General features: G+C 41.6%; 1 long non-coding RNA gene across 1 annotated transcript; it reads left to right on the forward strand.

The window, feature by feature from the left end:
* On the forward strand, positions 29,738-32,232 carry LOC110397106. Its single transcript, XR_002437544.1, has 3 exons — positions 29,738-29,990; positions 31,535-31,644; positions 31,835-32,232. It is a non-coding gene; the product is annotated as an uncharacterized LOC110397106 (long non-coding RNA).

A 72,089-nucleotide genomic window follows, 5' to 3' on the forward strand; every position in this document is an offset into this window, starting at 1 on the left:
ACTGCCCTGGGCAGCTTGACAACCCTCTCGGAGAAGTTCTTCCTGATATCTGATCTAAACCTCTCCTTGCATAACCTGAGACCATAAATGTGCTCTGTCACACAATATTTAATATCCTCTGCTAGACAATGAGAAGTTCAGGTGATTTAAACAGCTGATGTGCTGTGAAAACACATCCTGCCACAGCTGGGAGTTGGAGGGGATCCTAATCATCCACCTCCTCTGTGTTTCTTCCCCTCTCTGCTGTGACACCATCCGTGTTGGATTTATATGTGATGATTATTAGAAGATGCATCTCTTAATACACTTCAAGACAGATTTTTCGGAGGAAGAGTCCTATTGTATTGTCGTGAGATTTTCAATGATAAATATACATGCTAATGCCATGAATTGTTTTCAAAATGCTACTTTTGGCTTTTTTCATCATCCTTTTGGCATATAATCAGTAAGCTTCATTCACAGACTGAGTTTTTTACTCATATGGTGCTTTTCTCCCCCTCTCATTCTCTTTCCTCCCATCCACTCCACTTCTCCTTTCCTCTTTCATCTTTGGATCCATCATCCCAGGAAGCTCAGTGAGCGTGTGTTACATGCAGGTGCTACAGTACTCTTAAAAATGCTGCGGAGAATCCAGTTCACCCTTGGGCAAAGGAAGGTGGCATTGTTACTCAGACTCAATCTGCAGAATACAGATAAACTTTTGTGCTGCTGCCTAACTCTCTCTTCCTCCTCTAGCATCACCAGCACAGAGCTACCTTCATTAACCCACTCAAACTGCTGTGTATGTGCAGCATCAGTGGCCCACGGATGCGTGCTTTCTGTGAGATGAGCTACAAAACCAGGTTACTTTCACTGGTCAAAGCCATCCTCTTCCCCTAGTGAACAACTTAATTATTCTTTCTTCCTCCTGGTCCTGGGGGACAGATTATTGCAGACAGATGGGCGCAAAAATATGCAGACATTAGTGGGGAAGGCGGGGTGTGTGCTGCCAGCTGCACCGTCACATCCAAGCACCTGGGGAATTGCCTGAGCCTCCCCTGTGTGTGCTGGTGAGCCTGTGCTGCTCTGATGGATTCAGCCGCGGGCTTACCATGTCACACACAAAGAGCCCCACGCAGTCTCCCAAGCTGGGCTGCACAGAATCATAGAATCATAGAATAACCTGAGTTGGAAAGGACCCATAAGGATCACTGAGTCCAACCTCTGGCTCCATAGAGGGCCACCCAAAAATCGGACCAAACATCAGAGCATTGTACAATGCATGCACTAGTCCATAGTAACACAGGCACAATTCTTGCAAAGCCATCTTTTCATCTACACTGTGTTTTTCCTTCCCTACTGCTTTACAGCCATCATTTAAACTTGATGCTATTGTCATCTCTCTTGCCGCTGCTGCTTTCCCCCTTCTTGCAGGGTCTCTGAGCTGCCTGGCTGGCAGGCCCAGTTTCGCTGTAGGGAAGCCAGCAGGGCCTCTGCAGGGTTTGGCTTAGAAGGGAAACCCTGATGCTACCTCACCTTTTGCAGGCAGGTTTTGGGCTGCATGGGGTGAATAAGCACAGCATTCAGTGGTTTCAGGACTGAGGTGCTCCTCCTGCTGCACCTGTAGCCAGTGTTTGGGCTGTGAGGGGCACAGTGACAAACAGCCACCAGAAGACCATGTACTCCAACATTAGCTCAACTTAGCTCAGACAGTGGCTGGGCTTCTCAGCTAGTGAGCCGAGCCAAATGCAGATTGTTGGCCCTCCCTTAGTTCAATTTTTTTTTTTAAAATGTTTAATTAATTATTTAATTGTTTTTAAAAGTACCCAGTGATGAGCGGTTTCGTTAATCCTCCCACAGAGCCACTTAAAAAACTTTGAAATAAAGTCAGCAGCTGGAAACCCTGTCTGCAGTCTGCTCGCCCTCATCTGCATTTTGATTTCTGTGATTTAGCGGAAGGCACAGGTTGTCTCTGCCAAATATCCTTCTCCTACCAAGGGATGCACAAGGTAGAACTGCCCAAAGCAGCCTGACTTATGAGGACTGCCATTGCAACACAACCAATGCATCCCTAAACATTTAGTAATAAAAAATCTGTTGTTCTTTGGTCGCCAGGATTTAACAAGCCTAATCCCTGGGAGAGGTGATAAAAATTCATTAATCTAATTAAATACTTCTTATTGCCAAAGTGACTTTGTAGAGTAGCTTTGCTGAAGGATAAGTGCAAAGTAAAATGGAGTCCCAGCAGAGAAACAAACGTTAGACTTCAGCAAGCTGGTACACGCTTCATTAAACTCATAATTATCCTTTGGTTCTTAGTAGCTGATAATATTTAATGAGTATCCAAGATAATTTAAAGAAAATGTTTACTAATGAGGAACAAACAGTGCTATGGAAAACTGATATCTGGGGTACCATATCTGTGTATCTTACCTGTATCTCATGTACTTGGTTTGGTACAAGTGATTTAAATGTTCTTTTTAAGCTATTTAACCACAGACTGCCACTGCCAGCTTCACCCCCACCCCCTGCGAAGCACGAGGATCCCATGGCAGCAGGACATGCTGCAAGCAGGCAGCACTGCAGGGGGTGGCAATGTGAATCCCAGATGCTGAGCACCCTGAGATCTGGCCCTCTTAGTGATGCTGAGGGGTTTGCTTTGCCCAGAGCTTTCCCAAGCTTCTAGCTTCTCCATTTTATGGGGTGGGGGCTAATTTTTGGCTCCTGCAGGCAGATCGGTGTAGTCACGGCCCTGGCTGCACCAAAACCTTGTTGTCAGGGCAGTTTGTGTCTAGGTGGTTTGCAAGATGGTCTGCCTGGGACAAGCACTTTCCTCCACCCCACCACATGGTTTTTGGAGGTGGCGAGCAGGGACAGCCAGTGTTGGCTTAGAGTCTTCATAGAATGATGGAATCATAGAACGGCTTGGGTTGGAAGGGACTGTGCAGGGCAAGGCTTTGTCAGAGCTTACTTGGGGTGAACTGGATGCCCTGAACACCCTCTAGGTGCTGGGATCAGCACTGCTTCTGCTGCAGGAGTATAGGATTGCTCCTGGGAACTCAGCTGGATTTAATTTCCCAAGAGGAAAATGTTACTCCTACCCTGAATGTCTCAATGTCTGCAGTTTAATACGTGCTTATTTACCCTCTCACCTTTTTTCTTCTTTTCCTGTGGAAAGTCTTTTTTTATCTAGTGTTATGTACAGTGGTGATTCTCTCTAATTCACTGCAGCTTTTACAATCTTCATTTTTTTTCCAGCTTTGCAAATTTTTTTACAAACTTTAATGGGAAAATAGTTGGACTCCTGGCAGACTGCATCTTACCTGTTGGTAGGTGAAGCAGTCAAGCACCAGCAGGTTGCTCTCCCCCAGTATTCCTTTGTATGGACAGTTTTCTTCAAGGGAGATGTGACTTTATCTCGGAACACCCTACACTGGAGACACAGAGGGCGTTTACTGCTGGGTCCATTTCTGGGAGCTTGGGATGCTTTTCTTGACACAAAATCTCTCCCTGCCCCATTTTTTTCCTGAGGCTGCCAGCTGGAGGGATGGGGTCCTGCCTCAAAACAGAGGTCGTCACTCTCAGTTTGGTCAGAACCCCTCCTCTCAGCCTTAACACTGAAGTTCTGGGGTGGATATTGGCCACAGAGCCCTCTGAAGCCACACAAACTTTCCTGCAATCTGTGGTGAATACTGATAGCAGCCGATGCTTTGAAACCAGATAGCAAACAGCAGAGCAGAAGTACACATAAATATAAAATTAATGTAGATATTTCTCACTTTTATCATAACGAGAAAGCATCCTCTGCTCCAATATGCCTGCATATAGCGTTGTATCCTGATGGTATACATGTATTATTGCAGGTATTCTGGAGCTGGAATAAAAGGAGATGGGAACTGTGTGGATTAACAGACCACATACATGTGCCTGTTTTATGGCTGTGATTATCTTTATAAGGTGCTTAAATGTGGCAAGTGCAATATCCTATAAGTGGGTAGGTAGATTAGATCTGCAGTTCACAGCAAGGAAGTTTATACCTGCTTGGCTCACTTGGATGCTGCATTTCTCTTTAAATGCGGTATTGCTAGTTGTTTTTTTCTGCCTTTAACAACTGGGTTTCCAACTGGCAGCCTCATAGGGCTTGATGCTGCAACTTTGATCTCAGATAGATTTTTGTATATGAAAACATATTTCACAACAGCTTTACAAGCAGTTATGTTAATTCATTGCTTGTCTACTATCCTGGCTACAATAAATGTTATAAATGTACATATGGAAAAGTATAAGGAATATACTTAGAGTACCAGCCATCCTTGCACCCAATCCTGCTCCCCAAATAAAACCCAGGGCAAACCCCTCACATGGAGAAAGGGGAGGATTGTGTTCCAACTCCCTGTGTATCAGATTGTCCCTTTTTGGCTAACGGAAAGCTTATTTCAGAGGGGTTGAAAAATAGCTGGTACTTGGACCATAATGGCTGTGCTAGTGTCACATCACAGCGCTTCACTGCAGCCGGGGCTCTCATTCAGATGCATTGGCAGAGTGCCTGGACAAGGCGTTTTGTTGAGTTTGGTGGTCTGGAAGCAGGAATTGATGAAGATTACTCTATAACAATATTTGTAAGCCTTGCAACCGGTTGATGGCTTTAAAGCAGAAAAAGTGTAATTCTAACAGCTGCCTTTGCTGTATTTGAGAAGGGCACTGCAGATGTGTTTCCTATTATGCTGCACAAAAGGTGCCAACCTAGCAAGCAGTCATCAGTCTATCGAAAAGAAACCTTCTGTTCGCATTTTGTGAATGCAGGCATGTGAATGCGAATGGTTTATGCACCTCATCATGGAGATAGGCAGGCTCCCAGCCAGTTAAAAAATGCCCTCTTACATTAAAACTTGTTCCTTTCAAAATCCAAAGTGCTCTTCTTATTTAGCATCTTAGAACTGAACAGAAACATTGATATGTTTACAGCTATGGTGAAGGGTAGAGTTAAGTGCAGTGGTGATGTGAACTGCAGAGATCAGTGTAATATAACATTACCCTTGTGAAATGCAATTATTCTAGCTCTTGTTTTTAAATAGTTGTTTTTCTCAGTGTGAAAGCTAAATCACATAACATAACAATTTCATATGTAAAGATGTAAGATTTCTGTTCCCAGAAAATTTCCTTTGATTTTACAGGTGAAATTGCATGTAACTAAACCTTTTCTTAAAACCCACAGGGGATGCATAGAGCAAAAGTGAAAAATGCCCTCCAACAAACCAGCCCAGGGGAGTGAGGCTAAAAGGGACATCTTCTCCGCTTGTTTCACATGGACACGTAAGGGAAGGTGGAACGCAGAGTAAGAGCTTCCTAGTGCATCCTTCACAGTGTGTCAATTTCTCTGTTTACACAAAAGCTATCATTGGTTTCAGAGAGGGAATAATATGTATATAGCACTAAAATTAGGCTGTGATTATAGGCTTAGAGCCTTAACCAGACTGTGATTCTTAACTCAAGGTGTTTCAGTGAGATTATGACTACAACTCTTAGCTGAAAGTGTTGAAGAAGTGTAGGAGGAAGCAGGGGTCCAACTCTTCCAGCACAAAATATTGGACCTGAAATACTACGAAACTGGAATTTTATCACAGGAATGGAAACAAAGGGATATAGAAAGTTAAAAGTTAAGAAAAATTAGAAACTTTGGTTAAAGGGTAGATCCCTCTTAGCTTGTAAATTAATTCTCATGCATTCTTCATCATTCAGTATATAACATTTGACTCCCACAGTTGAGATTTAATTACAAAACTGCACCAAAATTTCACAGGTAACCTCTAAACGCAGCCATCTTTTCAGTAGGCCGGACTGAAGGGAAAGATGTTCTCCTCAATGATTTATGAGCAGCACGTATTAAGTGTCCAATGCATGCCAGGTAATTGTACTGAGATACTAGGTTTTCACACCAGGTAAACAAATAAGAATAATGGAAAACCAACTGATTAATGGTTAGCTAAGAGCATCTGTGGGCAGTGTGCTTTGGCTCCGAAATGTGAGGCTTGCCATGCAGACAATAGCTGCTGTCCCTTACAGGTCACCAGCTCTGCAGGGGTGAGAGCAAGAGGCCTGCAAAAGGGGACCCTGAGAAAGGGCAGAGGGAGGGTAGGTGATGGTTTTTGTGGTAAAAAGGTGGGCAACTTGATTTCAGAGCTTCATCTATGGCTAGTTCAAGCATGAAAGCAAATGCGCTGGCTCTGGCTATGCTGTGGACAAGGGCAGCAGTGCACAACAGGCCATGTGCATCCACATGGAATTACGCCTACCTAGGCCCTGCTGGTGAGCAGCCCTGCCTCAGCCCTAGATTTATTCCATCTGTTATTAATGATGACCCCGAAGAACTGAAAGGAAGCTGCCCCTGCTCCTCCTGAGGGTCACTGACACACCGGTGAACCCAGTTTGTTTTCCAGCATCAGGTGTCTGGGCCAAGGGCAAGCCAGGTGTCCCTCCCCAGCCATGCTGTGGGAGCGCAGTGCTGGGCTGCCTGCAGCCCCTGGGCTGGGAGCAGGGCTGGGTGGCCCCGCACATGGGGTGTGCAGCTCCACAGGGCTGGGGCAAGGCTGGGGATGCTGCTAGGAGTGCACCCAAAGGCACTGCTTCATGAGGCAGCATGGTGGTACTTAGAGAATTGAAATGAACCAGGCTATGGTGGGGACGAGTTCGTTTTTGCATGTAAAACTTCACATCCATTATGTCACGGGTACAGCATAGCGTTCTCTCAAATTGTTTGTAATTCAGCATTTAAAATGATACGGTGTTGTAAGTTAAGCAATTATCAAGACCTCAATTCCGAGACACAGAGGTTCCAGGTTATAGGTCTCCTGAGTTTTATTTACTTTAATTCATGTCAGCTCATTATCAACCTCATCAGCAAGTGCAGACTTAAAAGTAAGCCTGGATCAGTCATTATTCTGGGTACACACATGTGGATTAGGGCTCTTTTCATCTGTACAGTTTGGGAAAGGGGGGTGGAAATCTATATTGTTTCACTTTCCATTATTCAAATTTGGAAAATAATTTTTAAATGAGTCAGGAAGGCCACGGAGATCACTAATAACATCTTTTGTATCAGAAGTAATTTGGTTTGTAACTCTCTATGATAAAATCAAATAATCCTTTTATATCTGACCAAAATTACTTTGTAGAGTTCATGTTCTGTTGCTAATAATTATCATCCCAGTGTGTCTTTGAGCCATTAGGCATTATGCTATACTGATTTTCATGAGGAGGATATGAGAACTGGAGACCTGATGGCTATGTCTGATGGGTTCCCTGAGATGCACAAACTTTTCAGCTGGCTCCTGAGTAAGATGGGCACAAGTGCCCAAGCACTACTGCAATATCTCACAAACTACAGACCATTCTGCATGTCCAGGAAGATGTCATAGCTCTCTACCATCCCAGTCCCCTCCACTCAGCCCAACTTAGTCCTACTGACATTTGAAGGATAACAACAAGCTTTAAAAAATCAGATCAGTTGGTAGCTAATTAAGCACTATCGTTCTCATTTCAAACCATGTTATTTCAAAGTAAGAACACAGGATTTCTAAACTTCTGGGGGAAAGTGTCAACTTAAGGTTTAACTTATTTTTTTGTAAAACTGTGGGCAAAATTCATCATCTTTGCAAAGTCGTGTCTCTGTCCCCAGGGATTTCTTGCTGCACTAAATCTCATAGCTATGTTTCTCATTTTGGGCATCACTCTGCACAGGTGGAGAAATATGATTCTAGTTTCTTCTTGAAAGCTTTACTTTATTCAGATTTCAACATAAAACACAGTAAGTGTTGGTGTGCTAGTCAAAATTTCATAATTTATTGGCCTTGTGCTGATGAATATAGAGGTGAAGCCTCTTTACTTCCCCTTCCACTCAGAGGTCGATCTAAAACCTACAAAATACAAGCTGTTTTGTAATGTTAGCCACTGCATTAATTTCAATGCAGGGATGACATCCCTATATGCATTTTCGAGATGCATCCATCACCAGGATTTTGCCTGGAGCACAGCACTGCTCACACACTGGATGCCTGCTACCAGGATGTACACTGTGCATGTGGTAACAGCAATGGGACAGAAAGAGAAGCCCTCATGTTGCACTTCTAGAAGCTATACACTCTTCATCCAAAAGGCATGGAGTTGCGGAGCCTTAGGGTTGACTGTGGCAGTCTCTGTCAGCTTTGCCATTGAGCTCAGTAGGCATAGTGTCCTAATTAAAAGCAGATGTAAAAATGAGGCAGGCAAGGAGGGATCATTTCTCAGATAATCTGGAGTCAGGCCATTTGGGCCTCGGCAGATTGTAACTGATATCTTGATTTTCAGCAGGAAGGAAATGGGTGGCCAGGACAGTGTAATGAAAGGCTTTATTACCATATGGCACCTTACAAAGCTCGACTATTGTACAGTGACTAAGAACGAAAACTGCTCATTCGGATGAGTCTAAAAAGGAGAATATGAAATCAGACTTTGCCAAGAGCCTAAAGACAGTGTGAAAAAAAGACCTTGGCTAGTACATCAAGTGGGGTCCCCCCTCTGTGGTCCTTGCTGAGGTGTTCCACTGAGGTGACATTACTCTGCTATCCAACATGGTATTGATACCAAAGTGCAGTTTTTGTCTGTGCTATTGCTGTATGACTGCTGGGCTTTGTCCCTTCTGAGGCAGAGTGATAGCAGGAAAGGCCAGCAAGGAGCAGCAGCTGCTGCAAGGGGTGCAAAGTCCTGGAGTGCAACAGAGCCTTGGCAGCAGCGGCTGGCGCTTGTTTTGCCTCACTTTTGGTGGAAAAGTGTGTCAATGGATGTCAAGGTAAATTCTTCTCTTTCTCCCTTTCTTCCCTTCCCCCTCACCTCCCTCTTTCAAGACTGTCTTTGTGTCATCTCTTCAAAGTACACTACCTGTAAAATATTGATTCACAGCAGGCTGAGCTGGCAGGTTTAGATTTCTTTTTCACTGGCAGCAATAATAAACTACTACAGACAGTGCAGACTCAGTACCAGTCTCATCATTGCACCACAAGCACATCAGTCTGTCTTCTGCGTGACTCAAGATAATGAAAAAAAGACCCAAAGGTATGTGGAAAGGAAGAAGGCGCTGAGCAACAACCACCAGAGACATCAAAGGTGCCTAAGGAGGCTGTAAGTTGAGGATGTAGCAAATGCCCCCCTAAATAGCAGTAACAGCAGCTCTGTTTATTCAGAATAACTTGTCAGAAAAAACAATACAATAAAACAACCAGTGCCACCTGAGACAACAAACTAGAACAAATAAACCCTCTCCTTCCTCTGTTCAGCTTAAAAACAGGAATACCACCCACTCCTAGCCTGGTCTTTATGCTGTTGAAAAAAGTGTCAGGAGTGATTACAGGAAGGTAAAAAGACCCTCAATAGCTTATGGCAGCACTACGAAGATTATGCCTGGTGGGAATGGCGGGTAGACGTATGTGTGCTATGAAATGTGTTCTGTTTTGATCACAGGCGTCGTTTCCCTGGCTTACTAGCAATGAAAGGAGCAAGGAGAGGTCTTGATATAAGCCAAGGTCCTGCTCTGCTGGCACTGCCCTGTTCTGCAGCGCTGAGGTGACAGCAGCACACCAGCAGGGGACAGAGCACGTGCTGTCTGCAAACAGCTGGGGCCTGGGGACATGCTCAGGTTAAGCTGGAGCAGTGTATTCTTTTCTTTAGGTTAGTACGCCTGCTGTATTACTATTCTGCTGACTATATATGTATATATATATATACATATGTATGTATCTATATATGTATGACTTTTTTTTCCCACTCAGCTGTCACTATTTTTATTCTAAGCAGTTCTCAGGTAGGAAAACAATGGGAAAACATTATATTATCATTTCTGTTTCTTTTTTTGCTGCCACTTCCCTCACATTTAAGAGCTTGATGGAAGGAAAAGCAAACTGATGATGTCAGTAGATTGACAGGGAGAAGCCAGGGCTCTAGCTCTGTGTTCTGCTTTTACCAAAGATTTCAGAAAGTGGTTCCTGCTGTCTAGACATCCAGCAATGGAGCTACACATGGCTGGGGGCCTCCCCAACTGTCACCACATAGGATCTTGGCCTCTGATGTCTTTCTTCTTCTCATGGGCAAAAAGAGACAGACTACGACAGGAGAGCATTTTTGCAGCAAGTTGTCCTTTGTGCGGGCTTGTCTCACCATGCTGCTGGTGGGGAGAGGTTTGCCATGTGACAAACGAATCATACATTCTTGGTTTACTTATTTTGAAGGGTGTGGGGCAGCTCTTGGTTTCTCTTATTTAATGTCTGAGATTTGCACCTTGCGCAGCTCCAGTGAAGTTGTTGATCAAAGGGGCCAGAAAGCATATCTGAGTCCAGAAGAGACAGTCCTGCAGGCTACCATCTGCTCCTCTTAACTTTCAGGGCCATCATCCCATTGGGAAGCCCTTCCAGCAAAGGACCTGGCTAGACCAAAGAGCCACTGCTGCAGTGTGGCCAGTGGGATGGAATTTTGGCTGCATCCAAACAGACACTGAGGGACTTTGGAAGGTGATGAGAGGAGGAATACTGCCCAGCTTTGGGTCTCCCAAAATGTCTGTGTCTAAGCGGATCCCCTAGACAGGCTTGATGAAGATGGGGAAGCACTTTCAGTGTGTACTTTGCCTGAGCTGCTATGGGACTCTTTCTCAGGGAGTCCTATCACAGCAGTGTCTGTGCCCAGCCTCTAGTGGAGGGCTGTTCAGCTGCCATCTGACAAGCTGGCCAAAAGGTGTCACACTTTGACAGTGCACTAAAGTCTGGCTGAGTGTGAAGTTCCCAGAAATTACAGATGGTATGTCCAAAATGATGAAGTTGGATTAATGATGCCTTGATGCCTGGCCTGCAGTGCTGCTGGGTCTGGGGCTGGCAATGGATGTGTGTGCACCCACTGGGCATCCAAGGCCAGGAAGTGCCTAACTGTGGAGACCAAGCTGAGCATGGCAGGGATTCATGTCTCTTGTTATTACACAACCACTAATTTTCATGAAACCTGTAGCGATACTGTATCTTTGTGAAATCTAGCTCCTCTGGCCAAGGGAATCAGAATTTACTAAGAAACAGCGGATATGTAAACATCATTTCCTTATGAACTAGGGCTTGTACTGAAGACAAACTCACCTGGGTCCAGGAATAAACACAGTTTCCAGGATTCAGGTCTCAGCAACACAGAAGATAAGAGGTAGTAACGCTGTGTTATAGTTTTGATGGGTACCACTATGGCTTTGGTGCTTGATGCCAATAATTTAGCACCAGATTTTGTCAGTGGGATTTTCCTTGTGCATCCACCAGCAGTAGCTAGAACTGGATGAAGGCTGCATCACTAACCGAGTTCAAGGAAGGAACTGCTGCTAGGATGTCTTCCATTTCCATTGATCAAGGCTAGACGATGTTTCACCATATTCTCATTTGCACTTTATTTCTTTTCATTTATTCTCTGGCTTGCTCAGTGCTTGCTTGCTTGCATTTGGGTACTACAGTCACATGGTGCTGCTTTTGCCCACTGACAGGTCTTATCATGCAACAAGGCTACTACTGCGAACACTTGCCAAAAGTAAATGTTTGAAACGTGTTTCTGCCTAGGATTAAGGTGTTTTGATGAGTGAGGCTGAAATTTGCTTTCTGTGATCATTTAGCTCAGCACAGCTCAGTGAATGAAGCAGAATTCCATGCCTGTCATTTACAAATTCAATTTGTAATCTGATATTGCAACGAAGACTAGACCACTACGAGGCATGGGTTGCCCAGAGAAGTTGTGGATGCCCCATCCCTGGAAGTGTTCAAGGCCAGGACGGATGGGACTTTAAACAACCAGGTCTAGCAGGAGATGTCCTGTCTATGGCAGGGGTTTGGTACGGGATGGTCTTCAAGGTCTCTTCCAATCAAAATAATTCTGTGATTCTATGAATTTCTGACTCCTCTCTAAAGAAGTGGTATTGCTCCAAAGAAATGAAAATTGAGACCTTTGCTTTTTCCAGATTCAGATCAAAATCCTGCATCTGATAACTTAAAAGCTAGGATTCAGGGCGAAAAGAGTGAGAGGGATTTCTTACGTCAAGTCTCTGGGGAAAGTCCCAGCCTGGCCAAGGCTGCAGGTATGAACTGCAGTTCTGCGTGATGTTAAATTATATTTAGCAGGTCAAAATTAAATTTTGCAGGTAAAAATTAATCTTTTTGCAAATTATTGTTTGTAACTCACCTCCTTTCTTTATGAATTCATGTTTTTGTCCTAGGAAGAATAGCGTGCATAGTCTTTCCCCTTTATTCCCAGTTTATAGTATATATTGAGCAAGTCTGATTAATTTAAACTTAATTCAACCTTGTGTTTTAAAATCTTTGTGTTTATATGTTCAGGCCTCTTGACTGGTGTCTTTTAAATTCATTCTTGGTTTCATTCTGTAGACTTCAATATTTTGCTCATGATTTAATTCTCGTTGTCTGTTCCTTGTTCTTCTAGGTTATTAAAAGCGCAGCCATTCACTAGAGGTTTGTCTTTTGTGGAGGTTTTTTTTTTTTTTTTTTTTTTGGTTACAGATTCTTTTCTCTCTGAGGGAAGAGTCTCAATGAAGAGATGTGATTTAAGAATTAATGTGGTGGCTCTTGGCAAAAAGCATCCCAGAAAGCTCTTTTGATTTACTACTTTCACATGAAGATTTTAAAGGCATTTTTTTGGAGGGAGAAATCCTCTGTTTTTGTTGAGATAGGATTGATAACACCCTTGGCAGTGCTGTCCCAATTAGTGGGTAAAGCCATCCTCAAAATTTGAAGCAGGGCATTTTGTCACACACGGTATTTTTACTGTTTTCTCTTTCTCCAGTGGTAGTTGTTCCTCATACTTTTTTTTTTCTTGCACAATAACAAGACATCCAGACAATTTCTACATTTTCATCTTCATTTTCATTAATTTCTTCCTTTACATCAATTTTTTCTTTTTCCCACTTGTTGACTCAACCACAAATTATCTACAGCTATTCTACAAACATAAAGGAGTCTGCAGGGGTGCAGTGTATTTTTCTGTAACTAGCATCCTTCTCCAGCCTTTCCCAAACTGCTTTTCATACTGTTGATGTTACATATATAAAACACTGTGCATGGCACTGAGAGCTTTATCATTCACTATGCAGAACTACTGCTGATAGTATTAATGTGAAGTGAATAGGCAAAGAGAAGTAACTAGTAAGCGCTAGGGAAGAATGTAGGAGAGAAAGAAATTCAGGAGAAAGTAAAAAGCATGAAAAGCCATTTTAGGACAGTAACTTTTTGAAACAAGAAGTAGAAAGATGACTCTCACTGTTGCCTGATATTAACTTCCAAAACAAGCAGCTTTTAACTTTGTTAATGAAAATGGACAGTCATCTCTATTTTCTGCTTAGGGTAGTTTATATTTTGGTTTTCCCAATGGGTTTATCTGCTTGGAAAGTTTTCTCAGTTCTGCCAGTACAATCATACTTCTACAGTTATAATTCTCTATGGGGAACAATCTTCCTGCACTAATGGCTGTTTATTGTTTAGCTTAAGCAGGCATAAGCTGAACTGGACAAAAAGAGCATCCACTGTGGGCCTTGAGCAAGGAACAGGAAAGTGATGCCAGCAGTGGTGTAGCAGTGCAGCTCACACCTTGCTCTTGCTTCCCATGTGCTCCTGCCCTACCAAGTTATGGAGATCAGATATTAATTTTGCAGATGTTGGAAGGAAAGAGTATGCACCTCCTGTACCATGCCGCTGCGGTGGGATACTTCACACATGGGACTACTGAGCTTACTAATAGGGGATGTCCAGGTGGCTTGTGTACTTCAAGGGCATGCTTTTAGAGGAAAGCTGAGCAAGTCAAGGAGAAAAGGGCATGATTTCATGGAAAAAGAACTGTTGCTTAAATGGTCACCTATTAGGAAGCCTACATCTTCTAAAATAATGCTGGGTAAACACTTGGCTGCCAGGCAATTAAACCACTTCTTAATGATTTTTTTGTTCTTTTAGAAGACTGCTCACAAATAGCAATTGAAGCAGAATCATGTCCTGATATTGCTAAACTCTGTGTTTCCTATGCAGTTCTACAAGCTGATGCATCAGGGAAATTTCTAATCCACTGCAGTATTTATGTTAACCTAAACACATGCAATGAATGCCAATAGCCAGAGTTAAGGTTACCTTGGTTCCCAAATGGAAATGGTCTTTCAACATATGGAAAATAGCATAGAAGCATAAAAAACAGCCCTGCTGGCATGTAAGAGAGCATGAAGCATATGCACAGGAGACCTTAGGTCTGAGCAGCTCCTGCGTGGAGTCAGTGAGCGTTTTGTCAGAAAGAGGCGGTAGAGAAACTAACTCCTGGGTGCTGGGCTGAGTGCTGGACCACTCCACCTTAACACTGTTGATGGTAGAATACAGTGCAACTTGGAACTGGACCTGAAGTCTGCACAAGTGCAGCCATATCACATGTTTGTAGCTTCAAGCACGTCCAGCCTTAGTTAGGCATCTGCCTTATCTAGCATGGCTTGGGGCAGAAGCTGATGACACCAACATTATTTTGAGAAGGGAAGTTCACTTAGTCCGACCTCGGTGATAGCTAGCACTGAAATGTGGGTGGGGTAAGCTAGGTTCCGTGGAGACCCAGATGGTGGAAAGGAATGGGTGAATGGTGGCTCTGAGGACAGCAGGAGTTGGGGATATTCCAGGAGCAGTGTCAGAGCTGGTAGAGACATCGTTCCCAGGCTGGCGCAGCACGCAGAGGGCAGTCTGGGCGCTCGCCCCTTCACTCCTGGCTCGCAAAAGGAAGGACAAAAATGCACAGGCTGTTCTGAGTGTTTCCAGCATTTAAGAGCTGATTGACTACCCTTTGCCGGGAAGTGGTGAGTGAGCAAGGGCAGCCAATCAATGGGTTGTGCTAAAAAATACTTGGGATCCTCCTTGCATCCTGTTGGTGCACACAAACTGTAGCCAACCTGCTTTTCCCGTGGGTTTCTTTTTCCTCTTAAATGAGATTTGAGTGCTACTTGGTAGCAGTCACAGTTTTCTCCTTATTAGTGTTACTATATGAGTGAAACACACTTGGAAGGAGATGCAGAATCTGAATAGTTTCAAAATAGAAGCACCAAGACCTTTTTTGTGTGTGTGTGTGTTTTCTCTGCCATTTAATTGATAGCCATATTCCAAAGAAAGCAAGTGCGTGACGAGGTGTTGATATATCTCCCTTTAACTTGTTAACCCTAGCACTGACCTGTTACAATTACTCCTCAAAAAGCACCATATAAAATAGCACAGTAAAATGGCTACTCACTGAAAATGTGAGATGGGATTCTGCACCATCACTTGCACCAGAAAGCCAAAGCTGGTCACAGCACTCACAGGGAAAAGCACACCAATTAAAACTGCACCAAACTTTAAATAAAGCAGAAGCATGAGTACTGCATATCTGCAATATGAAATAATCATCTGCGAAGATTTTGTTCTCATTATGCAGATGCAAGATGTGACCCAAGTCACTGAAGTCATTCCACACTCGAAGCATGTTCATGGGACTCTCCTCCACAAGATGGTAAGCAAAAGCCACACATACTAATTAAAAGAATCAAAATCAGTCTCATAAGTATTTGGTCTTTATCCAAAATATTCTAGGATTTGTGCAAAAAGGGGTGATGGATAGATGAGCCAAATTTTTACTATGCCAATCCCTTTTCTATTATGTATTTGAATTTAGTGTAACACAGTGATGATCACTCCTCAGAGACACCGCTGGCCAACAGCATGACCAAAGCAGAGAGGAAGGTCACATTGCTTAGCTGTTCTTCTCCTGAAACAGTATTCTGTCTAATCCCATTCTACACACAGGCATTGTAACAACTGCAGTAGACACATGTAGGACACTTAGAAAATGAGGTGGTAGAAATAGAAAGTCTTTGGGGCAGGGCATCATGCTGGTTCTCTTGCAAATCAATTGCTAGGCGTGAGTGCTGGTCCCTGCCAAGGGACATTACAGAGAGCCCATTGGCCCTGCTGCTGCAGCAGAGGTGCAGCCCTTGCGTTCTCTGTGTGTAAAAATCTGCCTCAGCTGGCACTTAGGATGCGATCTGCACAGTCCAGGAATGCTCAGACATCCTTGCTTGATTGGTGCACACCAGCCTGGGGAAGCTCCTGCTGCCATTTCTGGGCAGGTACAAGTCTGCTCTGTCACATCCTCTGGTGTCTTTTTGTATTCCTGCAGTGCAAGGCCAACACTTCCACAAAAATAGAAGTCCAGAACAGTTAGAACTGAACATATAAAATACGGTGAAAGCAAGGATATGCCTTATTCCTTTGACTAGAGGTAGATGACACAGGAAATCTTTCAGCATTTTCGGTACAAACAGTTTCTGCCAGAGCTAGATATTGATTGCAAAAATGTATCTGCCACAAGACTGCTTTCAATTAAGCATTTCACCTTCAGAAGTGAAAACATCCATTAACCTTGTTGGCTACACTTCAATTGGCTCCCGAAGTGAAGTGTAGGTTTGCATTGTTTTCTCTAGTCCTATTTGCCTGTTTCTGCAGTACCTGTTGATCCAGTGCCACGCAGAGACTACTGCTTCCTATGCTCTTTGTTTTGCCAGTGGCAGGAAACACATCTGAGGCAGGATGCTTCTGCAGTAACTTGTTCTCCCTTTCCTACTTATCCTCCTGCTCAGGACCTGTGCTCTAGCCGTGGTACTCTTGCATCCATGTGCACAACAGTGGGCTGTGGAGCTATTATAGGCTCATTCTTCTTGTGTCAAATTGATGAAGCAGCTGTCCCACTACCCATGACTGTGTGACCCTATGGGTCAGTTGTCCACAGGGTCAGGAGAAGCCCTTGCACCAGTGCTGCCGTGATGAGAGCCAGCTGGCACTGACGAAGCCCTGCGATGCTGTTTTAGTTGTGTGGAGGGTCTCTAGGACATGGTGTATCTCTGCCATCATTTCTGAAAGCATAAATGACCGAACCCTTATTAATCAAGAACAGTGGTGTTTAACATCACATCAATAAGGGATTGTTCTTACCAGAAATATTGCAGCAAATGTGATTGGCAAAGGAGATAGGATGTTATTAAATAGAAAGTGTTGTGATTACTTGTCAGTCTGAAGTGTCTTTCATATAAAACAAACTGACACACAGGAGATTGGATTAATACTCTTTCTATTAGTGTCACGATCTTTTGCAATTTCAGGTGTCCCAAAATTCCCCGTTGCTTGTAAAACTGTAAATATGACATTAGGAATTATTGGTGTGCTTATATTAGTTGATTGAAATCCTGGCAAAAAGACCCTGTTTTAGTCTATTTAGCTGAGCATAATAATAATCAGTTATGATTATATACCACTGTAAATGGGGGAGAAGTTAAAGATTTTTGCTCAGAGGCTCACAGTCTGGTACTGGAACTATTACCTTTAGACCTAGTACTTGTCAACAGAGTACATGTTTGAAAATGTGAAGCCACTGACCTTGGAGAATGCTTCTGAACATTAAACCCCTCTTACAACATGATTCTGGTGAGGGCAGCATGGCTGGGTCCTGCCCTACTCTCTTGGGAATCGATGGCAGTTGTCTTCTAATGAGAAAAGCGCTGAGACTCCGCACCAATGTCACGGTGGAATCCCTGCTGAGAAAATGACACCAACAGAGAAAAATGTTCCTCTTTTGGTAGAGTGCATGAATATAAAGAGACTTATAATTGGATTTCCTTAAAGACTTGGAGAACTAACACTCTTACAACTCTTCACATTGAAAGGAAGTTCTTTTAAATTCTATTAGTTCTCCAGCCTACATTTTTTAGAAAAGTAAGATGTACGGCTTCTGAAGCAAACCAGGAACAATGAGGTGAGCAGCATTTGCATTCACAAGTAATTCTGTGGTGGCACATTGTCATCTTTTGTTGAAATATCGCAACTTTCAAAAAGAATCATTTGAAGCTAAAGAACTATGTTTCATCCTGTTTTCTAAAAAGTTACACTGAATACACACTTTGAAATGACAATGTGAGATCTGACTGCCCTTTAGCATTGGTCTGTCACCTAAGGTGCCTGTGTTCAAATCAAGGTCATTGTGTTTTCTCTCATCTTCTGATCACAGTATACATGAGACTATATCTACACCACAGACATCCCAACATTTGGTCTGAAAGTCTGTGACATATTCCATTTAGAAGATGATCAAGAGTGAACTAATAAGAGCATTGGATTTAAATACCAATCCCTGCATTGAATGGTTCCTCCAGATCAAAGTTAAAATCAGTGAGGATAGATGTGCCATACAGAATTAATGCTCTACAAGATTGAAAAGGCAATGTTTTAAATATCTGAGGAATGCGACGCTGAAGGACTTCTTAGCTCACTAATCAGTAGGAGAGCATTGTCCCAAACTTTTAAGACAAAGCAACTATTGCAGAGTTAGGAAATGTGAGACTTCTCTAGTCTGCCAACAGTTTCTGCCTTTGGGCAAACTGAGACAAATAGCAACAACAGTGTACAGTCAGGCTTAAAATGGTCATTAAAAGTGTATCTGCTTCAGTATTGCAGTTTGGATCAGGTGTATGCCTTTGAAACAAACCTTTACCCCATGCTGTGCTTTAACTGTGTTGTGTAAAAGCCTCTGTTCCTACAAACTTTTAAATGAAACTAAACTTGGAGATGTGCTCCAGGAGTGCACACCAGCCACATATGGGCATTCAGCTCATGGGACCAGACTCAGGACAGTCTGAATTAAGGAAACTTGTACTGGATCAACATTAGGTTCTCCAAACTACCTGTTCCTCTCTAGTATCTGTAGGTTTTCACCGTGGTCTGCACCGTTGACTAATATAATTGGCACAAAGGAAAAACATTTGGACCTTTCACTGAAGAAGACCAAGAACTGCTTTGTGTGTTCTAGGTTTTCATTTACTTATTTATAGTCTCATTGCTGTCTTATCTATTAGCAGCGTGCTTTTGTTCAGATAGAGGTCTGGAGTCCAGTCCCAGCCTCCATAACTTCCTTTCCACAACTCAGGCAGAAAGCTTGCCTCACGTGCTCAAGTGCTGGTTTTTCCCCATTTGCTAATGGGAGAACAGTACATTTGGGGAAACTGGTGGGGCTTGTTTTATTACTCTGGGGAAAACAAGTTTTGAAAGTGAGTTATATAGGGAAGTTGGTTTTCTTTTTGTTATTTTTGGGCCAAGTTCTGGACACGTTACACAGGCAAAGCCTCAATCTAGACTCCTTCTGAGGAGAACTAGTGACTTAGCCAGTGTTTATGACATTGATTAGGAGATCTGAATTTGGTGCTGCAGTGGAACTGCCAGGTCGCGGCCTGAATGAATGGTTGAGCACCAGGTGAGAAGGTGTGGCTAAGCCAGGGAGCTCAGGTGCAAGCTGTGCACCTGAGTGACTGGGTCTACCACTCCTCACTCTCATTTAAATGTTAGCAGCCAAAGGAGCAGTTTGTTATGTATCTCACAGAAAGATCTGTCTTGCATTTTTTTTCAGGTAAGGAATAACAAATACAACCTGTTCTTTGCAGTGCTGGATACCTTTGCTCCAATACTGAGGGAACTTAGATTGTTGGCCCCGGGATTCCTCCCTTAGCTCCCTGATACCACCTGTGAGGTTTCTGTGTTTTTGTTACTAGTTTTCTCTAGAGCTGAGTATCTGCATTGCAGAGTTTTGTCATTGGGAAGACATTGGCGTGCCAAGTATTTCAGTACCTAAATTCCGGAGGGATTTTGGCCCTTCACTGACTGCTGGGAACCCTTCAACTCTTTGTGTGTCAGTGCCTTATTTGTACAGTGGAGATAACAGCTCTACCCCATCCCATGGGGATTTTGCAAGCTGAAATCCATGAATATAGTCCTTGGGATTAGCAGAAAGGCTATGATGATTGGGACCATATAAATAGCCAGATAGATCTCTTAAGGAAACAGCTGGTGGAGATACTGGGAGGGATTTTAATTTCCCTCTGAGTGATTAAAATGAGAAAATGCCATAGTTCTAACTTAGAAAGTAAGAGAGAGCAAAACTGGACTGGATTTTACTCTGCTAAAATGAGAAAATATGCAGACTTTATAATTAGGTAGTGGAATTCTCTGATACTTTGAGTTGCTTTTACTATCCAGTGGTTTACAAAATAAGAGTCATCTCCGAGACCTATTGTAATGGGTTTAAATATACCCAGTGCCAATTAATACAAATGGAAAAGGTTGTACCCGAACAATCACAAGCCTGGAAGAGTGAGATTGTTAGTAATGTGATTTATAGAGAAATCAGTTCTGTAATATCTACAGCAGAATTTACTTGAGATTTAAGGAGGAATTAAATAATCTTCTGGTGTTCCTGCTGCTGAAGATTAGCTGTGGCAACAGATGATAGGGAGACACCAGGTAGAAACCTTACTACGGTGGCCTGTATGGGTATTAGAAATGAAAATTATTTTAAAATCAGTAGAAGAGAATGTGTAAGTATAATGACTTGTGATGTGCACGACTCCATTTCTACTATCCCAAGCTTCTATTCATGTGACTGCCGTGCTGAGTCAAGTGACCAAATAGAGGGACCTCAGCTCAGCCACTACACATATTTTCTCTTGGTAGCAATGTCTTGGGTGAGCAGAGAGGTCCTGGTGGCTGTTGTGTGTTAGTGCTACAGTATACGCTGCCTTTGTTGCAATAGATGCTGATGACATCTGCTGCTGACACTGTCTGTGGGTCCTGCTTCTTTAGGATCGAGTATTTCTTAACATGCATCTGGTTTTTATTCTTCTGTTTCCATCAACATTCATTCTGCAGCCTCCTAGCTTGCAGTTATAAAAACTGAGTGTTTGTTTTGAATGATCAGTCTGTTATAGTACCACTATTGTAATGGTATCAAAGTAATCTCAACTGTGCTGCTGTTAGTTCTCTGTAGGTCAATAGAATAATGGTTTGTGGTTACCACTCATTAAACCCTACCTGCCAGCAGTTGAACTTGCTGTTTGTGTCCGTCAAAAACTTAATGGGATGGTAGTAAGGAAATGTCTGGAGTACACAAAGGAATAGAAACTTCAAAAAACAAATGGTGCCATGGAGTCTCATTTGCTTTCTTTATGAGTTCCCCATGTAGTAGTTCCTGATAATTAAGAGAACAGGACATGAGGTGGGAGGATGGAACCACTTCCATGTGCTGCCGGTGTTTGCAGGGCATGTGGGGAGAAATGCAAGCCAAGACTTAGCTCCTGGATAGGACAGCATCCTTTAATTTCCAGCCACCTGTGGTTGCAGCAAAGTTTGTCAATAAGGTTCGAGCAAAACTGAAGTTCAAGAAGTAAGACAGCCAGCTCATGGACTGGCAAATACATTAGTCCTCAAAACTGAACTGACAATTATACTTTCTAATAATCCCACTCCCAGAAATACCTCTCTGCTAATCTTAATATCCAGTAACAATTTAGAGACTTGTAATCTCGTAAGCAAATCAAGGAGTGAAATCCTTCCTCACCAACTTTGCAGCTTGGGATTTGATGCTTGTTGTCTGTGTTCAAAGTGGTCTCTTTTCTCACCTGCTGCACCTGTGCCTCCTGCACTGCCAAGTTATCTCTAATTAGAGCTCCTGTGTAACCAGTTCTGACGGCAGCTTCATGGATAGGCCTTGACAAAACAGCCTGTCATTTACTTAAAACATCCTCCCTTTTTTTTTTTTCTTGTGTTTGGTGGAAATAATTCACATTGGGATGAATATAGGTGGGAAAATGATGTCAGAGAGGATAATCAGCCTTTGTTATAATGACAGTACTGGCACATCCAGTTGCATGACCATCTGAAACAATATAGTGATGTTAGTGTATGGGAAGTAAGCTTAGAGATTTCAAATTGTTCATAGCTGAAAATGCTGTCTGAGAGGAGAACATGAGTGCATTTTATGTTTACTTCTAAAATCTCTTTTCCCTTGGGTTGTGTCCATAATTCAGCCCATTAATAAACAGGAACTTCCCATGAATCTATTTTATTTAGAAGCAGAACAGGTGTTAGGGTTTAGTCACCCATTTAAATTGTATCATCCAGTGCGCAAGCTGGAACATATAGTTACACAAATACTTGCTGACATTTCACATAAATAAGGTGATCAAAGGCAAGACAAGTTTTCTTGGACTCTGAAATTAGGCAAACCATGTTTCCAGAAGACATCCTGTTCTGCCAGCAGTCATCTCCTAAGAGATTTTTTACCACGCACAGGGTACAATTCTCTAGGAAAATGACTTGGAAGCAAAGGTCCCAGGAGCAGTGTGTTCAATTAAGATCAACCAGTTTATTTCAAGCTCTGGCACACTGCTATTTCCTGCGTATGAGAGGAACAGTTCTGCGGGAGGAGGTGCTGGAGGAGATCACTTCACCACGGCTCAGAGATGGCCTCTGGAGGGGGCTGGGAGCTCAGGCCAGGCAGGAGGATGGGGAGGTACCTGCTTTGCTGGGCTGAGGAGGTGGCTGAGGAGCTCTGATATAGGCTAGGGAGGCGGCTGATGGGGGCACCGTGCCTTCTGTGCCTGGAGGAAGGCTGGGTGCAGCCCTTGTAGCTGGGGACTCCAGCTACCAGGCATGCCGACACTAGAATGCGCAGGCATTGTCTTTGACTCCATACTTAAATCTGTAGGACAGAAAAGGCTGCATCTTGCCATCTTTGTGTTTGAGTTCAAATAACTTGCACAGAAGAGAGCCTGAGTGAGAATCTGCCAGAAGGAAGGTACCCAGGACTTTGGTTTGTTACAGCCACACGTCTCATTCCAGTTAATAACATTTATTTCTGTCAGAAGTTCTTGTTTCTGTTTGGAGAAGTTAGGAATCACTTTGAGCAACATGATTTTTACCAAATGTTGTATTCATTATTTTCTCATCAATGCAATTGGTAGATTCTCCCATGATTTGACAAGAGAGTTAATAGAAATTACAGTCCCCTTTTACAAGAACAGACCCTTTGTGACTGCCTCCTACCCCCTTCTGTGATTTTCAGAGAAATTCAGTTTCTGAAGTCTTCAGGAATTGTATTAAATACTACTGTTGTCGTTTCTTTTCACTGCACACTGTTTCCTTTTTTTTTTTTTTATTCTGAAAAGAGAAACCTCACCTCTGATATACGATCTGCATAATACGAACAGCAAAGCATAGCATTTAGGACACCTTCCACAGCTTCCTTCCTCATTTTCTTTCCTCCTACTCTTGCATTATATTCTTCAGGTGCTCTTCTACTTACTATAGAATAAAAAAATCCTTGTGTAACTTAAAATTTGCTCTAAAAGCAAAGGCATTTGGGCGAAATTAAAGTGTTGTATATGCTTCCATAATCTTCCCTAACTTCCCTCAGAGTTGATTATATAGATTTAAAGATAAAATTTCTTTTTGAACCCATATATATCTGAGACAGTACTGAAGAGCATTTTAAAAATGGGAGAAAATATGAGAATTTCATGTTGCAAGAAATTCTGGGGGGTATTTGCTGAGAAATCTGCTGCTGTGCTCCACACCTAGATGTTATTGTATTGGAAATGTTTCCATACATGCAGTGTGCCTGAAAGCATGACATAAATGAGAAGTCATGCTGGTGTTGCCTATAATTGTTCCAATTATTTTAAATCTTGGCAATGCCCAGATATTTATATTTTTTACCTCTACCAATTTGTCTTGCAAATAAGTCTGTTTAGAACATAGTAAAACTCCAGACTGAAAGTATTTGCAAGGAGGAAAAAAATCCCCACTCAACTTCCCTCGCTCCCATCTCTCCCAATTTCCACTTACATTTTGATATCAAAACACTCCTCTACTTCATATATCGTAGTTGGAGGCACTAAATTTTCCACACTTTTTTATTCATTTTCTTCTGTTTTAAGAAAAAGGGGGGGAAAAAAAAATCCATGTTCTTGCCAGAGAGGTACAGAGAGGATATTATCTAAACTTCCAGTGAATCACAGCTGACAGTGTTGCTATTTCTGGGCCAGAGAATCACTCTTTGAACAAAATGCAATCGCTATGTCTTTTCAACCTGCGCTTCAGCAGAGTGAAACAGCAGGATTCCCGCACTGTATAATAACTGTCAGAAACAATTTCTGCTCTGTAAGTGAGGTGAAGCAAAATGTCAAAATATTTGAATACATTTCATTGAGGATATCTTCTTTTAAATTAGTGAAGGCTAGAGAAAGAGGATCCTATTCTCTCGCATAATAAATATGCATGGAATAGAGGGGACAAGTGAATTTTAATAAAGCCTGGTCCTCGCTTGTTAATGTGTTAGAGAACCACAACAATAAAACACAATAATTATTAGTTAAGAAATGCCAGCGTTCGCCTTTTACCAGTGCTCCTGAACATATAAATTGCTATAAATTTTGACTGTCTAAAGGCACTGCGTTAATTACCATATTTTATAAAATGTCGTGGGTAGAGGGGGGCAATCACAGGAACCCAGCCTAAGTGTGTATATCTTGTTATAAGCACCACTGCATTCCTTGCAACTCATTAAGTGACTCACATTACCTTTGCTTGTACACAGAAAGGAATGGTGAGGAAAGTTCGCTAAACAACACCTCGTAGTTTTACAGGATTTGCCATCCCTGCACATCCCAAAGCATCTTATGAAGGAAATGATTGAGGTTTTGCAGATTTCTAGACTTGAGATTCTTTCAATACTGCCTCGAGTTTGCAAACAATTCTCTTGTGTTCTCATTTGGTGCTTGTGCACATGGACTGAAGAGAAGGCTATGTGTGTTAACAAACTCATGCCCAGCACTAAGCAGCTGCACAGTGGATTCATGTTCAAGAGAATGGGTGGGTTAAATACCCAATCCATGTGCCCCAAAAGCTGCCAGCCACAAAACCCTTTCAGGTAATTTAATATCAGAGTCAAGAAAGCTATAAAGTGCCACAAGAAGAGAGCAAGAACAGTGAAAGACACAGCTGGCAACTGAAGTCCGTGTAGCAGTGATGAAATTCTAAGCAAGTTCCTCAGCAACTCTAAGATGTGGATCACTGTCACGTGCCATAGACAAGTCGACTTGCTATTTTTCTAGAGTTCTTACCAAACTGGCGCACCGAAGCACTAGGACTGGAGATGCAGCTGGCACATTTAATCTCCACCTACAGCCAGTCCAGCACAATTCCCAGGGAAGTGGAAAAATCCTGCCAGAAGCCAAACTGAGCAATACGGAAAGGAAAAGGTACCCCTAGCTCTTGCAGTCGTCTGCAGAAAAGGAAATGTCACTCTAGTGTCATGTGAAAAGCAAGCAAAATACATATTTATGAGTATGATTCTAGTAAGAGGAATATGGGACTCTATAAACAGTTTCCCTCCATTTTCCTGCATGAGTGTTCTTGGTGACTATACTGAAATGTTGAAGTGGCTTCATCATTACAGTGGCTAGCAGAAATAATGAGTGCACTTTATAATGAGATGGACGCATGTGCGTGCGCACGTCCAAAGGCAGGAATCCTATGTGTCAGTGACAATTTGGCCCCAAACTGATTTAGGATTCATTAGTTCACAGAGCTCATTATGTCACCTTTTGAAATAAGAGATCAGCCTTATTTATTGTTTCACAGTGCTGTTTTTTTTTCATGTGATGCTAAAATGGTCTTATTTGATAAGGCGAACATAATTCCTTGAGTATTTAATACTGATGGACCACTAATTCCTACTGTGTTTGGCATTTTAACCTTTGCTTATCTAGGATCCACCCCCAAAAGTCTCTGAGGATGTAATCAGACTTTGTTAATGCAAATTACCATACCGTTTTGGAATGAAAGACAAAAATCTTTGTTAAAAAGTATACATTTATGTAGATATGATAAATAACTGTGTTGTGTAGTTTTCTGCTGAGACTAGTGTCAGTCAATAATGTTGTTTTGAAATGTTGATCAAAGTGTTTGAATTCCCAACCTTTGCTACTAAGCTAGATTAAATCTAGTAAATATCTATGTAGCTGCCCATCCATCAGGAGGCATTTTGAGAGTAGTCTGGTGCAGAGTGGGTAATGATAGATTACAGCACAATGCCTCCACTGAGTGCACATCCAGTCCTACCAGTTCCAACAAAAGACATTACTATTAATGTGTTGTTTTTTTGTCTGTTTGTTTTTTGCATCTGACTGATACGCTTCCTCTGTAGACAAGAAGATAGTTGTGATTGCACTCATTGTTTACACTTTTAAGGTGAATGGGCTATTTTATTCTGAAGGCAAGTGATAGCAAACAAATCGTCTTGTTTTCTTCCTGAAAAAAACTTCCTCATTTGTGAGAATTCTGATTGTTGATATGATTGCTGAGCTGTATTATTTAAAATCATGTAGCTAGAGATTACAGGTTTCTTTGGTAATACTGGGATGAAATTACAAACCATTTCGGCAGTATTCAGGGGAAGATAATGGCAACTCTGGGTAATGTACAGCAGTCTGCCAAAATTGCTGAAAAGAAATGGGAAATTTCATCTAATCCACATAAATCGAGTGTGGGGAACATCAGACTCTCTGGAAAAATGCTTGCTGTAGTTCTGGTGTGTCACAGGTAGCTATCTGGGGCGAAATTTTAGCTCAGCTCATCTTACCATAGCAAATGCAGGACTGGTCACAATTGCATGTTTGCAAATATTTTGAGTAAATTCAGTAATCATCATTGCCTTGTTTTCCTCATTTCTTTTTGTTCACCACTCTTTCTAATCTCTCCCTTCTTCTATTTTCTCACCCTGAGAATCAAGGTTTTGTCACTAATATGGTTCAATACATCCTTCATTACCCATTTCTTCTTCTCTTCACACCATTTAAACTCTGGCTAATTAAATATTATTTTGTCTATAATATCCCTGGCTATGGACTCCTTGGTAATTGCTCCTTGCCTTGCTTACAGCCTTTTGCCATCAGCTCTGATATCAAGTTCCAAAGGACTCACTTTTGAGCCTGCGCTGTGCATGCAGCCAGGTGGAAGCCATTCAAAGGAGAGGTTCAGTACTTTTTTTTGTAATGAATACCTTTTAATGTATACCACTCTTTTTGCTCATTGCATAAAATGTGTAATTAATTATTTTCTCCTTTTATTTGAAGAGGATTGCCCAGGTTTTAGTGGTTTACCTGTAACTTGCCATTCTGGCCAATAGCAATGAGCAAATTTAAATGACAGATTTTGCTTTCAGTTAACTTAGAACCATAGAATGATGACTAGTTTCAGGCATGCATACACAAGGGTAACAACTTGCTTTTGGAAGAATCTATATGGCATATATTCAAATGGCTTAAATTCCTTGAACAGCATTTTAAGTGTATGAAAGAATGTGCTCCTTGGTAAGCATTAGGGAACATGCCATTTACTGACATATGAAATGTATTTTTTTTTTGCTGTTACCTTGGCACCAAAGTATAGACAGTATTACTGTGAGTTTTCCAAAAGCTTAAAATGTTTTTCTTTACGCTTATTTAAAAATGTTGATGGGGTTCTATCTGAATTTTCAGAAAATGCTTTACTGAGGAGGAAATAAACCATAAAAATGTTTGCAAAGGTAGACATTTTGCCAGAGTCATAACCTTTCCTTGCTTACGAGAAGAAAGTCTTGCAGACTTGAATGTGGGAGTTCAATAGACTCAGTGGAATAAAGATGGTTTTCAACAAATAAATAATCGAGGAGGTACTGTAAGTCTGTTGTTGCCTTTCATGTATGCGGTGAGTCCTGGGTAATGTCCCTCACAGAAGGCAAAGCAAGAGCTGATGAATGTAATTGACCCTATCCCAATTTAAATTTCCTGGATGATTTGATGTAGAAGGTTTGGATCGAATGTATTGAAGCAGGATAGCAGGTTTGGATCAATGCTTTTTTATATTACTGTAAGAGTAGAGGATCAGAATTCCTGTAAATATTTCTCATGCGGTTGCCAGTAATTATCCACGTAAACTACAAATGAAAAGCTCTAAAACTCTCTATAATTTAAAGTATTAAATCAAGTGCCTTCCCTATGTTTTTCACTTGTCCTGAGCTTTTATCTTTTTATCTCTTTCCTACCACAGTCTATCTCTGTATTTCCTCCATCCCTTTTCCTTCTGTCTTTATCTGATCACACATTTGTTTTTGAGTACCAGCAAGTTCCTCAGGTCTGTGGTCTCCTTAGGGCCTTCCATTTATGCAACAAATGGTGTGCAGTGCAATAGAAACGAGACTGTAACAAGTGGATCTATAAACTAATTGCAAAACATATCATGTTGCTTCTTGGAAGAAGAGTGGGATGAACAGCAGTGAGCATCAAGATGAGGCTCTTGTTTTTGGAAAGGTAATATTTTGCTTGCCTGGGACAGCTAAATCTTGAGCTAGTTGTGTGACAAGGGGCAGCTTAACTTTCCTTCATAAGTGTCATGTACTCCCTGTTCAGCACCCAAGTGCACAGACTGCATGAAAACGCACACACAGGAAGGTCTGCAACTGTATTAGGTCAAGAATCATCACAGCAAAAACCTTCAGAGAATGTTAAACATATCCAAAAAGTTGTACCAGTTCCCCACAAGTATTACATCTTTTGCCTTGTGCATTTGTAGGCCAGCAGAAATAGCAGCTGCACATTGCTTTCTCATTTCCATAAAGAAACAAGGAATTTTTGTCTTTTTCATTTAAGTCTTTCAAATAGTCAGAATACTCTCTAGTGATATTCAGTATGACTAGAAATACCTCTTTGGAGATGGATTAAGAATTGTGTTTTGGTTACTAACAGGATTCTACAACAACTTGTTTCCTAAATTCCAGTATATGCAGTTACTTAAAGACTACCGGAAAGGGTAAAAGAAACAACCAGATTTCTAGAAGTATCATAAGTTATGAAGTCTGCTTTGCCATGAGAACATCGTATTTCTGGTGAGATGCGTTTGTTGTACACCCAGTGAGTTAAATGTTGTGTTTCCAGTGTATATGATGTCTCACAGGAGATGTGGGGCTTTTTTGTGTCATCCAACCCTTCTCAAAGCTTCAGCCATCAGAGGAGCCTGAAGATGAGTCAGGTACAGAAGGGTACAACCTGTGCAAGTTTTAACTCATTGAGATATGAAAGATAAGGCAAACAAATTCTGTGTTCTAGATGGAGGGTTTTCTCCCTTGGGCACAGATGCAAAGAATCCTCCCCCCTAAATTTGTAAACTGCACAAAGATGTATTTCCATAAATGGGATGCGTGTACTTGCAAAAAAATGTTGCTAATGAAAAATACAAATATTCTGAAGAGCACAAAAAAACCAAGAAGTAACTGAACAGGGCTATCAATAATGGCAAAAGGTTAATTAGCTATGAAATTGAGAATAAAAATGTCTATAGAATTTGAAATGGAACATACAGTAAAGCAGCATCTTATCAAGAAAAGGAAAGTCTTGGACCCACTCAGAAGGATTTTGGTGCAGACATAATTCAGGAGAAAATGAATTCATTTAAGGCACTTCCTTAATCATAAGATTCTGTCTTACAGGAGAAATGAGACCTACAAAAATAATTAGGGGCATAGAGTGAATTCATTTACAAGGCGAAAGATAACTAGTTATCTTTGGTAGGTGATGATTAAGAGTGGAGAGGGGTGAATAATAAGAATTTACAAATATTACAGGCATAAATATACAAAAAGCAGATTATGAATATGCAGTGAAGTATTTTTAAATCCAAGGACCAATGTTTGGGCTGTAGGTGACTTATTTGCTAAGGGAAAAAAATACATAAAATAAAGCCTTTCCTCTGCTTAAATCTATCCCTGACATGATGTAACTTTGTTATCTAAAGGCTACTTAGGATTCTGCTTGAAATGAATTTACTCCTGTTTTGGGAGAGTGTCTTCATTACAAAGCCCTAAGCCTGGACCTGTGCTGCTTCTCATTGTCTCAGCAAGGCAGCAGTGGAGCACCCTGCCCCTTCCAAATGCTGTTGTACTGGTGTGGAAAAGGCAGGGAGCCTTGCACAATCGCTGTGCACTTGCACTTCTACTAGGCGCAAAGAAGTTTTCCCTTAGGAGCATCAGGATCTTATCTGTGATAAGCACAGGTAAGTAGTGAAACAGAAAGTGGTTTTATGGACTCAGATTTCTGCAAAAATTGCACATGTATGGAAGCCAATGGAAAAGTCTTTGCAGAAACAGGTTTTCATTAATTGCATTTACATGTAGAGTAGTGGGTATGAAATTCCAGACAGATGGAAAAAATGTATTAAGTTTCTCTCTCATATAATCCTAAAGTGTCAGCGTAACAGGAGTTCTGTGCTCCTCAGTGACACTCAGACCAGCATGAGGATTTACTGAAAGCATCTCTACTTAAGGATTGATCCATCTGCTGCAGTGGGCAATATAAGCACGACAAAGAGGCACTGCAAGCCAGCGTCCTCCTTACCTGTCTCACCACCAAACAAGAAGTGTCCAACCTAGCAAGCTCTAACCCATTGTGTTGTGTAATCACAGCTGACTCCTTGTGTAGACAGGATGTTTCACAATAGCTACAGGCTGTATCACTGGTGTGAGCATCCAGAAGACACACTAAGAAAACAATAAAATGATAATAAACAACACTAGCAGGTAGTTTGGATGCTGCCAGCAACATCTGTGAGTGAATTAACTTGTTCTTTTAGAGCAGGCTGGAAAGCATTCCCTGTAGCAGAAATAAAAGCAGCTTTTTGAGCTGCATCATCTCTGACAAAATCTACTGTGTACACCCATATTAATCCTGGTGACGTGAAACACTCCTGTCAGAAGTGTTGCACATCAGTTTTACTTAAAAGGGGGAGAGCAACTAACTCATTTACTGAAAGTGGGAGAGGTTTGTGGCGTTCCCTTCTGCTGCACAAGAACAAAAGTCCAATGCGTTAGCTCTCCTCAGATATTATTTCACTGTGAAAGGTTTCTGAAACTTAGAGTTTCTTAGAAAATGGGTTTGATGATAATTAAATACTTCCAAATAGGAATAAGCTAATCTCCTCTAAGAAATATAGCAGTACATTTAATTTCCCAGTCCTCGGGTTCCTTTCCAGACCATAACATGCATGATCCTTTTAAGCACAAGTCTCCACTGATTTGGGCTTTACTGTCTTTAATCAAGCAAATCCACCTCTGCATCAATTAAGACCTGAAGAATTAGCACTGAATGTCATAAAAAAATGTGTATTTTAATTACATCTACAATGCATAAATTGATTACATAAGGCAATCTGTTCCCCCAGTCCTCAGCCCTTCTCCTGTGTCCTCCATCCTGCCATTTAAGTAATGCAGTTTGGAGAAGGGAAGGTCAGGATTTTGATACCAGTGTCAGTGAGCTCCTCTATAGTATGACACAGGGCCTCTTTTCATTCACAATTTTAAAAGTAAGAATAGATTTTTTCATTTCTTCTTCACTTTATTTAGCTCTTCACAGTGATCCCTACCTGTTTGAATTATCTGTATCATCAATTACCAAAGATTTTTAAAGAGACGGTGGAAAAATGCAGGCATCCTTTACTGCTGCTGGTGTTCTAAGAACAGATTTTCTGGAATTTCCCTTAAAATGTCAGAGCGTGCATTTCATTGTTGTTTTTCTTTTAAATTTTGTTTTAATATTTCTAAGAATGCTCGAATTCATGGAATGGGGAGAGTCTTCTGTCCTACCTATGTATTAATGCCTACATCTGCTGGCCACATGGGTTGAAGTGAAGCTATTTCACGCTTCTTTTTCAGGTAAGAGGTTATGGTTTTCAGACTCTCTTACCAGATATAATCCTAATACCAATCGTATGAGCTGGCTTTCCCCTGCAAAGGTGAGTATGCAGAGATGATTTAAAATAGTGTATCTGCCCTGGCTTGGAAATAGCTGGTCGATTTACTTTACACCAACTGCAGGTTTTCTGAAGAGCTGCTTCTCTTTTAGTTTCAGGGAGACCAGATGCTCAGTAACAGAGGGGAAGAAGAAAAGGTTCTTACCATTTCACTCTCAATTTTATCAGCGTATTAATGCTTGTACTGTTGAAGGCTTCTCTTTCAGCCCTTTGCTGTCAATGTGTTTAAAACCCAGCATCTAGTGGTACAAGCCAATTAAATCCCAAATTCACTTGTCAGAGCATTCCCTCTATGTGTCTGCCATGTTTTGGAGCCAAGTTCTTCAGTTTCTTGGTTTTAGTCCAAGAGGAAACATTAACAATAAATAACTATGAAGATCAGTGTGCTGGGAATTAAAACAGTATCTATTAAAAGCACTCCATTAAAATGATCTTGAAATACATTATGTGAAAATTAAATAAAAGCTGTAATATTAAAACTCCAAAGAAATAAATGGAATGACTCCTGCAAAAAACTGTAAATGAGGTGCCCGGTGTTTTTCAACTGTTCGGATATTTTTGGCAGCTTACACAGTAAGCCAGTGCTGTAAATCAGAGAATTCCAAACAACTTTCAATTGCCTTTAAGCGTATTTTGGCCTCAGCTCTCAGTGTGGACAAATGTCACAGAGGAGAAGAAATCTGGCTCAAAACTAGTGAAGTATGAGCACTGAAAAAAAAACTTAAATATGCACAATATGTGACATTCTATTATATTTTTAACAACATTTCAAGGTTGGATACATAATTCATGGCATTTTTGATGTCTTGAGAGAAAGTATAGTGGTGTAAAATTTCTGGATCAGCATATTTTGGCTTGGGAATGTACCTATACCTCTGAAATTTTTTCAGTTCCCTTGAAACTATTATGAATATAGAAACTCCAATGCTATGATCCAAAGCCCACTGAAAAATCATCCCACTTATTCTGAAATGTCATGTGAATCTGCCTGCACTTTTTAACAGAAGGGATTCATTCCTTGTGTTGAGTAGGTTATGTAGGAATACAAGGCAATACAGAAGCATCCATTTCAGTGAGCTGCTCCTTCAGAAGGCAGCAGTCATCACTTGGAGAGGGGACCACAGTCTTCTGAGTTTCTGTTACTATACTTTTTACCACAGTGATAACACAAGATGCCCCCTACCCAGCAGGTACTCCTGGCTTGGCATCGCACAAACCTCATTTTCAAGGTGATGTCTGGACAACCACTGCCCTCAGTGCACTCACTGAAGCACAATTTACCCCTTTGGCATGACCCAGCAACCAACCAAAAGTGAAGCACTCATGCTGCAGCCCTTTTTATCAGCCCTGAGAGGTCCCCAGGACTGTGCCAGCTCCCTGTCCCTGCAGCTCTGGCGTGAGGGCCTGCCATTGTAGTGTGTTGGGCTGGAGGCCCTTCAGGGAGACCAGGCTGTAGGAAGCAGCAGCCACTACCATCAGCTCTCCTTGCACAGGGTTTATGGCAGGAAAAAAAAAGAAGGAAGGAAGAGGAAGCACTGTGACAATAAGTAGTGTGTTGTGTGCTTGAGACTTGAAAGTGCTGTTAGAAATAAAAATAAAGAATAGGTAATGTCTGTAGTCTCAGGATGAAATATTCCCTTAATAACTGTTTTCCTTTGCTATTTTTGCAGTAGTGTCAAAGTCTTGTGATTTTCCACACACCTCTGATGGACTAGAATGACTCGGGTCCAGTCAAGCACACCCAAAGCCCATCCCTCCCCATATAACTCCAGAACAGTCAAATTCTCAGGGGGGCTTCCGAGTATCCCTCAGCTGGTGCACTCTTCTCTCCCCAACAGATCAATTTACAACTGGGAAACATAATAAATACCCACCCTAGAGACTCTTTAGCTGTAGATGTCCCTGTTCATTGCAAGGGAGTTGGACTAGATGACCTTTAAAGGTCTTTTCCAACTCAAATGATTCTGTTTCTATTATTCTATGATGATTCTTTAATCCAACTACTCACCAATGTACCTTATTGCTTTATTCCATGATGATGCATTCTTCAAGGTTCAGCCCTGCAAGCTGTCCCCTTACAGGTGTGTTTCCTTGGAGAACAAGCCTGGATGAAGAGCTCTCATATGAGCGTAGCACGCATGACTATTCTAAATAACCCTCTTCCATAAGTACCATTAGCACTCGGGAGTGCCAAATTAAGAGCAATGTGAAATCTTTGCAAATACTGACTAAATGATGGAGACAATAACAATGTAAATAACTTGGTAATTTAAATAGCTGGTTTATAAATAAACCAGAGTCAATATATATTCCTGCTGGTCTCTAAAGAAATTAGACCAGTAAATTCCTGTGAATCACAATAAGGAACATATTTTGAGCATTTAAAATAAATCTCAAAGCTGCATGATGAAGTACTTTTAATTATTGCAGAGTGGTACAGGCAGCAGCTTTATATATTTTATCTCTCAAATCAATAACAAAAGAAGTGCTTTGCAGGAAGCGATGCTGTACTTCTGCAAGAAAAGAAGTTGTACTTAAAATGATACAGTCAAATGCTAACCTTAGTTTGTCCTTGCTAGTCATTTTATTTGACATATATCTTAAAATACGGTCGGTTGCTTCATGAAGGGTTACTGTACTTAGAAGAATGTAGTGTACCTTAAGCTGGCTAAAATTTTGGTGCGGTTTGCATTCCGGTTGTAACTTAAAGGAAAAAAAATGCAGAAATACTACTCTTTGACTTTATAAGCAACAGGCATGGAAGCAGGGATAATTTCTCTAAACACGCTTTTTATTTAAAATATTTGAAAGGAACTCTGCAAGGTGGGCACTTGAGAACAGTATTTTATTTTAAAAGAAACTAAAAACTGCTCACAGTAGGCAAAATCCCCAAATGGAGCCTTTAGCCCGTTGCATTCAGCAGGTAGTCTGGATTGTTAGCATAATAGTAAAACTCCAACAGTGACACTTGAAGCAAAACTTTATGCATTTTTAAAGACAGCTAAAAAAATGAATCTGATCCTTGCATTCCTGTTTTCAGACATGCCACTGGAAAAAATAAGCCAATTTGCAGCCTTGGTAAACCAAGATCAGCAGTCCAGAGTGATCTCTGAACACCTCCTTTTCTTGCAGCATGGATGCTTAGGGGATACTGGTCCCCTCTGAGGTCAATGTAAATCCATCTTCAGAAAATCTGTCTTGCTTATAAGCGGCTTCATGTTCAAACGACCCCCATGTGTCCTTCCACAGCCCTTCATGACACTTTAGGGCTATTCTTTTGCAGTCACTTCTAAAATAAGTGGTCAGTGATTGCTGCTGAGCATGCTTGCATTATCTGCATTTACGTGGAGGAGTGGGCACCATGTGGCACCAAAGAGCAAATGGCTGTGATGTGTTCTCTGCCCAGTCTGCCCTATCCAGCCTCTCTCCTCCCGCAGGAAGGAGGCACAGAAGGAAGGAGCGCTTTCCCCAAGAAGAGCTTGGGCTTTGGCAATGAGAGGGGCAGTGATTTCAGAAGACACACAGGGGCATCCACAGGAGCTTTGACTCAGCTCAGGTCATCAGTCCTCACCCAGCAGAGACAGATGCACTGCTTCAGAGTGAAAGAGAGCTACGTTCTGAATAGCAGCACTTTCTACAGCTTTTTCCCTTTGCCTGTGTGTGCCAGCCAGGCTCCATGCAGAGTAACTCTTTTTAGCTGACAAGAGTCAGCATGATCTCAGGGCAAAGCAACACGTTTGCCATCTGCAGAAAGCCATGGGTTAAAGCACAGCTGACCTTCAAACCTTGCCAGCATTCACAGTGCTCTGCTGAAGCTAAATGCTAGGCTAATTTATGAATGGGACAACTCATCAGCAGAATTGTAATGAATAGACGATGTGCCCATTCATTATTTTTCCATTTCTAAGTGTTCATAAACAGCCCAGTGATAATTAACTGAAATTCTACCTTTACAGAAAAGTGACACTTCATAAATACCAAATTGTACTATTGTCATACATACACACTGGGTTTCCATGGATGTATAAATTCAGCAATTACCTCGGCAAAAATAGTTTAGTAAAGAAGAGGAAAGTCATACAGCAATTAAAATCCAAGAAACAAACAGAACGTCCTCCTGATTCAAACATTCAATGACAGTAAACAGGGCAATGCAATCAGGGAGGAAGGCCCTGCCCTAATCAGTGAAGGTGATTTTTCACATAGCTTGAGATGCAGCTCAGTGAGGGATGGTTCAACCCACCTGCAATCAGCTGAGGGAGGCTTTGAGACTCTCGGCATCAGAAATTTATGCCTGAGGAAGCCGAGCCTCGAGTCACACGACTATATCAGAAGGTCAGCTCTCTTTTACAGAACAAACAGAAGCCCCCAAATTTTCCAGCCTTCCTAGAAAATTACCCTGCAAAAGATGAACTGACCTTTACCAGTGCTGGGCTTCACATGTAGCTGAGGGAGGTGTGAGCTGCTTCTTTCATCTCAATGAGATGTTAATTCCAATTCCCTGTTTCTCAGGGGAGATGCCAGGTCCCACTGGTGGGGGTGGCTGTGGGAGCTGGGCAGATGTGGTGAGTGGGACGTTTCTGGGCACTCAAGGTACCCCTGTGACAGGAGAAGGGAGGAGGATGCTACTGCTGGGAAGGAGAATTTTCCTCTAAATTTTGATGAGCTATGGGGCAGCAGGGAAAGAGATTGTTGCTGTCGTCTTGGTCCGTCATCTCTGGAAAACTGAGTAAAGGTAGAGTCAGTAGAATATTCAGCACAAGATTTTAGAACAAATTGGAGAGTACAGAAAGCGATGCTGGCCCCAGCTGTGTTGGTGTGGGTGCACGAGCAGTTTTGGAGCCAGAGCTCTCCTTCCCTGCCCTCAGTACTGACTGTGTTTGGCCAAGCTCCCTCGAATGTTGTGCAGGCTGGGGGCATGCCTGCACAGAGCAGCTAGCAGTGCCTTCTTGCTGGACCGAAATGCTGTGCCCAGGTGCTTGATAGAGTTGGTACTGTATCTCCTTCTCTGCATGGGGTGGTGGGGGACGCTGACACAATCAGCTAGTGACACTGGTGGCACAAGCATGTTAGGCTGCACTGCCCTCTCCCATTGCAGAGGCACCTTGCACCACAGCACTCTTACTATGGGAAAACCTGGGCTCTCCAGCTCCCAGGTGAGTCCAGGTGCTTGAGGGATGAAGAATAGCACTGGGATGGGAGAGAGGGGCAGCGAAATTTCTGTTTTTCTAGCCATGCCACTTGGCTTATATTGCTACTTCACTTGCAAGCCCAAAGTATGAGTCTGGGGCCCAGGGCAGTCAGGAAATGGATCCCCCATGCTGACTTGGTGCGTGCACCCACAGCTTGGACAGTGCTGCTTTTAGACAACTCTTTGTGAGCCCTCGTCTGCATGTAGCAGTTTTCCAGTGGCCAGGGCGATGAGGAGATCCTCCTGCCCACAGCAGGTGCCAGTGTTGATTCATGGCTCAGCCCGCACAGTTGCTTAGCTATGCAGCTGCCAACCCCCTGCTTCCCACATCTCCATGCAGTTCCTGAAGCGAAGACTTCTCCAGCGAGGGAATGCACTGGGCCTAGAAAGGCAACTTCTTTTGATGAGGACCTTTCAAACCTCTTTGACCTGACCTCCCTGACAAAAGAGCCCTTCAAAGAAGATGAACTGTTTCATGTGGCAGCAATTTCTCATGTCAATCAAGAAGATTTTTTTCTTATAGCAACAACTCTCTATCCTTTCCCCACAAAATTATTCACTTTAATACAGCTATCCTCCTCTCTACAGTGAACACCCTTGGGTAGCATCTTCCAGTGTGTCACAGACACACTCTTCAATTCATAATTTCCATATTTTATTTTCTTTTAAAAAGGGGGGAAAGGGAATGGATTGAGCTTTCTTTGATTAATATTCTTCTTTTGCATTTTTAAAACACACATCTTCAGAAGAGCAAGCTACTGCTTGAGATCTGGTGGTCTTCTGAATATCTTTTAAGGAATAGATGCTCAACTTTCTCTCTTATTTTTTTTTTTTTTAAAGATGGAATGTTTGACCTGTTGGCCTCGAATTTTTAACTCAGCTTTCTGCCTTAAAATATCACTGCAGCAGTATTTGAACTTCTATGACATTGGGAGATAGGAGTCAGATAAATATTTTTGATCTTGAAGTAACTCTTAAGTTGCAACGGGAATCCGTAACCTTGAACCATATTCCATATTTTAGCCAAGATGGAAATAATATGGCTGCACAATTCAGAGGAAGTCATAACATCTCCTTACAATGGCCTACAACAGATTTCCAGCACATGCAATTTTCCTGTGTTGAAAGGCCATTCTCTTACATTCCTGCCAGGCTCAGAGGGAGCCTTGGCCTCATCTGTGACTCAGGAAACTTCTGTCTTTGGGATGGAGAGATTTCCTTCTCAGTGATGTAAAGCATCTGTCCTGATCCTTGAGCAGGAAATACAAAAGAAAGAAGGAGAAAAGAAATTCTCTAGTAGATTAGTTTGGAAGAAAATAATATGTCCTCGCTAATCTGTTTAGAGATCTGGAACACCTCCAGAGCTTCAGCCGAGATGGATGGGTGGTCAGGAAGTCAATGAGGTGGTCAAATACACATCCATGGTTTAGTCATATTGTCATTGTTCCAGGACTTTCCTCACATTTCCACGTTCCACCATATGGCTGTCATTACCTCAAATGTGTGATATGCATAAGTGCTGGAGATGTTCATGAATAAAACTCTATGTGATGCCAATAGTTAAGACTATGTATAGCCGATGTCCATCTTTTTAGCTGCTTCTAATTTTGTTACTCTTTACCTCCTCATTTGTTCAGTGTTTTCTCAAATTGATAAGAAATTATTTTATCTATTTACTTGGAAAATAAGTTGGCTTAATAGGCTTTTTTTAAAATTAGAAAAAGAAAAACTGTACTTTTTAGAATGAGACCAAATTAAGTCTAACTAGTTAAGTCTTAGAAATGGGAGGTTTAAAAGAAATTAAAAAAAAAAATCCATAGGAATTCTCTTGGATTATTAATGTTGCAAAATCAAAGGTTCAAAGGCTGGGAAAAAGGGTAGAAAGGCAGCTGATCTTTAATTCTGGTCTCTGAGCTAGATTTTTCATTGCAGTGTGCAGCAGTTTTGCCAGAATTCCAAGTTGCTCAGAATCACGCCAATCATTTATTGCATGGTGCTTGCCACCGTTGTGCTTAGCCTCTGTGTGATGGCAGATCATCCTGACTCTGCAAGTCACACACAGCTAAAGCTGGAAATACTGCTGCTAGCTGAGGCTGGGACAAAGTGGTTGGTGCATTACTTCTTCCATTGCATACCAATGCTTGAGGAAAACTGAGGCTGGATTTTAGTCATTTAGGTACCAGCAACCGCAACCATTCTGTGCCAGAACATACCTAACCTGAATATTATTTCTTTAAAAGGAAAATGAGCATTTGAAATGACCTTTGTTGTAGCTCTTCTTTGGCCAAGTAGATACAGGGAAGGAATTCTCATCCAGGTCTCTAGTCTCCCCAGAAAAACAGACTTAAACACGCACTGCCTGAACTTCCACCTCTAACATATATATATATATAAATATGTATATGTATTTCAGTCCAGAGGTGATTGATCACAGAATCACAGAATTGTAGGGGCTGAAAGGGACCTCTAGAGGTCATTGAGTCCAACCCCCTGCCAAAGCAGGCTCCCTAGACCGAGTTGCACAGGTAGGCATCCAGGCGGGTCTTGAACGTCTCCAGAGAAGGAGACTCCACAACCTCCCTGGGCAGCCTGTTCCAGTGTTAAGGCACCCTCACTGTGAAGAAGTTCTTACGCACATTTATGTGGAACTTCCTATGCTTCAGTTTGTGGCCATCTCCCCTTGTCCTATTGCCACACACCACTGGAAAGAGTCCAGCCTCACCCGTTTGCCTCTCACACCTTAGTTATTTATAAACATTAATCACATCTCCTCTGAGCCTTCTTTATTCAAGGCTGAGCAGACCCAGGTCGTTCAGCCTTTCCTCACAGGGGAGGTGCTCCAGGCCCTTTACCATCTTTGTGGCCCTCCGCTGGCCTCTCTCCAGGAGATCCCTGTCTTTTTTGTACCGGGGAGCCCAGAACTGGACAGAATACTCCAGGTGAGGCCTGACCAGAGCAGAGTAGAGGGGGAGGATCGCCTCCCTTGACCTGCTGGCCACACTGTTTTTAATGCACACCAGGATGCCATTGGCCTTCTTGGCCACCAGGGCACACTGCTGGCTCATGGCCAACCTGTCGTCTACCAGGACCCCCAGGTCCCTCTCTGCAGAGCTACTCTCCAGCAGGTCATCCCCCAACCTGTACTGGTGCGTCCAGTTATTCCTCCCTAGGTGCAAGATTCTACACTTGCTCTTGTTAAACCCCGTCTGGTTCCTCTCTGCCCAACTCTCCAGCTTGTCCAGGTCTCACTGAATGGCAGCACAGCCTTCTGGCATGTCAGCCATTCCTCCCAGCTTTGTATCACCAGCAAACTTGCTGAGGGTGGACACTGTCCCCTCATCAAGGTCATTGATGAAGATGTTGAACAAGACCAGACCCAGCACCAACCCCTGAGGAATACCGCTGAATACAAGCCTCCAACTGGACTTTGCACCACCAGTCACAACCGCCTGAGCTCTGCCAGCCAGCCAGTTCTCAATCCACCTCACAATCCACTCATCTATTCCAAAATTCCTCAGCTTTGTTATAAGGATGTTGTGGGAGACAGTGTCAAACACCTTGCTGAAATCAAGGTAGACTACTACACTGCTCTCCCCCCATCCACCTGGCTGGTGATGACATCGTAGAAGGCTACCAGGTTGGTTGAGCACAACCTCCCCCTGGTGAACCCATGCTGACTACTCCTGATAACCTTTTTCTCTTCCAACTGCCCAGAGATAGCATCGGATGCAGGCAGGTTTTACAGACTACAGCTCTCCAACAGATGAATTTATGAGAACTCTGAGGAGCAGCACCTGCACGGGGCAGCGACAGTGAGTGCTGTGCTGGAGGTCTCCTGGTGGCGGAGCTCGGCGGCAGGAGCGGGAGCCCGGCACCAGCCGTCCCCGCGGCGTCTGGTTGCCTGGTGCTCGCTGCCCACCCCTGGGGACGTGGCTGCCCTGGGATGGCAGGGAGGTGACAGCACCAAGGCGGGGGGCGAGGGGACGAGGGGTCTGGGGGATGCCGAGGGAGGGTACTGAAGCTGTCAGGAGCGCAGTGAGGATTTGGGGTTGCTGCACGCAGGGGGAGGAGGAGGGGAATGAGAATGTAGGACACAGTTTCGTAGTAAACTAGGCTTCGCTAATGATGCGGCTCTCAGAACTGCTTGTTTTCGAACTTGCAAAGAGTCTGTCAAGTGCTGCCTTTTTTTCTCTCTTAGGCTTTTCTCCTCATTACTGTGTTCTTTTCTTTATTGCCGTCCCATGCTGTGACTTTGATTCTCCTCTCTGAGTCACAATGCATCCACTGCCTCTTCATATCTCGAAACGCATTTACATTAGCTTTAATATAAAAGTGTGTTTTGGCATAATAATTATATCCAGTTATTGACCATGTAATCAATAGTGCAGATCTGGTAGAGCCTTTGCTGTCAGCTCAATCAAGTCATCAATCAAAGCAATAAAAACCTGAATGTATAGCCCTGTAACGGTCCTAACAATTGCTTTATTTTAAAGGGCAAAAAGGGACATGAGTTTTGTTTTTTTCTCCTCCTGACCACATACAAAGCTGCCACATAAGATGATTTCATCCCTCTGTTAATATCTCAAGTCACTCCGGGATGAGGCACAGACCACCTCAGGTGCTGGAAGCAGACCACGGGGAGCCCTGGGCAGCACAGTGGAGAACTGAAGGCTGCATCTCGCCTGGACATGGCGGGGACTCAGGGGGACCTCAGCCAACTCGCACCCTGAGGGCACTGCACTTACTCATGAAGTAAAAATCAGGCTGCCACAGCAACGTGGGGCTAGGGAGCAGGGCTAACCCCCCACCAGCCACATGCCTTGGCATGCCCTTGGTGTGTGGTGGCTTCTCCCCCCTGGGGACAATTGGGATGAGGCTGGGCCCCATTCTCAGCCCTGCTCTCAGCCATTTTGCGCTAAGTCTGGCTCCTCTGTCCTGCAGCCCCCATGTGTGAGCAGCGGGCATCTGCTTCCTTCTGAGACAACTTCACTATCCCAGTTTGCAGGCCCTCCTGTTGTTTCAGGGCCAAATGCAGCGATGGCAAAACCAGAGTGCCATGTTTACCTTTTAGGCCTGTAGGAGCATCCCAGCGGGCCCACAGTGGACCCAGCATTGAGTGCCATACAGTGTGTTGGTCAGCCTGTGCCTTTTTCAGCCTCAGAGCCAGAGCCAGCTCGTGGAGCTGTTATTTAGCAGTACAGACACAGCAGCTGTGGCTAGGCCATGTGAGCACCTGGGATGGAGCACAATTCTGCAAGGCTGCGTGAATTAGGGAGGTGGTGCAGAGCTCCCCTATGCTGTTTGATAAGGTGTCTGAGCGACTTTGCTGACTTAAATGAACTTAATTTTCAGGCAGGGTGAATGCTCAGCATTATGGAAACTAAGGCATTTAACATAGCCTTATGCCAGGCATCCAGAATCCAAGGGGACTGGCTTGCTGTCTTCTGCTCCCATAGGATACATCATTATGATACAGGAGAATCTCTCACTGCTGCACTCTCTCCAACAGCCTGACTCAGTTCTTGCACGTTCCAGTTTAGAGGAGAATTTCTTGAATTAACAATATACAAGTGTCATCAATGTGAAGTTTCAGTGCCAATGTACATGAAATAAAAGGCAGGCAGTGGTTTCCAGGGTTAAGAAGAACTCACCTGGTGCTAGCACTAACCTTCCTGTGCCAGCTGTCGGACTGACGGCGCAGCAGTTACGCATTAGTTTGCACTCTCTGTGGGGTGTATTGGCTATGATAGATGTGTGCACATCCTTGAAACACTTCAGGGCATCTGAGACTGCTTGTTTGTTCAGAGTGCTTCAGGAGGGCTGTGTTTTTAAAAGGCTACTTAGAGACTTTTGAGAAAAGAGAATACAACGTATTGCTTTTGTTCCTTTAAGACTTCTTTCAGTATAACGAAGACAACATTGTTTCTGTATGCCAGAGCCAGCCTTGCACTGTGAGCATGGCACCTGTAGCTCAGGCTTTGTGGTCTCACCCATTGCCCCGAGATTTCCTGACGATGGGTTCTCCTTCTTTCTCCCTTTCATTCACAGTCATGGGGCCAGCTGAGGGAAAGAGGAGAGTCCACAGAGTCAGGCTGCACTGGGCTTGTTCAAGGTACCTTCTAGGTAGGGGCAGCTCCCAAACTTCCCATGCAGGTTTCTCCCCAGCTCTCATCTCCTGGCCCTCAGTCTGGGTCCACATGAATGCTTCCTGGTTCAGCTGGGGCTTTTACGGTCTGAACAGGTGGCACAACATGGTTAAAGCTATGATTCAGATGTGAATTTAATGTATGATGTAAATGCAGCCTGCGAGTAAAACAGAGAGGCTCAAAGTTTGGACTGTAACCTGAGACACTTGTTCTGTGTGATTTTAAAACCGTGAGCTGGCCATAAGTGGTCCCCCACTACCAGTTTACAGTTCTGTCTGAAATCTGACTGCAGCATCTGCTGGCAATGTTGTCAACATATACGTTAGTTTTGTTTTGTTTTTATGCATATTAAAGTGGTAGGCCATTTATACACAGCATAAACAATAACAGACCAAGGACTATGTCTGGTGGACCCCAACAGAACTAGGCTGAAAAGAAGATTTAGTGCTTCTAGCAACAATATTTTGCTGGCAATTTGACAGCTTTGACCTAAGCCAAGTGACAGCGTTAGGTGATACACAGTATGCTGACAACTTATTACATAAAGTATCATGGTTGGCTGTCAAAAGCTTTCTTGGAATCCAGAAATATAGCTCTGGCCAATTTTTATGGCAGCGAAAATGTGTTCAGTAATTTCTACCAAGGCAGTTGCTGAGTGGGAAGGCTGAAAGACAGGACTGATGGAGAGTGATTTGATAGCAACAACAAGTTGGCCACCTACAATTGGGCAGGTTTATCCACATGGATTTGTAACCTTCTCAGCAGTGATTCAGTCTTTATGATGGTCTGGACAATTCCCTTTATTCTCAGGGGAGAAAAAAAACATAATCCCAGAGAAAATAACATGCTACCTATTTCCTTTTTAATCTAAAAGTGCATTGGGCAGGAGTAGCAATGGATGTGAATAATGAAGTGATGCCAGGTGGAGTCTGTGACTCAGAAACAGAGGACACCGGGTTTCATGCTGTGGAGTCATGGAGCTCTGTGATGGCCAGTGGGCTCTGCTAACCTTGTGTGGCCTGAGAGAGTTTAAAGAGCATAAACAAACCCAGAATCTGGTCCCACAGGGACCCCAAGCTTCTCTGGAGTTTTGCTTGTAATAAAGACGAGACGAAACTTAGACTATGTCATACAGTTTTGGTAGGAGGATTAATATGACAGGAGTGGTCACTTTGAGACACCAAAAGCACAAAAGCACTGGGGCTTTCCTGAGCATCCCTCCCTTTGCACTTGCAGGGATCAGCATACGCCCAAGCAGCTGGAAGGATGCAAAGAGCACAGGAAAGGGCAGGTAACTGTGCTGCAGGAGCATAAAGCAACAGGCACACAACCCACATACCTATCAGCTGAGGTACCCTGCAAACTTTGTCCAGATTGAGCCTTTTTGATGTAGTCCGTTTCCAACCTCAACCATTCTGTGACCCTATGAAGACCCACTGCCCACTGATGCACCTGCTGGCTGCTAGCTGCCAGCCTTGGCTCTTTGGCCATGGTTTGGTGGCTCTGCTGGAGCCTGCCTCATGGGGCATGTTGAGGAAGCAAAACTGGAGATGAGGCACAAGGATTATCAGTGCCACCCTCTCCTTTATGTGTAGCGTTATAAAACAAACCAGCATGCTGACTGAGGGAGCCACAGGCAAACATTTTTGACTAGCTGCACATGATCAGACAGGCAGACCCGTTCTCCTGGCATGTCTGGCACAGTCTTAATTAAGGAAGTCAGGAGCTGGAGTTGAAACTGCGGTATCACATTTCGCATAATGTGAGAATTGATGGTTTCCTACAGTCAGCACTGACAAAAATCTTTCCTTCCTCCAAGTTCAAAGCAACTGTTGAACATGCAGATGGGTCATATCTACACCTTTCCCCTCACAGCAGAAAGTGTGTTAGATGATTAAGAATTTAAACTGCATTGTGAGTAAGGATCCCTGCAGTTTTGAGGAATAAGGGTTTCCTTAGAAACCAGGAAATGTAGTTTAGGAGCAGACGTTTATGAGGGCGAATATGTACACCATCAATTAACACCTTGTTTCGTTCACAAGTTCAGTTATATTTACAACACTGCTATGAATCAGTGAAAGCAGACAGTTTTGTGTGTGCATCAGGGCTGTGAAAGATGTACTCTGTGCTACCAGACAAACAGGGATTCACACCATATGGCTGATTCAGGAGTTTTGACCGATTTAGAGCAAATGCACGGTAATTTCCCCATGGGTTGCTTAGAATGAATATTAATAAAGATCAGAAATGACAAATAGGGGAATGGACAGTGATTGTTCCCAGGTTACACCCCTCTAAACCTCACACAAGCTTATGAAGCTGCTACTTTGGCAAAGCCAGTGGTTTGCATCTGGCTTCTGTGGTATTTGTGTCTGGACTCTGTAAAATCCCACCAACTGTTCCCAGGTCAAAGCGGAGGACGGTTGGCTGCAGTCTGATGTCTAGCATAGACATCGAGTTCATAGGCTGAACACGCTCAAAAAGCAGCCAGACAGGCCACAAGGAGACTGCGGAAGCTGAGCTCGGCACAGACAACCAACCCCTGGTGTTGGTTTCCCTGGAGCCAGTTCTGTATCTATCCCGGTGCTGGGGCACCCTCACATCACACGTCCACACCCTGAGATATGGCCATTACAAGTAGCACAGCAGTGCAGCTGACAAGCAGAAGACTAAACGATTGTGGACCCAGCTGGCAGAAAATTAACCCTAGTTTTATCTTGCTTTCACTGAAGGAGATTTATTCTCCTCTTTTGCAAGAAGATAATTTAGAAGATAGTTTATAATTGCCTACGAGAGTCTCCTCAATTCAATTTCTGATCAGCTTGTGTAGTGGAAATAATGAATAATGAGTTTTGAGCCCAAACTTGAATTCCATATTTGGTGCTAAAGCAGGCATTTTGTGCGTCCCCCCTGTGCTGACCTGCAGCTGCCGCAATCAGAGCGCAGCACCCTCCGCCTGCGGGAGCGCCACTGAGGCTGCACCCAAGGCAGGCTGATCCCTGAAGGACAGACTCCGCTTGCAGCTGGCAGAGGGTGGGAGCTGAAATTTTTCATCCCGTGGCTTATTTCAGGATGGGTGAGCTGAAAGAATTCAATTAAAAATGGCTCAGCTAATTTTGTGAGAAAGTTAATAGAAATAATGCTTTCCCGTGTTAAAAAATTCATCTGTTTGAGGGACTCACTCACACAAACACTCTGGAGTAGTGCCTTCGTATTTGGCTGGATTTGTGACTTCCCTATGAGAGATTTGGTTTGTTTTGCTGTAGTACTGAATATTCTCATGCACAGGTCTTTTAAAACTGGAATTAATACACACCCTCTAGTAGAAGAGTTGGCTTTCTTAAACTGAATGATTAAGTAACTTGATGACACATTGGGAATTTTCTTGTGGCTTCTTAATTTTCTTTTCTATTAATTCTCTGTTTAGATTTTGGGTACCAGTGATCTACAGTATTCATGTTGTATGCATTTTACTTCCCAAGAGAATATGTGAGGGAATATTAAGTTAAAAATGCAAACCTTAGATGATACCCAAACTTAATTTTCCCTTGCCCACCAATGTACATACCAACTGTGAAAAAGAACAACTTTTTCATCAACTACGTGCCATTTTATTTAATTTCCCCTTTTCAGACTTGTTTGTTTTATGCTGTTGCAATTTCTATATGTTGTTCAATTTCTGGTCCAAAAGTAGATTTTCTTATTTTCTCGTGGCTTGCAAGGTGTTCCTCGTGGAAATAGCTTTGTGTTCCAAACACAAATTTTATTTTTGCAACACTGTTGGCATCAGAGCAGACTGGAAAGACAACCACAGCCTGGAAACCATCTCCTTTCTTCTGGAGATCCACCGCCTCATCTACAACCCCTCGAGCAGAGGAAGTCCTGCACAGACTGCTCTGTTTTGCACACAAGCTTGTTCCAAAATCTTCTGGCTGATTACTTCAAAATCAGTTTTGAAGTAAAAAATACAGTTATGGAAGTAATGCCTAATGCGGATAATTACAAAGAGTTCAAGCTAAGGCTTTTCAAACAATCTCTACTGTCACATAACCTACATTTTAGGGTTTAATTTTCTCTCCCATGCAGAATTCTCGTTCAGTGATTATGTAACAAGTAGATTGTCTACCCATTAACAGAAAATGAAAACATAACAGACCTAAGATCCATGTCATCAGAAAAAATGTCTGCACCAGCTTTAGACTAGGAGCAGCCAAAATGAGAGGCAATTCTGAGAGGCTTATATGTGTTTTAACATATAGGAAATCTGAAAAAAAAGCATGGCAGGGCCATAGTTTCATCTGATGTATCGCAAAGCTTTTCCCTAGGAATAAAAGCGTGTGAAGGACTCCATCCTGAATGGAATCTGTGTGACTTTTGACCAACTGCAAACATCAGTTTGTAGTGAGAGACCTCGGTCTGTAAAAATAGTCGGCTTAAAAATCCAAACAGCCTACAGCAGCCAGGTGAGCCAAAGAAGTGGCTTTCCATCACTGGTGGTCACCTCGTGAACGCTTCCGTCGGGCCGCTGGCAGATGTGCTCGCCTGTGTGCTGTCTGCTCAGCCCTTCTCCCAGCGCCTCTTGGCAGAGCCACGACAAAGATAAATGGAGGTGTGAAAGCCATATTTACACAGCTTTAAGCATACTCTGTGCTGAAGATTTAAGGGCTTGCTGAGAGATGGTGCGACCAGCTTCCACAGGGAGCACGTCCCGCAGAGCCCTGATGCCTCATTCAGGTCATGCCTCTCCTGTGACTTCTCCAAACAGAAGACTTCCTAAGGGAAGAGATGCAGAGTGTTGTTTGGATGTTTGAAAAACAGGTATTATTTTTGTGGGCAAAATCCAGAAGTTTGATCCCTGATCTCAATAAGGCAGGAACATTGCTCTCCCAGAAATATTCTTAACTACTAAAATAAATAATTTTAATCTCCCAGATAGCAAATGGATCATGTATGAAAAGAAACGAACACTGGAAGCTGAGATCCTACAAAAAAGTTACTTTACAAAAGAAGTTGATTTCACATCATATGTTAAAAAAAAGGAAGTAAGGATAGAAGTATGACATTAATGTTTCATCGTTTACCATTTAAATAACATCTTAATTTGGCGTACCCTTAGACATTAGTCTTACACTTTATAGACTTAATATTAAAGCTGGAAAAACATGAGGCTGCAAGAAATCTTTGTGATAATGTATATTCTCACTGAGATAAGCCTGTTTTCAAATTCACATAATACTGACAAAACTGGAGTAAATTGTTGATATATTTTGGGGACTGTCAACCTATTTTTCCTTCAGGATGACTTTGGAATTTTACGATGAAGAGTGGCATAAAGCAGATATCGAGATATTACAAAAACATGTCTTTAATGAACAGTACTTTACGACATAAAGAGATCAGCATCCATACCACATCTCGTTTCAAGAAATCCCTTTTGATTCTATTCTGAGTCACTGATGGAGAATACAGGGTATGAATGGCAATAAAAATTGTGATATAAAATCATAAATAAATTTTCATTGTAAAACATTATTTAGCTAGGTCTTGGATGGTGAATAAAATATCCATGCATCGAGGCAGTCAAAATCTTCATGCTACTGCTTTGCAAGTGCAAGGGATGAAGGACCATTGGTGTTACCAGACATTATATGCAGGAAGGGATGTGGGTCATGCATGCTACTAGCACAGGTAGTGCATCAGCACCTTGAAGATGTGTACTAGTTTTTCCACTTGAGCAAATGAGGTGGGATTCTGCTGTCCCAATGTGCCCTGCAGGCAGACCTGCAGAGGTGTGTGAGAGCTCTGGCCACAGCTGTGGGAGGCTGTTTTTCTCAAAAGCCAGTTCTGATCCTCAGAGGATGTGGTTCCGATGAGACCACAGTCCCTGGAGAGATGAAGGCAACAATGACAGAGAGGTCTGGCTGCTCCCCATCATGTGCTACAGTTATAGCCCTTCCAGCTCCTGCTCTTCCTCCCTGCCGTGAAACCGTGCTGGCCTTATTGTACTGCAAAATAATTCAGCAGAAATAAAAGTAAAACGCTTCCACCAGGTGAAATTTAAATAATATAAAATTGTGATTTGTGAAGCAAAACTGCTGAATGAGTACAAGAAAAAGAAGCATGAAAGATCTCATATTAGTTTTTCCATTTCAAAAGACTCGCCTGTAGAGTGACCCACCCTGCATTCTTCAGGCTTTAATTAATTAAAAGCAGGGAGAAAGTTGGGATTTTGGTGCAGGTTAAATATTCCAGACTTGAACAGAAGATGTTGCTTTAATGACCTGGACACTATCCAGGAAGTATGCAAAGGCTAGCAGGCACTTCTGACAGCTAATATATCTGATAAAAAAGAGCATTCTGGCCAATTAAAGAACTGGGGTAGAAATAATGGTTTGTCACCAAGTGTGTAGCTGAGGCCAATTGGTCCAGATTAACCAATGGGTTATCCTTTGTAAGTGAATTTAAAGGTCACAGTGAGCTGTCTTGGTGGGTAAAAGATAAAAATGTTAAATTAATATGGTGGCAAAAGATTTTCAAATGTGAGACATGGAAATAAAAATTAGATTTGCAAATCATGCAAAATCACCTGGAGTGGACTAAGCAAATTGCTCTTATGGCAGAAGGTCATTAAGAAAAAAAAGTGCACATAAAAGTATGAATTCCATCCACTGTAGAAAGTAGAAGGTTTTTTTAAGTATTCACAGGTAAAAGTTCTCCTGAAGGGCTTCATTATAAACTAACAACCGGGAGCATATGCATCTGTACTCTTACACGGAGCGAGGGGGGACTGTTTTAGGGCTATCTAGTTTCCACTTACCACAATAAAACACATTATTATATTATTAATAGCTGACCTATGCAACGCTACTTCATCATGAAGGGATCATCTCTAATCTCACTGCGCAAGTTAGCATTTTCATTTTACTTAGTATTTTAGCGCAGACTGGCCTGGAGACAAATCCCTCCAAGGAAGACTTTTCTATCCTGTTTTTCTCTACAGTTTTCCATTGTACAGAGAGGTGAAGTTTGGCACTTGCTCTGGACAAAGAAAACTCCAGCATGTCCATGAGTTGTATTGGGAACTCTAGGATGTCCTCTGTGATACTGCTTTGCTGCCTGTGTTTTGGCTATGGTAGCCTGTACTCTAATGCTATGTCAGACCAGAGTCACTAAGGTTATGTTGACTGAGTATCCTGAGCTAAACCCAGGCAGCAGGGGATAGAAAACAGAACCTAAAAGATTACACTCAGTGCTGGGTGTGATACCTGTTCCTCCTGGCCTTGCTGTACACCTGCTTCTTGCTTGGTCCTGCTCACTCTTGATACTCTGGTAGAGATGAAGATGTGAGTGGTCACTAATGGGCTGAAAGGATGTTTATATTGTAAATAATGACTGGTCAGCCAATAACTGGACCGAGGAGAGACTGCATCTTCCTGCTCCTTCCCTTCTGGTGGCTTCTCTGCTACCAGAAAGCAACAGACTCCCTGAGAGGGCTCAAAACTCTTTTTAAAAGTGTCAAATTCCAATCAGGCACATAGCATTGAAATACTGATGCCAAGCTTTGAGATTTTGGGACTTAAGAATGGATTATTACATGCATACAACCAGCGATTGTAAACTGTATTTATTTTACTCTATCTACACACATAAAGCAGCTATTTATTTCTTTGCAGAGCATTTAAAATACTTGTTCTTCCATGGATTACCCATGTGAGTGAATGAACTTAAACCAATAAACAGCTGATTCTGAGCCAAATTTTCAGTGGATATTAAAAAAAGATGTACACATACTTATGAAAGTGTGCATTGCCACATGAGGTAAATGCATGTAAATGAAGATATCCAAGTACAATGTCCATAAAGTGTTGATGAAAAGTACTTTATTGACATTGAAGTCACCTTGTTGAATTGCAAATTTTGGCTTCATTTCCTTTTCTGTAACCAGTGCAAAAGCAAAGAAAGGATCTGATTTCCTGGAAGCAGGTTTGTCTTATCTGTTAATATATAGCCCTACCTTTTACATTGGATGAATATATTTGTATGTCCTTGGTTGGCATAACTTGGGACAAAAAGGAGGAGATATCTTGATTTTACAGAGAGAAACAGCTATTTTGAGAATGAATTCTAGGGAAGTATTCTAATATTTCTTTAAAGAATATGTGGAAATAAATCACGTCTAGCCAGAGCAGTAGGAAATTGTCCTTCCAGTAGAAGGAATTACAGCTTTTAGTACATGGCTTCCTACAGGGGAATATATACTGCCTTATAGGGCTTTGTAAAAGATAGCCATGTTAAAGTTGTGTCAATGGTTTACAGGCATTAGGCCCGATTTCCGTGACAAAGGGGATGGGGGACCCAAGGGCCCACGTCCCGGGAAAAGGGGAAACGGGAAAAGGGTAGGGAGATGGCCCTGAGAGCAAAGAACAGCGGCAACAATCTGAGGAGAAACAAACTAATTTACTAAATAAAATATCGGAATGCAAAACAACACACTATAATACAATATAATTACAATTTAAGCTGATAAATCCAATACAGAGAGAGAGAATGTCCCAAAATCAAGGTAGGCCTTACTCTACTACCGACGATAAGACAGCTGGAGAGCGAGGTGCTGCCGAGACGAGATACGGCGGAAAAAGGGACGAGGTCTCGTGATCTGCAAGTTTTTATACTGCGAGCTTTTATCTTTTCCCTCCGGCTGGAAAATGGTAACAGAGGAGCAAAGTACCGTGAGGACTGTAGTAGTCCTTCTCTTCTGAGAACCAGGTATATCCACTACATGATGTTATGATGTGGAATACCAATAACCGAAAATCACAAAACCATGACAAGTTGTGTGTGAGATTCCTTAGGATGGGAACTTTAGAGACGGTGAGTGATACATTAGTCTAATTTCCCTTTTTAAAAGTGATTGAAGAACTTGGACCTAGGCTGAGTTTAGAGAGCACATGGGAGCACACCTTCATGATGGTGTTGAGGATCCCGACTGCTGCTCCAGCCCTGATGTGATGTGCACCCACCTGCAGCACTGCATTCAGTTTTGAAGTCCCCAGTGTAAGAGGAGCATGGACCTGTTGGAGAGAGTCTAGAGGAGGGCCATGAAGATGATCAGAGAGCTGGAGCACCTCTCCTATGAAGACAGGCTGGGAGAATTGGGATTGTTCAGCCTGGAGAAGAGAAGATTCTGGAGAGACCTCACTTCAGCTCTCCAATACCTAAAGAGGGCCTACAAAAAAGATGGGGAGGGGCTCTTTTTCAGGGAATGTAATGATAGGTCGAGTGGAAATGTTTACAAACTGAAGGAGGGGAGATTTAGATTAGATATTAGGAAAAAATTCTTCATTATGAGGGTGGTGAGGCACTGGAATAGGTTGCCCAGAGAAGCTGTGGATATTCCATCCCTGGAAGTTCAAGGCCAGACTGGATGGAGCTTTGGGCAACCTGATTTAGTGGGAGGTGTCCCTGCCCCTAGCAGGGGTATGGAACTAGATGGTCTTTCTGGTTCCTTCCAACTCAAACCATTCTATGATTCTCTGATCCACTCTTTGCAGGGCTGTAGAGAATCTAGAAGTCGTGTCTAGTACTTGATACTTTATATTGCTTGCAAGACAGCACTCAGGCAGTGCCATTTCAGAGTTTTCTGCACCAGCTTAGTTGTACCAAAGTCCCACTCATACTCAGTTCAGTGCAAGCTCCTAAATCCCTTGCTCATTTTTGAAGGATTGCTTAGGATACTTCTGAAACTTTTTCCCCGAGTCTCTTTCGTGGCACCCTGAGAAAGTGACGTAGTGGATGCAAAATGAAATACGTAAATATACCTATTTAATATTTGACATTTCAATGAAAACACTATTCTGCTTAGAGATAGTACTGTCCATTCAAGTGCTAGAGTGAGAAGCATCTCAAATCCACAGAGCTGGCAAAAACTCCTGAAATCAAAATATTTCTTTCATGAGATGCAAAATAGAAAGAAATAAAGCTCAAACTTTTCCTCCACTCCTGGTGAGCAATGTGTAAAATAAAAAAACCACACCCAACAGCAACAAACAGAGCCTTCTTGACCCAGCTGACTTCACTAGCTGGTGCTGTTTTCTCCCCTTTCCCCAGCTGTCATTGCATCTTGACTCTTGGAAGCAGCTCAGTCTCATTAAAAGCAATATGGTGAAACTAGCCACATCATTATACTCACTTAGACCAAGCTCTTGTAGCCAGCACTTACTGCTCATAACAACTGCCACTTAGGATTTGTGAACCCCTATTGGCACCTTCATGGTGGTGGATTTTTTTGTTTTTGTTTTGTTATTGTTGTGTTTTATTTTTTTCTTACTTGGAAATTTACATGTCTTCAGAACAACTAAAATTCACAAGAACAAACTAATTAATGGATTCCAATTTTGACAGCTACAAGAAGACAGATGAGAAAGTAACATGCTTCTGGCAGCATGTTATCAATTGGGAGGCACCAGTGCATTGCCTCTACGTGGCACAGTGAGCTGGAACCGACACTGACAGATGACACAGCCCTTGACAGTGAAGCCTGTATGAGCTGACAGCTCCACTCGCACTCAGGCAGGTCCACATTCAGCACTGGAACTGAACCAGGATGATTTGCAGAATATGCTCGCTTTTATCTTCCCCTGGATATACAATGGGCAAGCGGAATAATACTGCCAGGTTCTTTACATCCAGCAGTAGATCCCAGGATGTATGCTAGAAAATTACAGCTGTAACGTGTGTTCAGACTTTACTATCTGAACATAAAAATAAACTAAAACAATTAACAAGCGTAATTACCTCCCTGGCTTCCCACAGACTGATCTATGTCTCCTAGCTGGGCTCTCCAGCATGCGCTGTGGGGCTTGCTTCAAGTAAGCTTCTGCTGCATCAGGGCACCTGAACCTCTCTCTGCTATGTGGATCCCGCAGTGTCGACGAAGGGGTGAATACACATGCCTGCCTGTCATTCAGGTGGATATTAGCTGGTTTTCTCCTCAAATTTGTAGGAACTTGCACCTGCAGGCCTACAGCCCCTCTGTCAAACTTGGTTGAAGTTGGCCAGAGGCTTAAGGGGTGGAGAGAGGATGCGGTTGCACATGCAAAGACAGAGCATGACAACATAAAACTAATTTCCTCTGAAAACAAGGCTTATATGGCAAAGTCAGAGTTTCTTCATTCCATAGATTTGAGAGAGATATCTACAGTTTTAAGAGCAAATTTTGTTGGAGTGCAGAGGCCCTGGTAGCCTTATATAACTCTTCCCTAAGGGGACAGGGATGCTGGAGGCACCTACATAAGTGCTCCATGCTGTGGTGAATTACATCCCAGCAGCAAGTATCTTGTTTTGGATTAGTATGATAGGTCTTTGTTCCAGTCCTCCTCAGTTAGTGTACATATATGAACTCAGGCAGGGACTATACTTATTTAAAAGGAACAGAATACAGGAATCAATATTCTCTTGTGGATTTAAGAGTTTTGTCTTAATGAAGAAACAGTCCAGTCAAATTAGTTTTAATCAGCCCAGATCTTCAAGAATCTTTTTTCCTTCATCTCTAATGCGATATTTTTTTCAGATCACATTACAGAGGAACTGAGAGCCCTATTAAAGGGAAAATCCAAGTTTTATGGCCCTGATGAGGGGGTTTATTGCAGCCAGCACATCTCCCTCCCTCACTCCCTACAGCTCCACGTGGCCCCTCTGCCCGCTTCCATCCTGTTCATTATGGCCTCCTTTGGCCCCTCAGAGCAGCTGTCAGTGCTCCCCTGGCCTTGCACTGAAGTGACACAGGCAATAACGCCAGCATGAGCCAGAGCGGCATTGGGCACACTTGGCCACGTTCAGCACCTGTCAGAGGGAGCTATTGGAAAGATCAATGGGGAGTTATATAGCCTTGTTTGTGCACATGTGCCTCAGAATAGGGTGCATAACTAGAGAGAGCATAATTCTGCCAGCTTCAGTGGGACCATTTGTATCCTTAATATCATGTTTGTGTTTTAAGGACTTTGCCGATTCAGGACCCAAATATGAAATTTGTGTTGTAGGTGCATTTTCCTGGCTTTCTCTGCACCAGCGTGGCCCATGCATACCGTCATTTCATCTACTTGGGGTTTTGTAGGACTACAGAACAGGAGGTGCATTTCCTACAGCCTGTTTTTGACACTTTTGAAGTGTAAGAGGAGAAAAAAGTTCATTAAAAATTGGTCTAGACCAAGACAGCTGCTTGCTTTTTTTAAGTGCTTTTCTCAGTGAAGATCTATGAGGACAACATTGTTTTTTTTCAGATATTGATATTTTTGCTTACTGTTATGCTTTCAGGTGATTTATATATAAAAATTCTGCTGGAAGTTTTCAGAAAAAGCTGTTTAGTGAGGATCAAGATTAACAAGATCTCCCTTTGAGTCAACTAGAAGGAATCTATATTCCTTCTTCGAGGCTGCCTTTGTGCATCACACTCTTTCCTGAGAAAGTAAATGAAATCCACAGCCTGGGTAGCTCCAGCTTTACAGGTGGATCGTGTCATTGGGAAAAAGCATGTCAGTATTCCCATTTGTCTTATGCTAATGTGCAGACAGTCTCACCCCAACGTCACAGTTAAGGATAGAGAGGGAAAGAGAAGCAATTCCCTAAAGTAGTATCATAGAATCATAGAAGGTTGGAAAAGACCTACAAGATCATCCAGTCCAACTGTCTACCTGTCACCAAAAGTATTATCATTCCATGTCAGGCCATGGAGCTCCTGGTTCTTCTGAAGCAATGGCACAAGGCATTGGCTGCCTGGAAAGCCACATTCCCATCTCCACCTGATCTGAGTGCAGAGTTACTGCTAAGTACTTCCTCTCAATACCTCATAACTGTCTGGGAAGTTACCTCCTAGAAAGAAATTTCTAATCTCTCTCTTCTTAGCCCAAAACTGCTTGAAATCAACAAAATACAGAATAACAATGGCTTTCACCGTGAAATTATTTTCCAAGTCAAAAGCATTGCATTTCCTGGATATCGGTCCTTGAACACATGTGTTGCATCAGGTTAATATTCTAAAGAGAAAACGTTCAGATAAGCTAAGGGTATGTGAACAGAGCTCTTTCTCTCTTAGTTCATGCCAGTGAAAACTTGTTTCATAAAACCAAATAGAAAAACATCAGTGTTGTTCTTAATTTGTAGGCATTAAAAAAACCCACACACCTATCTGGGGATAAAAATATCTTATGGATACTGCTTGTGCTTTAAGAAAAGCCTTCCCAAGCACAGAACAAACATGCTGTGGAGGTGCTCAGCAGCATTATAACTGAGTGCCCTGGATGTTCTTCTGCAAAGGTCAACAGAAATAGTTATTTAGAAATCAGTTTCTCACTTCAATCCCTCCAATATGAAATAGAGCAGTGAATTGACTACCCTTCATAATACATCTTGTGACAAGATTCTCGGCTGTTTGACTATTCAGAACTGAAAGTATTGCCATTCCATGTTTTTTTTCTTTGCCTTTTTTGCTCTGATATCAGTTGTGAGAGTTGCATCCTTACACACTTACAAAACAAAGCAAGATCACTCAACAGGCAATTTGTGAACTCTGCCTATCTAGGCTAGGAGCTGAATCCAAATTCAAACTAGATCCAGATGAAATATTTATGAGTACGCACAGATAGATATTTGCACAGAGGTACATGGATATAGACAAATTCAGATTATCTGGTTTTCTCTGCCATAATCATACTGTTCCTGGATGACTCACTTAGATATATTTTAAATGGCTTATATTTATATTCATGGTGTTATACATATCTGTGTTCTTGCTGGCTTAGATAGATTTTAAAATGCCACAGTGAAATTTCATGGAGCCTGATAAAGCTAGATAGCAAACTTTCTTAAACAGAATGAAATGGTACTGTCTAACATCATATAAGGCTATCCAAGATATTCTTTAACTTCTTTAAATGCAACACTAAGTGTGCTGTTATTTTTCCTTGACATTTTTTGATCAAGTTTTCTTTAAAAACCTCCATCATTTATATCTGCAGCCCAAGAATACAACAATATTTCTTTACAGCCTTCTTTATCAAGAAACTCTCAAGCAGGGGAAGCTATGGTGAGCCACTTTTTGTGATGCTGTAAGTAAGGAAGTTCACTGACATCATGAAAGCTCTGGCAGTTCAGGCCAGTAGGACCTGACTTCTCTGATGTATCCAAATTACAGAGATCAACATAACATAACACTCCACATTCCAGCTGAGTATGTACTGTGATACTGTCAGAAAAAAAAAATAAAGCATACATACAGTAGGAAAAACGAGCATAACTTTTTTTTGGTGACATTTTCACTTTCTTTCCTCCATCCTGTACTGAGACACCTACAAGTGGTGTCCTTGATTGTTTCCTGTCTTTGCTATGAAGCCGTCCATGGAGGAGAAGTCCACCAAAGGCTGTTAAAAGCAAAACACTATCTCTGGCACAGAAAGCCCCTGAGATGCAAATTCATGGTTTCTAGGAGAGAATCTCGGGGAATTACCACTTTGTGTTTTCCCTATACTCATACTTTTCTGTAGACATCTGCCCTTGGACACTGCTGATAACAGAGTGTTGGGCTAGAAGGACCTTATACTCTTTAGAATCAAAGAGATTTGGAGCTGATGTAAACCCACACTGGTTTAATTCTCAAAGTAAGTAGAAATACTATCCGATACTCAGTGCATTAAATGCTGATAATGACATTTTGCTCTTTTCTAGAGCATATACTCCTCAGGATTTCTGTTGAGTAATCAGACTCATCTACTTGGAATGTACTTGCAAAGGCCCTGGTCGCTTACCTCTTTTATATGGGAAGGGCTAGTATGCTGCTTTTTGTGATGAAATCACAGCTGGCATGTGGCAAATGGTATTCCATGCTGCATGCATGGTTTTTCTGCTGTAACTCTGGAAGACAGAAACGAGCAGTGGGGAAGTGCAATGGAGATAAGAAGAAATGAGCAAGTGGGAAAGAGTTTATTCTTCTGTGAGCATTACACCCTAAAAGAAATTGGAATAGTCATACATATATATTTAAATGTGTTTTTTTCCACAGTGAGGAAGAGATTATCCAGTGGTTGAGTAACAGAACAGAGGTTCAGGTTATGCTGCTTGAGTTTTTGCCCTCTCCCAGTAATTTCATGCACATCTATACCACTAGATGAACGAGGACCAAAGATGAAGCATTCACTCTGGACCCCAGTAATCCACCCTCTTGGTTGCTTTCCCACTCCTGGCTGAGTTTGGATCCCTGCAGACAGCTCATTCAAAGACAAGGCACCAGCACCTTCCCCACTGAGCTTGTTCCCTGAAAGGCAGTGGGGAGGGCACTGCCTTAGGCCTGGCTCTCTGTGAACCCAGTGCAGCCTCTGTCTGCAAAATGGAAGTGATAACTCCTTCTGCTGTCCTCTCTGACAAATCTGAGTCAGGAGCTGTCTTTAACAACATTTTTTAGGCAGCTAGATTAACAATGTCATGATCCCAGCTGGAAATGAGAAGCACTACTGTAAGCTTAGTAAATAATAACAATGTAGATAGTTTTTGATAAAGTGCTTCTAGTAGGAAATTACAACATTTTCCTGTACTCTTCCTGAATGCGATTGCTTTTGAAAGATGTTTTGGAGGGCTCATCAGAAATGTATATAGGAATTCTGCTTCAAAGCATTCTCAATAATATCCTCAATTAGCCATCCATGTTTACTGTACTTGTTCTTATAATATGTGCTGTGTTATATTTGTTATCTGTAATCTCTTTGTTGATTTTGATTCTCCTGAAAAGCATTTTCCCTTCCAATGAGAAGCAACCAAAAGGCCTTTCATTCAGGAAAATATGCTTGGCATCCGAACATCCAGGATACGTAGGAGTTGTATCCTTTTTGTGCAGTTCCATTTAGTGCAGCTTAACTCCTTCCTGACTCCTGCACAGGCTTATGGATGCTGCTGTAGAGAATGATGACGCTGCCACATCAGAGAGTGGCCGTCAGCTCCAACCCAGCTGAGCATCTGCCCCAGGCTGGGGCTGCAGGAGGCAGTAAGCTCTGTGGGCGCTGGCTACAACATGGGGCTGGCCGACCTGGGGAAATGCCAGAGATCCCTATGGGCTTTTTCACTCTGAGAGAGAAATATAGAAGAGAAGGCAGGAGCTAGCATCTGGCTCACCAGCAGTAATGTTTCAAGCCAAATCACTCACTACTGGACAAGTCAGAGCTCTTCAGAGAACATGACTTACGGGGGAATTCAGTAACTGGGATTTATTTATTGTTCAGGGCTTGTTGAGCTTTTTGTAGATCTTAAATAGTACTGCATACAGAAAGAACATGGACTTCAGGTTCATGTACTTTGAGGACTAACTTCATAAATGGTCACTTGTTGTGACTTACCCAGAAGAGAAAGCAAGTTTCAAAATTCTTGTCGTTTTCTAGATCGTAAGACTCTGATGCTTATTTGTATGAAGATGGCAAAACAAACATCTGCCTCCGTTTGTGAACATGTTGTTTGTGAAATCATCCTTCCTGAATGAGAGAAGTTTGCTTCTTATGAGAACTATCTCCTTTTTTTTCCCCTTGGTTCTGCAGATGAAGCTTTGCCCAAGAGGTCGTGGAGACAGTGATCTCACAAAACTGAGTCACATCATGTACTAACAACAACTCTGACTGTTTCTAAATATGTTACTGGAGTAGGACCAGAGTGGTTGGGAAGAGGCTAAACTGATGAAAATATGAACATCCATTCCAAACAGCTGGACACAAAGAAAGATCGTAGACTCAGAGGATTGTAGGATCATAGATCTGTAGAATCATTTGAGCTGGAAAGGACCTTTAACGATCATCTAGTCCAGCTCCCCTGCAGTGAACAGGAACATCTACAGCTAGGTCACGTTGCTCAGACCCCCATCCAGTCTGACCTTGAATATCTCCAAGGACAGATTTAGATTGGAAAAGACCCATAAGATCACCAAGTCCAACCATCACATAACAAGACGTACCACTGTAACACAATGGATTACTTTGAGCATAATTTGATTTTCTTTACCTTTAATATTTCACATGATCTGCAACAGCTTCTTCCTTTAAGTCCTTCAAGTGTTTGCCGCAGCATAATAATATATATCAGAATAAATCCACAATTTACTCTGGATATCACTGAAAATTAAATGGAGCGTAGGCCCAAAATCAGGGATATTATCCTATGTAATAGGAGTGCTTACCTTTGCAATAATAAACAGAAGTGATTATACAATATGATTTTCAAGAATAACCTCCCCACTGAAAATTGCTTAACATGTATTGATATCTTTTCCCTTCAACACGTCACATAAAAGATTTTTTGAGTTGTTCCACAACACTTCGCAGCTTCAGAACAACCCCTTCCACATGGGACAGAGAATGATTTGATATCTGCTTGTGATAAAATTACAAGCTGCATGTCATTGCTGCTTCACCGCAATATAACTAGAAAGAGTCTGAATTAAACTCTCACAGCAGCGGTTCCAGCAAGGCAGTTTTGGAGTAATTTGCAAGTCTATTTTTAATTAACTGATTTTGTTATATTTACTATAACTGCAAACAAAACACATTCACAGAAAGATTTTGTGGTTAGAATTTTTAAATTTACTGGTAGAAACCTTGCCAGATCATTGGCTAGGGGAAAAAAAGTTGCATTTTTCTGTTCTGTGAGTGTTAATTGTGTTTTTCTTTCTTGTTACAATGAGGGATAATAGGAAAAGGTGATCTAAAGCAACTTTGTATAATCCACTGTACTGGTACTTGCAGGTGGCACTTTTACTGTCCTGATTTACTCATTTCAGTAAGTTTACATAGTATTTCCATGTTTTTCTGTTACGGAAGTGAAGAATGGTCATAAATAATGCAGGAAGTCTCTTAATTATAACAAAAAACATATCTAAGAAATTGTAAAAGTATTTTACCAATGGACTACAGCTGCATTTTATAATTACAAGGAAGCATAATGGTTTAATGAGCTAGATAATGTTGTTTGTCTAAGCACAAAGAGATGAGCAGGAAGAGTAAAACTTTCTGTCAATAGCTCCTGTTCTGGGACCACATCTCCTATTCTATTGCAAGGTAGAGCTGACATTACAAACATTTGCCTTTTGGCACCAACCAAGTCAGAATAAAAGAAGGCAAAATTGCTATATGAAGTTTTATCTCTTTCCCTCTGGAAAGCAGATGCAGGCAAAGGAAATGATTTTGAAGGTGTTGTCCTGGTGATGGGGAGCTGCTGGCTTCCCACACAAAGTGCATATGATCAGAACCTGCTGGCTGCATTTGCTGCTAGGAAAGGAGCAGGTGGAAAGACTTCAGTGACGAGGCACCCTGCTGAGCAGACCCTGCCTGGGCTCTGCAAATTCCCCTATCCAAAACACAAGGGGTTTCTTCTTTTCTGAGTGATGGGTCCCCCAGGGATCCCAGATCGTCTGAGGAGGCAGGGCTGAGGGCTTCATCTTCATAGCAGCGATAGAAGGAGGTGCTGACAATGTTTCTCTGATTGGCACAGTGTAATACTACTGTTTCCCTGCTCCTTGCTCCGGCAGCAAGAAAGGAGGAGTGGGGAGATGCAGGGAAGGTGCTAGATGCTGAAGAAACTCCGTTAATGTGCTATTTTCCTGCCAGCAGCAGTGTGTGGCATTAGGCAGACTCTGCCTACATCCATAGCCAGCTCTAACCAGAGCACTTGGGTTTTGGTGGGGCTGGGATTTTCAGCATTTCTGGATTTGAACAGCTGAGGAAAGATTCATCCACAGTAAGATACCTTAATTTTGGGTTGCAGACATGGGGGTTTAGTGGCATCTTACTCACACTAGGCTTCCAGCTGCTGGTCCAGAGGAATGGGAGTTGCGCATAGGTGCTAGGTCATATCTGCCAGACCTGTGATGATGTCTTACGTATCACCGAACATCTCAAATAACATCAAGTGCCTATATTTAGGTAACTAAACATGGAAATTTCTACAGGTGTCTACAAACAGTATTGATAGGATGTCTATTTATTGAGAAAAGAACTTACCTCCTCCAGTGTGGGCACCTAAACATATGCATATGTATCTGGAGCTAAGAACCATCCAATTTTTTTTTTTTTTTAATCCATTGAAACTGGCTATTCTTAATTGCTGATGAAATTGAGGTGATGTCTAAGATGTACACAATTTGAGATTAAGTAATTAATTAGTGAAGTTAGCTTGAAAGACTAGCTTGATGGTGGCAGAAACAGCACGTTCATCTGTAGCATGCTGGCTACATGGCAGCAGTATGAGCTACTTACTGCAGAAGACTACAGAGGGTAAACTGACTTTAGTATCAGCATGCAGGTTGTCTTCCTGCTGACATTTAAAATGGACTGCTGTGGAAAGCAGCATTTCTTTTAACTGAGCTTTTACCATACTCCACTGCAAGATAGCTAGCTTTTGTCAGTCTGCCAAAACATGGGCCTACAACATAGAAAGTGCTCTTTGCACCTGGTTATCTGTACTGGAATCCAGACAATCCTGTTTGTTCCTGTTCCATCAACACCAAATCAGACTAGACATTTTAAACATATATCTGCCAAATATGAATCGTGATGAAATTTCTTAATTTTCTTCTGATTCTGCAATTGAGAAGACAAAAAAGGAGAACAAGAAATAGTCTGTTTCATCTAGGTGTTGACTACACATTAGAGAAACAGCAGGAGGAAATAAAAATAATACTAGACTAGGCTGAACTTGAAAGGTCTTGGTGGGTGATGAAGAAATGCCAGTGGATAAACTTGGAAAGCTAAAGAACATTGTGCAATTTATCTAAGGAACTTTATTCACTCGGATTCAGCTCACAAAGCTTGGTGCTTAAATGGGATATATAATCCCAAATTTAGGTGCTGTAATGGGCAATTATCCCTGGGTGAATAAAAATAAGACAGAATTTGTGCCTCCTATTGCAAATACCTATGTATGAAAAGCTGGATTCTAAATATATGTTTCCCTCGCTCAGAACAATTATCAGACATTATATTTTAAGGAGTACACTTTATTGCTTGCAAACAACAGTCATGGGTTTTAATGTATTTAATTTTACTGGCCTGACTTTCACATATTTTAAGAGCTTTCTACATTGCATTGGCAGCATTAAAAAAAATTATTTTGCCAGAAGGGTATAAAGGGTCTATAAATGAAAGTCAGGTCTCAGTTATTCTATTTCCCAACATCAAGGTCCCAGGTATTAGGCTGTTTGAGGTTTCTGCTACCTACCCTATGTCAATATGAAAGTGAAATTATGCAGTGAAGAATGTGCTAGGATGAGTGAAATATTTTCCCTGTCTGTTGTTGTGTTTTGTCTCCTTGCAGTTAAAAGCAGCATAAAATGTGCAATTGAATCCTGTTCGCTTGATATTAAGATAATAATTTCATGCACTTGCCCATACAAACAACACTGCAATGAAAACTGAATACATTCCTGCAGCCTAGGAGCACTCATAGTAAATAGCTCTGCTCTAAATTAAATAATAAAACTTTTCTAATTAGGCATGGTGGAAAGGCTAAAGAAGAGTGATGGCAGGAAATACCTTTTTCCTCATGCTATAGGGTTGGAAATGCAGTGACATCATTCCTGTTGCCAAGCTCTAGAGGAGATTATAATAGGATATAATTGTTGCTTGCTCATTTGATTGAACTCCAAAACTATATCAAATAACACTTAATTATACACATGAATATCGTTACAGAAGAGAACTCAGAACTGAGAGCTCAGTGTAAGCCAAAGCATTTAATAATTATACAACTCCTGTAGATGCAAATAGATAACTCACTGCTAATTAGTCTGGAGTTTTATGCTTGCAATATCGTAAGTAAATTTGGTGAAAATTAGTCAGGAGCTTGAACATACAGTTTTACTATAGCTCCAGCTGGTACGTGCCCTCCCATTACCCAGCACATTGGCTAGCTGTTTGAGGGACGCATTTGATATCTGGCCAAGTTGAAAGGTCTACCGGAGGTAAAACAATGCCCACCCTTTTACAAGGGGATCATTGTTGCTTAACAATAAAGCTCTCTGGCTTATTTGAATGTCAACAATTCAGAAAAGTTGATGTTTGGAGCCATCAAATAAAATGTTTTTGTGAAACAGTTTATTATTTCAGTGGTAATTATTTGAATCATTCATGGTAAAGGATGTTTGCTAATGAGAGCTTGGCTGCTGTAAATTCCAGGGAGACTGAATGCTCTTTGTGCTGACAAAAAGGCCCAAATCACTGGAGAGAGACTGACTGGACAAATCATTCATCTATGCAAATGCCAGCTGAAATGGTCAGATGCATTTATTACCCTCCTCATTATAGTAAACAAGGCAGAAATCGTGACTGGCAGTTATCAACTTGCCCTGAAGTATGATTTGTTCTCCTACCACTATTTAAATGAGAGGAAGAAAGGCATGCCACCAGGGACTTTGTCGGTTTATAAAAGAGTAAATGTCACATAGCTCAGTGCTTAAAGACTTTTGATTGACAAATGTTTTATTTGACATATCAAACAATAATGGTTTTCATATCAAATAGTTCATATTTGTTAGCAGAAATTTAACCCTTGAAAGAGTGAGAATTGATTTTTCAGATTGCTCTGAATTCAGACGGAAAGTTACAAGTAAAAAGAAGCTCCAACTGGGCGGACTGGAGAGACTCACACAGTACCAAGAAAGATGTTTTTAACAGAGGCTTCAGAAGAACTGCTGTCATAAGAAAGTGGTATACAACTGAAGAAAATAAAAGACTGATCTATATTTTTCCTAAAGAAAATACAGTATCAGTTTGAAGAAGCTCTAAACAGGATCTATTCCACCCTCCAACCACGTTCCCAGGACATTAATGGCTATATCAGGACAGGCTATAGCCCAGCTTGTCTGACAAATGTATGAGCTTTGATAACCAGAAATATTACTGGAAAAAAAAGTAAAAACAAACAAAAAAAGAAGCAAATAAGTATAAAAACAGTTCTGGCTTATATATTTATTTATAGTGTACATTTACTGCCGCATTTCATTTTAACATACATAGGTTTCTGTGTTGGTGATCTGTCATTACTGAATATGAACCTATTATTATATAGATGGCCTTAAGAACCCATATAAATATTTACAAAATCATACATCCTCTAGTGAAATTATATGTCACTAAGTGATGTATTTCACATCATTTGCTGATGATGTCTTTTCACCTTTGTTAGTTGGTACAAGAACCAGATGGAAAGAATATGAATGCTATATCCAAATGTGAATTTACAGTTTTATTATTCGAGAATGATCTCCTTTAACTTTGTAGGAAGAGGAAGACAAACTCTGAGTCAGGTCCTTTAAAACTTTTTCCATCTAGAACACTAAAGAATGAAATCCTGAAGATGAGGAAAAATGAAAGATTGTCAGGTATTTTAAGAGGAGAATAAACTTCTTCGATAGTGACTTCATGGGAGGAAAAAAAAAAAAAAACCCACAAAACTTCCTACCTGCCTATATCTTCTAACATATGCATACTGTTGAGATGACATTCTGCACTTCAGGTAGCCTTGTAGAGAAACACTAAGTGGAAAAAAGGCAAGAAAAAAAAACATACCAGAAGGGTGCTCTGGGTTATCGCCAAAATATAATGTGATTTTAATAATAGTACGAAAATGAATAATACTGCCTATTAGCTAGCATGATAGAGCAACGAGTTAAAAGCAAACAATGTCTATATAATACTTTACAGCTCTTGTGAATCAAACATTAACTGATTCATTTTCTCATTAGCTCTGTGAAGTAGCACTATTAATCCTCCCTTGTGATCGGAGAACATCTGCATATGTAGATAGGTGATAGATATTTAAGGTCACTTAGCTGGCTGCAGCAGACCCAGGTGTTACTACTTAGAGCATCTGATTGCTGCTGGCATGCATAGACATTACAGTGTGCTAGGGCTATGTATGGAGACATTTCCTGCTGAAAATGGATTGCCACAGCATTTGCTTGTACTGCATCTTTCTGCTAGGAACATTTAAAGATTCCTCTTATTAATATAATTTTAAAAACACTTCTTGTCATCATAGCTATCACTACTGTCATTAGAAATGCAGCATTTTCCATTGCAACCTGATACCTTCCTTGTATACGGCAGGAAAAGTCCTCCACAGATCTGCTGGAACCACAGGGACATCTGACGAGATGCACTTTAGGACAGAGGACTACAAATATTCTGGCTGATCATAAAATAATCCAACATTTCATAATATAGAGAATATCCCCTCTCCCCTTTTTTGTCTAACTTAAGTTCTATTACTATATCCAAGTTCCCCCTGCATTCTGTTCCAAATGCAGTCTGAATATACCTATAAAAGTCATTTGTTACCAGCATTTTATAGGAATTTTGAGATTACCTTTCTGTCTCAGGATACAGCCAACTCTTATTTATGAGAGTTCCTGCTTCTCCTTCTTTCTATGCCCCTGTATTCCCCTTTTATCATCCTTCTGCTCCTAATTCCTTCCTCTGTCTCAGAATCTGGTGTGTTTAACTACTCCCATTGGCCCTGTGTTCTGGCTGTCATCAGTCTCCTTCAGACCTGCCACATTGTTCCAGAGCCACCTCTTCTGCAGGTGGTGAGGGTGCTGTCACCACGGTGCAAGAGGCAGACAAATGGTTAGTTGGGGAGACAGGACAAGTCACTGTATCCTTGCAAAAGCTATAAATAGCATTCTTGGCTCCACGATTTTGCAACTGAAGAAGAAAGGCAAGGCGCTAATGAGGCAGGGTGGAGCACCTGCTCTTTGATGACATTGCCAGTCTCCATTTTTTCCACTGGAGAAAAAGATAAAGGAGTTGATTAATGTAGTTCAGGAAGGTTTCAGGATTAATTTTCAGGAATGTGAAGTAAACAACATTTTCTCAAGCAGTTAGTATGTTGTGTCTATAGCAATGCCACCTTCAGGACTCACACTGTGCCCAGAATTAGTGATTGTCAGGAAACTAGGAACAGTACAACACTCGGTCCACAGGATTATAACATCAGGAGAGGGGAAAAAATCTCAGTAGCAATGCTGAATTACTTTCATTAGTGCATACTGGAAGCTAACAGCAAGAAGGAAAAAGCTGTCTCATTTTGCCAGCTGCTCCGAGTGACTTAGTGTCCTCTGTGTGGAAGTGAGTGTGTTGCACATACACAAACAGTTTTCTGTACACCCCAAGCCTCCTGAACTTGAACAGGAACTGCAGATGTCACTGCAGCTTCACACTTGGATTGATGGTCCCTAACTATGTCCTCCAAATAGCACAGAAAGCTTTTGGTACAGGAAGTAGAGAAACCAAGAAGCAAAAACAAACAAAAAACTAACAAAACCATAGAACCAAACCAAACCCTACGCTCCCGATGAATCTGCTGCATTTAAAAGCTGAGAACGAAATAGTTCTCCTGTGAAAAGGCAATCCAGTGTTCTTAGCAACTCCACTTTGTTACCTCGTTTTTGGATGAACCAATTATTTGCAGTACCAGTAATTCACTGGCAAATCTCAGGCAAGACACATTGGAGGAAAGAGCTCCAGGAAGAACTGACCTACCTACGATCTTCCTTAAATGACTTTATAATGGGGTAATTCCAGACACTTCAAAGGACTTACCCACACTTAGAAGTGTATAAATCAGTATGGAAGTAGGCCAAATATTTATATATATTTGTAGTCAAGAAAATATTTAGCAGTATCATAATTACCTGAAGTCATTGGCAGATGCGCTGAATAGCCTAGAACATAACAGAGAATGGAAGAAATAAAACAAACTGCCAAGACAGTTTTACATTAAAAAATGGTTACTTAGTCTGATCTGTATCCCATACAAAGATATTAATACCAGTCTTTTCATTATTCAGAACTCTTTCAGTAACTGCATCCAAATTAACATAACCATCTATTTCCATGTGAGCAGCAATTCATGCTAATTGTACATTAATTCTGAGGATGAATAATTGAGGTATCAGATGCAACAGCTCAAAAACTTAAATCTTGTTTAGTGCTAAAGTAACAAGTTCTAAGCCTTAAGTTAATCAAGAAAACTATACATAGGTCTTCATTAACACACCAGGAATCAATCCACGGCTGATAAAAACACAGACCGTGCAGGCTTAACTCTATCATACTTAAGTCATTCAGAACACATCTGTGTGTTTCAACTTTTACGGCACTAATAATGTTACAGCCTGGAATTACTGCCACACATTGTGCTATGAGTCCTCTTTCCAAAGCAATAATGGAATGCATGGATCTGGAAAATAACTATTTTTAAACAATGCCCACTCTGGTTGGTTGGTTGGTTGGTTGGTTGGCTGGGATCAGCTAGCATTTATTTCTGCTTCTTTCTCTACAGCAATGCTGCACATAGAGCCTATGTGTTTATGTCCTGCAGTGTATGATTTCTCTACATACAGATATGACATTATGTTGCTTGATATTGTTGCTTATTCATGCTCTCTCTATAAACATCATCTAGATCATAAACCCTCTTCATCAACTACAGAAAATAGCCACACTCCTGCAAGAAAATATGATGTTTTAAAAAGTTATAACCATACAAATAGATGAATAGACCTTATCTCTTTGAGAAGATGTGTTCCCATTTTGTGTCCTTGCTTTCTGAAGGACTCATCAAGTTAATCAAGAGGCCATTACATCATGAAATGCCCAAGTTTTGTTAGATATCCCCTGACTTTTTAGAGCTTTTTGGGAATCATTCTGTTTTAGAGCAAGGCAATAAAATCAGATGCTGAACTGGAATACATATTGTGATATGTTCCATCACAAGATAAATGTGCAATGTGTTCTATGTATTTGCACTCCTTTTTTTTTTTTTTTTTTTTTTAAATAAAACATAGCAAGCAGTGCTTGCTCCTTCAATTTTTGTGGGTAACTTTTTAATACTGTTTTTAAATACATCACTTTTGGTTCCATGCTTATATGATATCTTTAGCAGTGGAGAAAGGTCCTAGGTAATGAGCACATCTCTTTAATATTAGTGTATTTATATAGCTGACAGTGGCTTTTCTACATGTAGTTGATGCACACATTATTTCTGAAAGAAAACTTCTGCACATCTGATCCTTCATGTTGGCAGCTTAAAACGTCAACTGAAAAGCACCAACAACTCTGGGTTCATTGACACTGATTACAATGCTCCTATTGAACTGACTGGAACAGTGATAGGAACTTCACAGTACTTTTCATAGTTCTCCAGGTTTCTGACCCTTGGGTGGAATCAACTTACTGTTTGTCTTCTGTAAGCATTCAGCTCTGCTGAGCTCTTCTCTGACTGATCTTGCCATTGTGAAATGTGACAGCAGTTGGATGAACCACAAGCAGTTTTGCCACCATGGAACTCTACGGACATACAAAAATATATCTGGTCACATGGACATTTTATAAAGGATTGAAAATAGTTATGTGATGCTTGATGAGAGGCTAACAATGTGTTTTTGTGAAGCTAAATGACATATCTCCATTGAAAAAAATGTGGTATTGAAGTACTGCACTGCAGCTGTATATATTCCCTTGGCTTTTGTACTAAAAAAAAATGCAGTGTGGCCTTTACACAAACTATTTCAGAACTACCAGTCTTCTGCTCCTTGCTGCCAGCCAGCCATTATACAAGAAAATATGAAAAAGTACTGGAGTAATAAAGTAAACTTCAGCTGATTAACAATTACTACCAATCAATACCATAAACTCAATAAAATGGAATCTCGCTAATTAATAGAACATTCATTTCATCATGAAAAATAGGACCTTGCTCAAATGTACCTTGCAGCTCTTTCTAGTTGTAACGTGAAGGGAGAATCGATTGTCCCCTTTCTTTGAGCACACATTCCTGTGATACCGTTCTGCACTCCTAGCAGGCTGCAAGGAAAGCCCAGAGACTAGAAGCAGCTGGCAGTGCAGCAGAAGCACTTAGCTTTAGAAATCTGACATTCAGAAGGTTAAAACAATGGGTCTGGTGTGAAGAAAGTAGGTGTTTTGCTAGAATTGCCTCTGGGAAAGTTTTTACGGCATAGACACCTAGAGCATTTATTGTCTGCTGGAATAGAGAAGTGGTGGTAGCCCAAGGGCTAAGGGAATTTCCTACTTATTCTTTCAATTGTTATTCAGGTTTCAATGTTACTGTATATCTTACTAAAACGTGATACAAGCTTTACATTCCCACTCTTAAATTTCAATTGAGTACAGTAACAAGCTGTGCAGTGTCAACACAAAAGCTTAATAAGATTGTATCTCTCTCTGTCTGTTTAGATCCCTATATGAAGACTACTGCTGGTTAAAATTAGCATATTATCCTTACTGGATCCTACTGTTGCTGACAAAGGATTCTGATTTAAAACTTGTACAAAGATTCTTGCACAACAACCTCCTTGGATACAGTGCTTTTTATTATCTCAAATTTTCTAATCCTCATTAAAAACCTAACAAAGACTTCAGTTAGCACATCCTTTCCAGGCTCTGGGATTACTGCTCATAGGCTTGTTTCCACAGAAAGATAAAAAGGAACCATTTGTAACCATAAGACCAGGTAACACTGTATTTTGTTAAATTATTTTTTTCTGATTCTTTCTGCTTTTTTAAAAAGTTTAATTACGTATCATGCAGAGTGCTTCCTTAATAACTCTAGTCTTTAGGTACTCAAATGCTGCACATTTTTTTTTCTTATATAATTCAATAATACATACTAGGTGCTTCACAGAAGACAAAGCAAGATATTGCTCTTGCCCCAGTGACTGCAGAGTCTAAATTGTGCATGATCTGCTGAGAACCAGTGCCAAGCAGCAGAGAGACTGTTAGATGAAATACAGTTTAATTGTATATAATATCTAAGCACATACTTGAACTGTGGCATATCCTTGTCTTTTAATAAAAACATGGGAGAAAAAAAAAAGAAGATAAAATGCAGTAAATGTGATTAACTACAAAATTTAGTGTTTTCATAGAGCGTAGCAGAGGGTGCTATGCAAAATAGTGTGATATGGGAAACAAACAAAACACAGGGAATAAAAAATTTCCTCTGCAAAAACAGCCAGAGGAATAGAAGGGAATTCTTTTCTCACTTCATTCAAGCTGACACAGAAAGCAAGGACTTGTTAGCTGGTTCATGAAAACACGCACAAACATTTAAATGTACTGAGTGAAGAGTCTCACTGACTTAGTGTACTATCTCTTCCACTTCAAAGAAGATAAGTAATTTCACAAATCAAAAAGCAGGACTGCTGGCCCAAGAGGCAGCAAGCTGTTTCCTGTGGTGGGTTAATATCCTGGGATGCAGAGGAAAACAGAGAACAACTCACTCCAATGGCAACAGTGCCCTGTATACACAGTGCTGCTTTGCGGTTAACACTTGGCTGAATGTGTTGTATTAAATATAATCCACTGATTAAAATGATCTCATTATTTTTAGAGTTTCCCTGAATACTTAAAATACAAAGCTTTGCTAAGGGATAACAATATCCAGTTTCCTACTGGGAGCAGAAACTGAAGACTTTTAAGTCAGGCCATTTTTTCCATGATTTATTTACAGAATGTTTTCTGAAAATGAACTCAGGCCTCTTTTTTTGGCAAATTTCAGTGAAGTGACACCCTGTTTCAGGAGGAGCTGTTTTATGGCCCTTTACCCTAAGCTCAGGTAAAGCTTCTTTGCTGAATAAGCAGATTTTTCCTTCTCACTAGAAACTCTTTTGCCACATATGCATTTTCAAAGCTCTCCTTGCCTGGATGTTTATAACTGTTTCGAACACTTGGTCAAAGTCAGCACCAGTATTTCCTGCCCTAACTGCAGTGTATCCGGGCGGTGTGTATGCTAACACGGTTTTTGGGTGATATTTGCATCTATTTCAGCCTTACTTCATTCTGTTAATGTGTGTGTATCTTCATGTAGTACTGCTTAAGGACTGGGAGTAAGTTAAGAAAATGCACTTCCAATGTTTTACAGCTTTCCTTTAGTCACTGTTTGGATAAAATTAAATATAGACCTCTTCTG

Source organism: Numida meleagris, chromosome 3 (assembly GCF_002078875.1).
Source record: "Numida meleagris isolate 19003 breed g44 Domestic line chromosome 3, NumMel1.0, whole genome shotgun sequence".
Lineage (NCBI taxonomy): Eukaryota > Metazoa > Chordata > Aves > Galliformes > Numididae > Numida > Numida meleagris.